The sequence below is a fragment of the Arvicola amphibius genome, chromosome 6, assembly GCF_903992535.2.
Source record: "Arvicola amphibius chromosome 6, mArvAmp1.2, whole genome shotgun sequence".
NCBI classification, from domain to species: domain Eukaryota; kingdom Metazoa; phylum Chordata; class Mammalia; order Rodentia; family Cricetidae; genus Arvicola; species Arvicola amphibius.
The window spans coordinates 60,622,983-60,695,071 of NC_052052.2; positions in this window are offsets into that span (position 1 = coordinate 60,622,983).

Here is a 72,089-nt window from a genome sequence, read left to right on the forward strand (position 1 = left end):
GTATTGAGGTTCTCAAATCCAGAAATAAACCCTATTCCTCTACCTGGCCTCAACCCCAGGTTTGATTTTTGTCTTTATTTTGGTTTGGTTTTACTGTTTGTTTTGTTTTATCATATTGATAATGCTAGATGGTACTAAAGAACTTCAGTATCTGAGAGTGTTCATCCTACCAGAATGAGCCCTTGGGGTTTGGACAGCCTGGTCTACAAGAGCTAGCTCCAGGACAGGCTCTAGAAACTACAGGGAAACCCTGTCTCGAAAAACCCCTCAAAAAAATAGGAATAATGAAAGAAAATAAATAGCGCTGATTTCCCATTAAACACAGCAGGTTGAACACTCTATTTTCTCCATTCTCTCCCAGATGTCTGCTAAAATAACAGTAAATAAATAAAGATGACAAGAGAACTGGAAAGAAGACAACAGCAGACAAAAGGCGCCAATAAATTTTTGGAGAAGGAAAACTTGGTGGGGAACTGTTACTGACCAGTGGAACTGTGTCTCTGGAGAAGCCGGAGGGAAGGAAGACAGGCCCACTTGGCCTATTGGGACTGAGGAAGGTTTTTGCACTTGGAGGTACCCGGTGCTACGAGAAAGGGCATGTTGGCAGAGGGTCTTTATAAGAATCATTGTCTGAAAACAAAACCAAGAAATTATTTTAGAAAATGTAACCATCGCAGAACATGAAAGAAATAAAGAGAGGAGAAATGACTGTAATGGACGGGTGTGAAGTCCAGGAGAACAGTAACTTGTAGGTATCTCACAAAAGGCAAGTGTGTAAGTCATTAGGAAGAAATTCTAAAAAACTCTGTGAGAGTCAACATTCTCCGAGCTAAGTGACGCAGATCCACTGAAGGCCAAAATTACACAGCACGACCAACTTAAATAACCAACCCCAGGGCCTAGCATCATGAAGCATTAGCACAGTGGTCAAAACACCAATTCCAGCCCATCACACCTTCTGCAAATAGCCGACGGAAGCATGGCTACCCTCACTCATCTGTTTCTCACTGAGTCTGCAGATCAGCTACAGTGCTACACGTGAGGGGCCAGGTTACAGACAGGTCCACAAACACGAGACGTTTTCTATGCCACCCTTGGAGGAAAACATTTGACAGCTTTAGAATACCAGACATGGAGTAAGTTCTAGACGATCCCACAGATCACAACAACACAATTTCCTGAAGACACCGGAGTCAGATAGAAAAGGGCACTGGCCACCTAACAACAGTACAAGAAATACGATCTAGGAGGGTGGTCGGGAGAGTAGGGTCAGGGAATAGATTATTTCCAACTCGGGGCTGTGTGCAATAGGAAAGAAACAGCAAGTGAGAAAACAGAATGATTTTCCAAATACAAAAATAATTCACATTTTTACATTTACTTTTACATTTACTCCATTTCTTCACTGGAGTTTGCATAGGGGATTTGACTAAACAAAACACAGAGGGAGTCTTCCTCCTACAGCTCTGTGCAGAAAACAGCCAGGTATGGAGTAAAGGACAACTTCACAGTAATAAAGGAGAGAGAGTGGCAGCTACATAACAGAGAGCTATGGTGACTAGTGACTGCAATCTTAAATTAAGTTGTAAATGAAAAGATGCTAAACTTTGGAAGTCAGAGAAATACAAATGGAGAAACCACTCATGAGGTATTTATCCAAACCTTTTAGAATGGCTGTGACGGCAACAAGATAACATCAAGGTTGGTGAAGAAGTATAGAAACTGGCACTACCGTGCATGGCTGGCAAGAATATGTAAATAGCAACTCTGAGAGTTCTTCAGATGTTAAACACAGTATGCACCAAGGAGAAGTGGATTCATAGTCACACAATAATATGTGAGTGTATATAGCATCATTATTGAAAATTCCCAAAAAGTGAAGCAAAGTACGATGTCTATCAATAAACAAAGTGGTCTATGTTGAATAGATGGGATGCTATTTAACCATGAAAAGGAATAATCTACCTAAATATGCCACAACTCAGATGAATCTTGGACGCAGTATAGAAAGTAGAAGGCAAATCAAAAGTCCATATATTAGAAGATACCTCTTATAGGAAAACCCAGAGTCAATAAAGAAGATGGATTCGTGTTATTTAAGACTACAGCGAAAGGAGAGTTACAAGGTGTGGCAGTTTGAATGAAAATGGCCCCTGCAGGCTCATATATTTGCATTCTTCGTCCCCAGTTGATGAACTGTTTGGAAAGAATTAGGAGTTCTGGCTTTGCTGGAGGTGTGTCACTGGGAATGGGCTTTGAGGCCACCTCTCGCTGCTCTCTTCCTGCTGCCTGTGAATTAAGATGTAGAATGCTCAACCATTTCTCCAGCATCTTGTCTGCCACACGCCTCACCATGATGACAATGGGCTAACTTTCTTTTTTTTTTATTTTTTTTTATTTTTTTTTTTTTTTTGCCCCTTCCCCTGGGCTAACTTTCTGTAACTGTAAGCAAGTCCCCAGTGAAATATTTTTTAAGGGAGTAACATTGGTTATTGTGTCTCTTCACAACAACAGAACAGTAACATGGGATAGTACCGAAAGGATACAGAGTCCTTTTAAAAAAAATGTTTTGGCTAGCATACAAAAGAATTTGTTTCTTTTTTTTTCATAAGTAGGTATTGATATGCTTTGCAGCGATTCTGAGGTACCAAAAGGGTATAAATTTAAACTTGGTAATGATTGCACTTATCTGTAAAGCTAATAGAACCCATTGGATTATGCATTTGAAATGGTATGTGAATTGCAAGTCAATAGATTAAAATAAGAAAGCTTAAATATGTACTAGAAAATAGAATGGTCAACTACTTAGAGACTGTGATGATTACAATCTATGCACGCTGCCACTGACTTTAGTGTGATAAGACAATGAAAGAATGATAAAAAATGGCTTCTATAATTCCATAATACTGGAATTTAATAAAACACACCAAGAAATCACATTCATATCAGACTATAATAACTATGAAATAACATGTTAAAACCTTAAAGGCTTAAATTGGTCATCTAATATTAGCAAGGACAAAGTACATTCTAAAGCACATGTTACTAGGAATAGGAAATGTTATTTAGCAGAAATAAAAAGTGCCATTTGCCAGGCTAAGATAGTATTATTTAACACTTACATATTAATACCAAAGTTTCAAAATAAATAAAGGAAAAAATAACTGAACACATGATAGGTAAAATCTTCACTATATATCTCTCACAATTGATACAATAAATATAGAAAACCAGAAACCATATAAAATATTGAAACAGTGCTATCAGCTAGGTTGACTTAATTGATGTTTACAGGCCATCTACGCAAGGCAAACTCACAAGGGAAAAGTGTAACATTGTAAAACTGTTAATTCTTTCCAAGTTCACATTTGTTAAGACTGGCAATTTGTAACAAAAGACAGTATCTTCAACAAATGGATGAACTGGATGCCACTATGTAGAAGAATGCAAATAGATCCATTTATATCAAATGCATATAACTCAAATCCAGGTGGATCAAAGACCTCAATATAAATCCAGAAAAGCTGAACCTGATAGAAGAGAACGTGGGAAACATCCCTGAATGCAATGGCACAGGAGACAACTTTCTTAATAGAACACCAATCGTGCAATTACTAAGATCAAAAATTAATAAGTGGGACCCTATGAAACTGAAAGACTTCTTTAAGGCAAAAGACATTGTCAAAAGGACAAAATGGCAGCCTACAGAGTGGGAAAAGGTTTCCACCAATCCCACATCTGTCAGAGGGCTGATTTCTAATATATGTAAAGAATTCAAAAAACTAAATAGCAACAAACCAAATAATCCAGTTAAAATACGGTGTACATATTTAACAGAGAATTCTCAACAGAAAAATCTCAAATGGCTGAGAAACACATAAAGAAATGTTCAATATAATTAGCCACCAGGGAAATGCAAATCAAAACTAAAATTCCAACTTAGACCTGTCAGAAGGGCTAAGATTAAAAACACAAGTGACAGTTTATGATGGAGAAGATGTGGAACAAAGGGAAAACTCCTCCATTGCTAGTGGAAGTGCAAACTTATACAGCTACTTTTGAAATCAATATAGTAGTTTCTCAGAAAAAATGAGAATTAGTCTACCTCGAGACCCAGCTATACCACTCCTGGGCATATACTCAAAGAACACTCTACCATATTTCAGGGACACTTGCTCAACTTAAAGTTCATAGCAGCTTTATTTTTAATAGCCAGAAAATAGAAACAAGCTAGATTTCCATCCAAAGAATAGATAAAGAAAACGTCGTGAATTTACACAATGACGTATTACTCAGCTGTTCAATCAATGAATTCAGGAAATTTGCTAGCAAATGAATAGAACTAGAAAAGATCACCCTGAGTGAGATAACCCAGACCCAGAAAGATAAACGTTGTATGTACTCCCTCATAAGTAGACATTAGTTGTAAAGTAAAGGACAGACATGCTACAATCCATAGACCTAGAGAAGCTAAGTAATGAGAAGGGCTCAAGGGGGTAACACATAAATCTCATTATGAAAGGGAAATAGAATAGACTCCACAGGTGAATAGGGGGAGGGTCTGGATTGAGGGTGGTCATGCACACAGAAGGGATCAGGTTGAGGAACAATGAAGAGACAACAGGAATTAAGGGTCATCTCTGGGACAAGCTACAAACCTAGTGCAATAGAAATTACCAAGAATCTAAGAGGATGACCCTAGCTAACGCTCCTAGCAATGAGGGAGACAGAGCTTGAACCAGCCATCCCCTGTAACCAGGCAAGAGCTCCAAGGGAGGGATTCTGACCCAAACACAGCCACATAACCTTTGACCTACAATTTGTCCTGTCTACAAGATGAGCTGGGGTAAAGGTGGTGTAGAAATTATGGGAGTGGCAAATCAATGATTGGTCCAGCTTGGGACCCATACTGTGATGGGAGGCCCAACTCTAACACTGCCTGGAGGACCAAGACCCAAAGATCTGACATCCCAAAGACATGGGTTAGAACCAAGCATCATTGGCAATAAAAAAGTCAACAAAATGATGCCTAACAATATTCTGCTATACTCATAGATGGGTGCATTGCCCAATTGTCATCAGAGAGGCTTCATCCAGCAACTGATGGAAACAGATGCAGAGACCCATAGTTTAACATCAGGCAGAGCTCGGGGACTACTATGGAAGAGGAGGAAGAATTGTAGGAGCCAGAGGGGCTGAGGACACCACACACACACACAAAAAAAAAAAAAAAAAAACAAAAAAAACAAAAAACAAAAACAAAAACAAAAAAAACCCCGAGAATCAACCTACCTCGCTCGGCTCAGAGGTGCTCACAGAGACTGAACTGCCAATCAGAGAGCTTTCATGGACTGACCTAGGCCCTCCACACATGTTATAGTTTTGTAGTTTGGTACTGTTATGGGATGCCTAGCACTGGGAGAAGGAGCCATCTCTGACTCTTTTGCTGGTTTTTGGGAGCCTACTCTTCATGTTGGGTTGCCTTGTCCAGTCTTAACACAAGGGTAGGTACCTAGTCTTATTGTAACTTGATATACCTTATTTGGTTGATATAACGGGAGACTTGCTGTTTTCTGAAGGGAAATGAAGGAGCGGATCAGGAAGAGAGGGGTGGTAAGAGAGGGGAGGGATGAAAGGTGGAAGAGGAGACTGTGGTTGGAATGTAGAAAAATCAAAATAATAAAATTTTTAAAAATTTCAGGCTGTCTCTGATTCTGTTACCTGCTTTGGGGATCCTTTCCTCTTATTGAGTTGCCTTGTCCAGCCTTAATAAAAGTAAGTACCTAGTCTTATTGCAACTTGCTCTGCCATGCTGGCTGATATGCATGTTAGATCTGTCCTTTCCTGAAGAGAAAAGGGGAGGAGTGGATGGGGGTTTGTGGGAGGGACTGAGAGGAGAGGAGGGAGGGAAAACTGCTCAGGCTGGGAAAAAATAATGAATTAACTAATTAAATAATAAAAAGAATGACAATTTTTCTAACCCTTAAGATAAGTGCCAATACATTATAATTCAAATTACAAAATGAGTTACATTAGAAATTGGCAACACGGAGATATTTAGAAAATCCCCAGTATTTAGCAGCTTCACAATATATTTCTCAATGTCAGTGTGACAGGAAAGAAGGAAAATAAGAGACTATTTCAAGCTGAAGAAACTCAAAATATTTGTCTGTGTCACTCTGATCTTGAGGATGGAAATGTGTACTACTGAGTCCTTGGTTCTAAAAAAAATCCCAGTGAGGTGCCAAGTGATAGCACTGAAAATCTAGAAAAATGGGACAAAAGTGCACAATAGAGTTTTTAAGAGTTAATAAAGATAAAGTAAGTCAGTGAAAAAGAGGGGAAAATCAACAAGAAAGAAAGTTCACAACACAAAGGTCTGAATCTGGGGCCTGAGAGATGGCTTAGAGATGAAATGCTGTTCTGGCAGAGGAGAGAACCCAAGTTGAGTTCCAGCACCCACGTGGTCATTAAGGACTGTCGGCTGACTCCAGCTCCAGGGGATTCAGCATCCTCTTCTGGTCTCTGTGGATATCAGGCATGACTATGTTACCCATACATATGTGCAGTCAAACATCCATATACATAAAAATATGCCTTAATAAAATTGAAAACCTACTGAGCCTATTGGCCAGGAAAAAAAACAAAATCATTATCAATATCAGGCTTGATACTACCATCTAACTATAATCTCAATAGTATTACACTTGGTAGTAGGATATTATGTACCACTTTATGTCAAATCATTAAACAACTTACATGAAATTAGGAACTGGGAAAGACAAACCACCTAACCTGAGATGACACAGATTATCTGAATGGCATGTCATCTCAAGGAACTAAATTTCAGTTAGGAATTTTCTCACAAAACAAACTCTAGATCCAGATGGTTTAAGGTTGAATTTCCAAACATATGAGGAAATGCTCAAACACAAGTTTATCCAGAACATTGAAAATCAGAAATCATTCCCTTAATATTTAATGAGGCCAGCATTGCTCTGATACAAAAACCAGAAGAAAAAAATCTGAATTAATTTAATTTAAAGATAAAAATGAAAAATGTCATCCATGGACATAGATACAAAAATCTAAACAAAGTTTAATAAATTGAATCAGTAATATTTTAATTTTTTATCTTAATGTGTGTGGGTGTTTGGTCTGTATGTACTTGTGTGTAGCATGTGCAAAGTCTACAAGGAGGCCAGGAGAGGGTATCAAATCACCTGAGACTGGAGTGATATGGGTGCTGGGAACTGAACTAGGATCCTCAGCAATAGCAGCAAATACTCTTAACAGCTAAGTCATCTCTCCAGAGCCTTAAAAACACCTTAAAGAAAAATACTAATATTACAATGTTAGTCTTGACTGTCAACCTGACTGGCCTTTAAGATACCTAGAGGATGTGGAGTCAAACACTTTAGATTGTATTTGTCAGGAAGTTTCCAGAGAGGATTGCCAAGTGGGACAGTAACTGGAAAGGAAAAACCCACCCTAAATGGTAGATTGTGGAACCATATGAAATAAAAGTAGAAAAATAATCCAGCCAGCATGTACAAGCCTTAGGCTTCCTGAACAATTGTGTCTCTTGGTACTACATCAGATTCCAGCTTCTTCAGCTCTTCCATGAATCTAACCAGGGAGCTCACAGGCATTCTGTTCTTCTCGACTGGATTCTCTGTCTCTCCAGCATGCTGGGAGCAACTGCTGGACTATTTGGTCTCCAACTCAGTAAGATAACAGTACAGTCTAATAAACACACACATACATATGTACAGATATACACACATATATACATGTATACACATATGTATATACACATACACACACACACACACACACACACACACACACATAAGATCTGTTCTCTAGACAGCATTAATAACCAGTTCATATTGACTTTATCTCAGGAATGAAAAAGTAGGGTTTAACAACCAAAAGTTACAGTGACTATAAATCACTGTACTAACAAATATTATAAAATTTATATAATTATCATTTATCATATGATATTTAGATACAGGAAACACATTTGAGAAAACCTAGCATCCATTTTTGTTGGTGGTTTTTCTTTTCTTTTCTTTCTTTCCATTTTCCTTCAATTTTTTTCCACTTTGAGAATCAGTTTTGCTCTGAAGTCAAGGCTGACCAGTATCTCAGACTCCTAAGTGTAACAATTGTTAGCATATACTATGACATCCATCTTTAACCTCATTTTTGATTTCAGAGCTCTCATCATATAAAGAATAAAATTAAATACCTCAACCTATAGAGTGCAAATACAAACAACCTACTATTGACTGTGTTTTCTGTCCTGCCAAGTTCCCGCAATTGTAAAGTCCCAAAGAAACACACAGAGGTCTACATTAACTATAAACTATTGGCCTAGTAGCTCAGGTTTATTATTAACTCTTATAACTTATATTAGCCCATAATAATTGTCTGTGTTATCCACATGGCTTGGTACCTTTTTCAGCGAGGCAGTCATGTGGCTTCCTCTGTGTCTGGATGACGACTGCAGACTGAAACTTCCCTCTTTCCAGAATTCTCGTTTCCCTGCCTCTACTTCCTGCCTGGTTGCCCCACCTATACTTCCTGCCTGGCTACTGGCCAATCAGCATTTATTTAAAATACAAGTGACAGGGTACAGACCATTGTCCCACAGAAACCTACAGCCAATATCACACTTTATGCAAACCACTATTTCTTCCCCAGAGATCAAGAACAAGCAAGGATATCTATTTTTATTCTATCTGTCCAAATTTGAACGATGGACATTAGACAGTGTTTTAGAGAAGAAAAAATAAATTGGCAAAAGGTATTTACATGTATCATGGCCATTTGTGTAGAAAATGACAAAAAAATCCATCCCATCCAATAAATAAGTTTAGTAACATTTCAGATTATAATAACAATATTCAAACCAACTATATATTTTGCAAACATAAAAGGGAAAGTGGGAACTGAAAAGTTGAAGAGCAGCACCATTTAAAATAGATCAAAGAAGAAATACACAAGACTAAGAGTACAGGCCCATGCTGCAGCACTTGCCCACCAATTGTAAGACTCTGGGTTACAGCTCCATCACAGGAAGGAGTGGGGAAGGAAGAAGAGAAAGGGGAGAAGGACAGAGTGAGGAAAGCAGAGAAAGGTGGGAGAAGGAGAAAGAAAAGCCAGCCAATTGTGTAATGTCTGTACACTGGAAATCATCAAGTAGTGCTTAGAAGAACTAACTCATAGAGGAGGGCACAATATCCATGTGCATGAGACTTGATATTGTGAAGAACTAACTCATAGAGGAATGTACAATATCCATGGACATGAGACTCGATGTTGTTAATTGGTAATTCTCTCAGAATAGATCTAGAAACTAAAACACTCCCAATCAACTCTTTGCATGCAGTTTTCTTTTTAAGAACTGGTGAATGGATATGAAATACACACAGGATAGCCAGAGCAAATTCCTTGAAAACAAAGGACAGAATTAAAGAATTCAACTTCTGAGTTCAAGACTTCTTATGAAAGGGGTGCAGATCAGAGCACCTGCCTGTCTTGTGTGGAGGCCCTGGGCTCAATCACTGACACTGCACAAAAATAAATTACAATTTAAAAATTAAAACTATAGCAATACAGTGCCTAGAAGAGTCGTTCTCAACCTTCCTGATATTGTGACACTTTAATGATGTTCCTCATATTGTGGTGATCCCAACCCTAAAACTATTTCCATTGCTACTTCACACAATAATAATGCTCCTGTTATGAATTATAATGTAAATATCTGATATGCGACCCCTAAAGGGATCGTGACCCACAGGTTGAGAGCTGCTAACCTAGAAGCGTGATGGTGGCCCTGTTCTCTGGAATACAATATCTGAAATAGACTCAGGCATGTATGAATACTGGTTTTGATGAAGGTACTTGGAGACTCCAATGGAGAAAGGGTGATGCTTCTTAAAAGTTGCACTACAGTTGTGTATCCATAGGTGAAAGTCAAACATAGACCCATATGTATCATATATGAACTGTAACATCAAATGGAACATACACTATATAAAAGCCTAAAGCTATTAGACTTCTGTAAGTGAAACCATGTGCCTCTGAGCTAGACAAATACAACTTTAAAAGGAGCAAAGTCAAAGTGTCCTTTAAAACAATTCAGTAAGTAGGTCCAGTTTCATCAAAATATCCCTGTGATCTTGTCAGTTTGGTGTGACTGATGACCATGTAGGAGACATACCTCTGGGAGTATCTGTTATCTGTAGGGCATTTTCAGAGTGGTGTAACTGAGCTGGGAAGACTCACCCTGAATGTGGGCAGCAGCGTTCCATGGGCTGGGGTCTTGAACTAAATAAGGAGGAAGAAAGTTGAGTACTAATGTTGAGCTCATGTCACTGCTTCCTGACTGTGGACACAATGTAGGCCGCCACCCCATGCTCCTGTCATTGTAGTCTCTGCTGTGATGGACTGCTCTAAAACAGTGAGCCCAGAGTAAACCTTAGGTCGCCTTTGTAGGATATTTTTGTCATGCATACAAAGAAGGAAAAGTTACTAAACACTATCCACAGATGTTATTTAGAAAAACAGACACACCAAAGACTTATAAGAAAATAAATTTAAATCATACATTTGATAAAGACTTGTGGCTAGAATACAAAAAGAAGCCTGTACAGTCAACAATATGAAAACTAACAACCTAATAATGAAAAAACTTGAACAGAAACTTTGCTGAAGTTTCTATTCATGTGCCATATGACACTCCAGTGACTACCAACATGACAGTGGTTCCTTAAAATTAGTCACAAGACATGGTCTCTGTTTATGTGGGTCCTCTTAAAAACTGATAAAATGGCTTAGTGTTGCATTTTTTCAGAATATATCTCCATTTTCAAGAGGCACCTGACAGCATAAGGGTTCTAAATAAACTAACGGGAAATGCTCTGCATCTTTAATCATTAGAAATTTGTAAATTAAAGCCAAGACTGAGTTATCACTAATTGTAGGGCTAAAAGGCTACCAGTAGTTGGCGAGCATGCAGACGAAATACAACTCCCAAGTATCCCTGCAAAATGTGCAAAATGATACCCTATTTGTTTCCTTCACCCACAGGCAATACACCTCTGGATATCAATGGGTGCATGAAAACAATGACCATACTAATGTGGCTTCCTGAATATGCATGTGACATCAGAGATCAGTAGAAATAATAATAATAATAATAATAATAATAATAAATATTTTAAATTTTTAGAAATTATGATTTGTTTATATTTCAAAATTTCCATGTAATATTTTCAGACAACAAGTACCAAAATTACAGAAATCAAAACTGTGAATAAAGAGGGACTAGCCCCGTCATAACATTTTGATACCTTAGTTTCTTAGAAAGTTGGACATTACCTATGAGCCAAGGTAACCATTAAGCTACTAACTTTTATCAAGAGACAAATGAAACCAACTGTCTCTGCAAATATGCATGGACAAATGCTCAGAGAAACTTCATTTTCAACAGCCAAGGAAAGAGATTCCACAAATTGTGAGACAAACACCCAGGCATGAAAGGCAAAACATTATTGCTACATGCTACAGCATGAATGATCTCAAAATAATTATCCCAAGTAAAATAAAATAAAAAGTCAAGACATAAATGCTAGAAGTCTATCAGTCCACCAACTCAAAAGATGTAATGTATACTAACAAAACACTGCTATTTTCCTAATGATGTTGGCTTTTCAAATAAGGATGAGAGGGGGCGTTTTCAAAGGCCATGAAAACATTTGGTAAATACGGTGTCATTAGAGTGTGCCTATGTTAAAACTTGCCAGGTTTTACATTTTAAACATGAACAGCTTACTATGTGCCAATCATATCTCAGGATATACCAAACAAACAAAAATACTGCCTGGGGTGTAGCCTCTGAACTCAGAAGATTTCTTGTTTGGGGAAAGCAGTTAAGTAGCAACTTTTTTTTTTCAAAGCCCTGAGTTTCTTTTTTAAAATGCAGAGTTGTCATTATTCCGACAAAAGGAAAAGCACAGTAAAACAAGAGCAATTGCACACTGCAGAATAAGACACAAGCAAGTCTTCTTCAAGGTCCTTAGTTGAGAATGAATCCAAGCAGCCACAAACTCTTTCTAGCATTTTTGGGACTATGCATTTCACTACTGAATTCCTAAGGACACCATTTGAACATTTCCATGAATAAAAATGTTCTTTTGCTTGAATGAACTACCACAACGTGCTGTTTTAAAGAAGTAGTAACAGGCTGTATTTCCCAACACAGCACTTTACTGTTCTTGCATGTGCAGGATAAGGATGCTGCTGTGCTCGTCCTTATGTGGGAGCCATTTAGGTAACAGTACAGAGTTGGGTTCAGCTTCTGAAATGAGGCTAATCAGTAAAATAACCAGCTTCACAGGAACCTAAGGAGTGAGCCAAGAGATCTTACAAAATACAATAAAAGTCAGAAGTAAAAAGAAATAATTCCTGAAAGCAGAAAGAAAAGGAGAAGAAAGAAGAAATGTTGGAATTTCAAACAATTCTCATATCTATTGAAATTGTTTTTTGTACTATTAGTGCGACCTGACTAGGAAGCAGGTCTTGATGGCTTCTCTCTACTGTGGCTACATTGTACTCAAGGAAGATCTGATACCTCTCGTGGCTCTTCTTTTATGCAGCAAGTGATATAATTTTATAATTGTAAGAACTGTGCAAATTACAAACAATGTTCAAATAATATGACACTGGCTATTGGCTAGAGACAGATTTCTTGATTTAATATTAAATATTCTCACATTTCTGATCTTTTTTACTAGGTAATTAGAAAATGTCTATATGTGGATTCTCTTCAAGAAAGATGGTAAGCTTTAAATGCAGCTACTCTAGTTTATATCCAAGAAGAGTCTCAAAGGCATCCACATTCTACCAGGATATACTAGGACCCATTTTCCCCTTTACACTCCTCTCTAGCCACTCGTGTTGAGCTCTGTCAGCTTCCTTATGAGAGCTGTTCTGAGGAGATGAACAGCAGAAGCCCATCTGGAATTCCAAATCTATGTTTCTAAGATAGAGCGGTTGTGATACAGGACAAGGAGAACAGGTAGGGTGTTTGGGAGATCAGTTTGCTCTGAATACCAAGAAAGCCCAGGATAACTTTAAACAGGTTTGAGTTGGCAAGGTGAGAAAGCCTTTGAAACAAACAAAAATAAATACATAAATAAAATAAAGTCCACAAGTGTAAGAAAATTCATTAATGGGTTATTCAACACCTTCGTTGGACTTGGTATTAGCAAACAATTTCTCCAAACCTCAAGAGTGAGGTAGTTTCTATCCATGTGTGCGGGTGATTTTCTTTGGGGCTAAACAGTTGTAGGGGACCGGGTGGGACAGAAACCCAAACAAGCAGGCCTGGCTTCCTTCATGTTACACATGTGAGCTTTTTGAACAAGATAATGAGGGGCTATCTTGATTTGGTTTGAGGATCTGCCTGGTATTGTTGGTCCTTGGCATACCTTGAAGAACTCAGGTCAAGGACCCCAATGCACCAAAGATGAAATGGACAGTAAAGAGCCTTAAACGACGTCTAGTAAGACAGAGTCAGTACTGGAAGCTTCAGGACAAGACTCCTGTGCCTATGCCTAAGCCTTCTTCATAGTCCCTATGTGTAGATTGGGAGTCAGGCTTCTGTGAGAACTGCTCACCTCAGGACCGGACATTTTCCCATTGTGGCTTTCAGTCTAGCACAAATTGCAATCACTTGGGAGCAGTTAAGCCCAGCTCCTCTGGGAAGCTGATATGTACTCCACCTGCGATTTGTCCGTGGCCACAAGAACGCCCGTGGGTAGGTCATTCTATCTGGGCTCTATGGCTGAGAAAACCTCCATGGAGCAAAGCCGGTGGGTGCAAAACAAGCTTATAACTAACACAATTGTTTCTAGCATGTTCTACCACAACCTAGGTGGGTGTCTGAAAAGTTCTATTACTGACTCAGGGAGCCCTTGTTCCTCAGTCCCAGCCTGCTCTTGGCCTCTCAGGAGCATTCATACCTAATACTCTCTCTCCAAAAGCTTGCTTCTGTCAAGAAAATGACCGCTAACATGAAGATATGAAAACGAATTTCAAAACATAAGTAAAAGCAAAGGAAGGAAATCCCCCAATTTGGACAAGTCTCCATAATCAAAACAGAGGAAGGGAGGCTATCTGGCGATAATTCCCGCCAAGAGTATTTGGGCATTTTCCCAGAATTACCAAAGTAATCCTATGAAAATCACATCTATGTAGTTGAAATTATAAACAAGCTGCCCAAGTGGCGAGTGTTAATTAAAAGTTACCTGACTCTCCAAAGCAACCCAAAGTTCACACTTTGACAGGACCCTCCCTTGACCTTTGCTCTAGTTCCTAAGCAGATGCTTCAGGATCTTGCAGCAATACTGTGTGTTTGATACTCGCAGGACCCTTCTAGGTAGCCTGAGAATTTCCACCTTCTTCCCGGCCAGGCAAAAACTGTGGGAAGATTTAGAATGGGTGTGGCAAGAACCAATCGTCCTGCAACCAGTCAGGCCACTTGCTCCACATCCCCACCCTGGCAAGCTACTGGGAAGCCCACCTGTTTTGCACTTTTCACACCTTAAATAGCCTTCTCTGGACACAAACGGACTCTGGTGACAATGCCAGATGTTTATGGAGTGTTGGAGGAACTGAATAGAGAACGAGTATGCCATCCTCTGAACCTCTCCCAGGAAAGTAAAAGAAGGGGACTCAGCACGGGACAGCCCAGAGGGGAAGCTGGTCGCTAGCTCCCCGGGAAATGACAGCTCCGGAGCTCAGCCACCCCCTTCTTGCCCTACTCTGCCAAACTGGAGGAAAGACCTGGGCGCGGGCGAGAAGCCGGGACAGGGTCCCAGGAAGTTCTGCCTAGAGTTTGACCCCGCCTGCTGGCACTAGGCGCCAACCCCCGCGTTAGCTTCGATCCTCCTCCGCCACCTGTCCCAGGCTTCCGAGAAGGCTGAGCCTCCAGACAGAACTTCGTAGTGGAAAAAAAAAAGAGAGAGAGAGAGAGAGAGAGAGAGAGCTTCCCAAAGCAACATTCCTGCTCCAGCAGAGGCTAGGGGAAAACAGAGGGGGGACGGGAGTCCAGGAGGGCTGGAGACCCTCAGGCTGCCCTACCTGTCCGGCGACACAGAGGAGGCACCAGGTGCCACTGATCAGATGAGCCAGGATCCCTGGAGGCCAGCGCTCCTCCAGCCGCGGCATGGTCCTGGCCGAGACTCGGAGCGGTGGCTGCGGACCCCTGGCCGACAGGCTCAGCGCTGGGGCCGGTGGGCACGTCTCCGCAGTGACCGCACAGTCCGGCCGCTTTGAATGGAAGCGCGTGCACCCGGCTGGGGGCGTTCCGCGCGTGCGGCAGTCCCCGCCCCATGGCTCTGCGACCCCGCCCCAGCACCCTCCTGCTCCTCCCTCCAGGGTCGTCCAAAACCGGCAGAAAAGCGCGGTGCGCTTCTGGAAAAAAAGCGAGAGAGGCTGCTCGCTGCCTCCTATTTTCTGGATTTTAAAGGAGGGTCATGGCTTCACACCTTGCTCGGATTTGGAGCGCCTCCCTGTCTGCCCCCGAGAAGGAAAGGTCCTTCTGGGTGCTGGCGTTTTCCCTGGAACCAGTGCTTGGGGCCAGCCCCGGAGCGAGCTCACTCCCCTAGGTTGGTGCTCTGGGAACCCCAGCTGCCTTGCGGATTGCGCCAGACCCTTCCAGGCCATGCTACCCTTAAAAAATTTGCGACCTCACAGAATGGGACCACGTTTGTCCATAGGCATCTGTTCCCAGGTCTCTCACAGTGATTCTACCATGGGACAGGTTTGATCTGAGACTTGCAGAGGAGAACTGGCTACTGAGCCGCTGGCACCCTCAAGAGTTGGGTTCTGAAGCGCCAGAGCCAAAGCCAGCCCCAGGCAGAGCAGGGAGTCCAAGGGATGGGATCAATGAGATTAATTTTGTTGGTTGTTTCTCTCCGTTTCTTTGGTTTATACCATGTTTTAATTACACTTCAAGCTTACCCTAAAACAAACTTTGAGCTCTATTGTGCTGTTTTGCCACCAGGCCCCAGTTCTTTTCTTCCTGAAAGCTCCAGAGCCAGTCGTCCAAAGCATCTTTATAAGAAAGCAAGTCCCCACCCTCCCAATGGTCTTCCAGGCCACTCCACCCCTCTCCAACCTTGGCAGCAAAGCTGAAAGAGGCGGGGAGCTGGCCCCACTTCAGTAAACTTGATGATAAGGGGAGTCAGCACCGCCCTCCTGAAACCACTTCTGTGAAGTTCCCATGTGCGCTTACTAGGATAAACCCAGCAGCGAATTATGCCTCCTCTACTCCCTAGCAACCATTCACTTGGTCCGCATATTCCTGGATTCCTTCCTACCTGCTGGGCACTATGCGTAAATGTTACAGTTCCTCTGCGACTGAGCCCAACAGGGATGTGACCACTGTCTACCCACAGAGAGTGAAAGACAAAGTCACCACTGAAGTGCTTTAAGGAAATAATGCCAAATGTTCCAAACTCGATCTCGTATTCAAACTGGCGTTTTTTCTTGTGGGTTAAAGGGGGCTGTTTTTCAGAATTTACCTGTCTACTCATAATGTCTATTTATTGAGTTCCCAAAGCATGAAAAAAAAATCTACTGTTTTGATGTCTTCTTTTCTTTTACTTTTGGAGTTGCTAAGCTCAGAAGTCAGTTTTTTCTTAATTGTTGAGTTTTGCATCACTAAAGAGAAAAGAGCAAGCAAGCTCCAACCGCCATGTCCCAACACACACACACACACACACACACACACACACACACACACAAACACACAGCACAGAGGCTGTAAACAGAAAAGATTTCTATAGATGATGGAACATGGCACGCTAGGACGAGTAAATCATAATTGTGTCGGTGGTCAGGAGGGCCTCACAGGTTGTCGATGTACCTTAAACACAAGGCTGGAAGCAAGAGGAGACCCAGACCAGGTCATAGTGTCAGGCAGCAACACCGAATGAAACCTATAAATACCCCCGAGGTGTGCATAGCTCATCATCTCACCTTGACACATAAGACCACTGGCACAGATGTTTGCTGGCTATGAAGCTGCTGGGGACAGAACCAAGTACAGTAGCGGACACAGATTCAGAACTTTCGTGCTCAGAGGGAGCTTCTCTCTTAAGTGCATACTCCAAACCCTCAAATTTTCTAATCCAAATTCAGTAGACACCACCCAAGGAATGTAAAATGATGTCTCATTTCACTCCCATGTAAGTAGGAAAACATAATGTCTGATTCCTCAAGCAAGGAGATAATAGAAGTAAACAGAGACTTAAAGGTAAATAATGGGGGCAATAAGTGTAGAATTTTTAAAAGGTAGAAAGTCCAAAGGGAAGGAGCCAACCTAGGAAGATGCTGGTAATAACGGTCCAGGAGATCCTGAGGCCTTCCGTACGGGTCCTGCTCCCTGCTCAGGCACCAGACTCAAAGCCTACAGCGATTTTGTTTATTTGTGGTATTATAGACTTTCAAGTTCCTTTCAATCACTCTACCTCATTGGCAGTTTGAAGAATGACTGTGGGAGGCTCCGTTGGTTTGTGTTGCCGCCAAATATCAAGTAGCAGGGATGAAACACATGGGGGATTCCTTGGCAGCTTAATACATCACCAGGACAAAGGAATCTCTGAGTCTCCGGGGAGGTGGCAGAAGACGCCCCAACTTCCAGCAATGACTTGGTCATAAGTGCTGAGACTTGTAGCAGGGGAGTGTTTGACCAGTTACCCTTGCATGAGAAGCCCTGCCGTTACTGGGCTGGCTTGAACTCCCTGTTGCTCTCTGTGATGCTCTTTAGATGGTTCAGTGTGTCTCAGTTCTTCCTCAGTCTTCACTTCTCTCCCCTTTCTTTTTAATCCATCCTCTTCTCCCAGTCCCCATCATTTCTACAACTGTTTCCCAATATACTGTACTCTCACCTGTGAGTCTTTCTTTAGACCTCAACTCAAAATGACCTGTTACCTGCTTTGGCCGGCCTTATAGAAGCAAGCACTACAGGAGTAAACCACAGAAAAGCCCAGACGGGGGTCAGATAGCCTGCCTTCCACAGACCTTTGGTTCACTCTCATGACATCTGATGACTATTTCAACATCCCCTGCTTTCTAGAAACCCCAGATTCATCTTTACCCTACCCTCTTTCAGACACTGGGTATTCTAGATTTTTAAGAGCAAACAAAATAGGGGGATTATTTCTACCAAATCTATTTTATACACTGTCACCTGGCTTTGCTGTTTTCTCTGTAAAAGTAGTTCCTCCTCAGAAGTCTAGTCTAATCCTCCGTTGCTTCAAATTGCAAAGGAATGTGTGCCAATCTCCCCTCCTCTTTTTTTTTTCTTTTTTTTTTTTTTTTGGTTTTTCGAGACAGGGTTTCTCTGCAGCTTTAGAGCCTGTCCTGGAGCTAGCTCTTGTAGACCAGGCTGGTCTCGAACTCACAGAGATCCGCCTGCCTCTGCCTCCCGAGTGCTGGGATTAAAGGCGTGTGCCACCACCGCCCAGCTTCTCCCCTCCTCTTTATGGTGCACGCATAAACTTCCTATAAACTGAGTCCGCCGACCTCTCAATATGTAAACACATCCAAGCCTCTTCCTCCTATGAAAGGCACCAGAGAGATTAGCCGTCCTCCAGTGTACGCCCCTCTAACCATCACCGCTACACCTCTCAAAGGAAGGCTGCGTTTCCTTTGATTTTGTCTTCCTTCTTTTTTGTTTAACTATCAATCCACTACAGTCAGAACTGGGCCCCAAAATCTCAATACAGATAGAGTCTACTCTAGTCACCAATGACCTACATGCAGATAGATACACCCCAACTGTGTCCTCACAGAATCATGGGACAGTTGATTATTGCTCCCATCATGGGTCCTTCTCCTCAGCCCCATGCTCTGTCACTCATCTGGTATTTCTGGAAGCTGCCCTTCCACTATGTGCCTTTTCCTCCAGATTCCCTGATCTAATTAGCTCATTGCTGTGCTCCTTCCATATCTGAGTTGACTTTTCTTATTTATATAATAGTTTCATTATTTATTTATATGCTCTGATATAGCCATATTCTTTTACTCTAGAAAACATATCAGAATTTCTGACCATGCTCTCATTAATGAAATTCATTAACCAAAGTTCAACCTCCCCTAACTTACTGGATTGTATATTCTGTGAAAACAGTTCACTCTTTTTTTCTCAGTGCCTAAACAACCCAAAGTCCTACTACATGTTTGACAAATTGACATTTGTTTAATTAGTAAGTGGATGAATTAATACTTCACATCATTTTGTGTGGGAACCAGTCAAGAGAGACAGGAAACCCTTTCTGACAAGCATTTGATTCAATTGCCTTTAAGCCCAGTACCTAGGATCATCATAGGAACATAGCAAGTACTCAAAAACAGATGGCTAATTCATGAACAGAATTCAGAATTCACTAACAACGAGTTTATCTAATATATAAATTTACAGAAAAATTTTCAATAATAATTCTTAGGCCTGTTTAAAATTCCTAAGTAGATAGTAAAAATGACAACAAATAACAACACTTATTTTATTTGTAAAGCTAATCATTTTTATCACCGTAGTGATGTCCCCAATAGCAAATTTATGGATTATATATCCAGAAAGTCCACCATACTACAGATGATCTTTTTCTCCTGTAAATGCTTAGAAAGTAGAGAGAAATGACAACCATATTCTGTTAGTCAGAGCTAAGACTTATCTAACTTGTTTCTAATAAATACATAGGATATAACATAAAATGTTAAGCAAGAGAGGAATTTTCTGATAGCTGTCTGAAATCCTGTTCTATTCCCCTCTTGGTCTTTAACTGGCTGGGAATGCCCTCCTTGTCAGCCTTTATTTGCCTCAGCGGACAAGCAAAACCCAGAGCAAAGCTGTCCAGTCAAGCAAAAGGTTTGTTTCTGCTAAGTTGGTTGTCATACACGTTGTTCAAAGAAAATATACATACCTGTTCCTCAGTTCAAAGTCTCTTCCCTTGAGCAAGGTTGTTTCAACAATAAAGGAGACCGTGAACACATGTGGTTTTAACTATTACAAACTGTTAAATTATGTGCATGGTAAAAATGATAGGAAGCATAAAGTAGAATCGGTACAGCTCACAAAAATGACTCAAAGCCATATTTCAAGAAAGTAAATACTGGAAACCAACACTTTAATATACTTTTCACCCCAACATAATCGACGCTCTAATTTTCTCTTTTCTAGGGATTTTTTTCCTTTTTTTTAATTAAAGATTTCCATCTCCTCCCCCTTTCCTTCCCTCCCTTCCACCCATACCCCCACTTCACCCCTCGCCAAGACAAAGAGCCATCAGGGTTCCCTTCACTATGTTAAGTCCAAGGTCCTCCCAGCTCCCCCTAAGTCCAGGAAGGTGAGCAACCAAACTGACAAGGCTCACAGTGAGCCCGTCCGTGCTGTAGAGGTCTTTAGTCTTGGCTACTGTATTTCTGGGCTTTTACATAGTAAGCATAAATATCAGCAGATCCTACACAAACATGCTTTTTTGAATTAACATTCAGGTCGAAAATACTTAAAGTTGCTCTGCTTCCTTCAAAGGGCAGCTCAGAGCCTCCGGGGCCTGTGACTTATCAGGAGGACTATCTTCCTGTTCTGTCACACTTTTGAGCGGGGTTTGTGCTCACAGTCATTTTCGGGCATGGAGCTCACTGTGCTGATGCTCTCGGGTTAGTGATGTACATAATCTCTTGATGCTGGCTTGCAGGAGGCTCAAATCTAAAATGTGACTGCATTTGTTTTTCTTACCACATAAAAATGACATCACAAACTGTTAAGAAGTTAAACCATATATTATGGCTTCATTTAAGAGTCATCGTTTGCGTCATATGACTGCCCAGCAGGGACTGAATCTCACACACTTAACATTCCTGAGCCTAATAACATACATAAGCTCCTCCGGGTGCGGCCCATTGGGTGTGGTTTCATCACACAGAAAATCTTATATAATAGCCTCTCCAAAACTTTTCGTTCTTTCTCCATGTGTTGAAGTATTTGTGCAAATAATACAGTAAGGACAACAGAAACTATGAAAGGATACAAAGTTGCATTTGTAACTAACACATTGATATCCTCAATTTCTCTTGGGTCTTTAAAAACTGTATACCTGAAATTAGCAACAAGGTTTTTGTAATCCAGACTATTGACAATAGTCAGCCTCCATTCTCTCGTTTCCATTCTGAGAGTAGGTGGAAGGAGTCAAAAATAGGATTCCTCTTTTTTCTAAATACATGAGTAAGTTTCAGAAAATTTCTGTTTGAAATAAATCTGCATCTTTACAATTATTCTCCATCACTACATCAACCCCTCTTGTACCCTCATAGCTCCCACACGGTGGGCACGCAATAAGCATTTGGTGAACCACACTGAATATTTACTGTAATTTAAAACTCACTGATGAGCTCTGTAAAAGGCATGTGCTGCTTCTAGATATACATCAGGATTTCCAAGGCCAAGATTTCCCCAGTCACAAGGTGAATTACCCAAAGGCCTGATTACCAGCTCTAATACGTAATCCAAAATATTATGTGACACAGTGGGGACATTTCAGTCAGCTAATTTAATGTTTATTGTGGTGGTTTGTTCTAATAAAGCAGTGCCTTTTGGGTACCCAACTATCAAACATCATTTAGTTTCGGTACACTGTCCTCCATTACAACCCAGGCCCAAGAACAACATCTGCCATGGTCTCCTAGTCACCCCTCCCTAAAGCTGGTGGGTAAGTGGGGTGCCTCTTCTAAATACAGACCTCAAGTTCCACCGAGCCTGAAGCTTTCAGAATAACGCCTAGGTGCTGGCTCTCTATTCAGTACAAAATGACTTTAGTAGTGCTAATTACTGTCATCTAAGTACAAAACAACGCTCTGTTTTTTCAGTTGTCACATGTGACTGGAAATTATAATTTCAACCAATGTTTGCTTTTTATTTAAAATCAGAGTCCAAATAAAAGGGGGGCAGGCATCTTTTGAACAGATATTGGCCTCAGTTTCCCTAGAGGCAATGGCATGTATTGCTCTTTATTTGTTTTGAAAGAAATAGCAGGTTGTATGTTTAGACACAGTTTTGCTGCAAAAGCCAAACTTAGCACTACAACTTGTATTGCCCTAGAAAAATCGCACAGTGAGAATAAGCGCATGGGTGTAGGGGTATGTTTACTTGATTTCCTTCTCATGAACAACCTAATAAAACATTTTCTTACACATCAGAATGAAAACATTGTGGTGCGAACTATAATTTGAAAGCAGTTCTTACTTTTGGCTCCCAAGTAAGGACTGTGTATCACACATGCTGTCCTTATTTGAAGATGTAGCTACTAACGATCTCACATGACTCAGAGGAATAGGAACATAGACTGTGAAGCACGACTTAGGTTTATTTTCCAAGTGCACCAGAGCTTGGGAATAAACAAACAAGGAAATTAAAACACTGGCATGAAAATAAATGATAGCCAAACAAAAAAAATTGGCAACAATAAAAATAACTGTTTCAGAAGAATTTGTCCATCTTTGTTTATAAGATTAAATGAGTTAAAATGTGAAAAGTGCCTTGCAAACTGTAGAGCACTATTAAAGATCTATCCGTCATTTGGTGTTACTCTACACTGTTCCAGAAAAATTCAAGGCAGCTCACAAAGGCACACTTAAGTAGAGGGTAAGAGAAACCGACTGTTAACTCAGCAGTAAAGGGCAAACATTGCTCTGGCAAAGACCCCATATTCAGAGGCTCACAACCCGGTATAACTTGAGCCCTAGGGTAATTGGACACCCTCTTCTAGCCTCCACCAACATTTGTGTCCACATGCACATACACAGACATGAACAAGTATACATGTTTTCTTAAACATTTAACTAAAATACTCGATATTGTCAATATGTCAAAAGATGCACACCAGTTGGATATCCAACTAAATGGTCATCCCTGAACACATGTACAGACTAGGGACATTATACAGATTAAGCATGATGTATTTATGAATTTAGAAATATATGTGCATATATGTATATATATATGTATGTAACAATACACACATGTGTATGTGGCAACAATTAAAGAAAAGAGGGGCCTGAAAATGAATGAAGTGAGAATATTAGCATTCTACGGTCTACCATTGTGTGATTATGGTGACATTTCAGGGTCTTGGCTTCTTTTTGATATTGTTTGAATGTTTTTACTTGGGTCAGAAACTGATTTTGAAAAACAAATAATGAATAATAAAGTAAACTCAAGACCTGGCCTGAAGTTTGTGTCAGGGATAGACTGGATACAAATAGATATTGCATATATATATGGAACCTGAACAACTGAGGTGCTCAAAGCAGAGAAAGGTCGTGCGTGCTACTGGTGTCCAGTATGGGCCTTGGCAGAATGCAGAACAGCTTCACGCTTGTCTTTCTATGTTACCTCATATACGTTTTACCAGACATGTGCTGGTTATTAGCATAGAATAGTTATTAGCAGGAATGATAGTAAAATAAAAGAAGCTAGAATTGTTTGTCATTCATGTCTACCACTTAGAACAAAATTTTTGAACAATTGCTTCTCTCTCTAAATTGTATTTTTAAACATTCCAAAAGAAAGGCAAGACCTGAAAGGGAACTCAGGTGAAAACTCAGAACTGAAGTGGAGAGAATTGTGTGCATATAGAGGAACATGTCACTCTGAAATGGCCCAGATGACAAAGGGAAGAGAGGGGAGCCTCTTGGGGTTTTCCTGTGATTTCCACCGGTCTCAGTCACAGAGATATGGTCTGGGGCCTACAGCTGGTCTGAGTCAGGAAAGGATTGGGGATACGGAGGAGCCATAACCAGAAACAGAACAATCTCTACTCCTCAGTGGCCGTTTCAGGTAAATAAACAAATGATGACCACAGCATGTGGATAAAGGTATGTGAGCAGTCTTTTCTGACAGTCGAGGGAAAGACACAAAACTAGGAATTTCTGTAAAGAGCAGTTTGTCTTCAAAAGATGAAATGGTCATAAAGTAGCAAGAGAAATTCTCCTAGAAACCTCAGTTGGTCTCTTCTTCAAGACTGCAAGTGTCAGATAGAGACAGAGACCCTCATCAGAGCAAGGACTGAGCTCCCAAGGTCCAGTTGAAGGGCAGAAGGAGGGAGAAGACAAGCAAGGAAGTCAGGACTGCTACGGGTTGGTCCACCCACTGAGGCAGAGTGCCTGTTCTAATGGGAGCTCACCAAATCCAGCTGGACTGGGACTGATCAAACCGGACTCTCTGGATGGGGCTGACAATGGGGGCTGACTGAGAAGCCTTTGATAAAGGCACCGGGACTTGTTTTTACTGCATGTACTGGCTTTTTAGGACCCTAGTATATTTGGATGCAAAGCTTCCTAGGCCTGGATGTAGGGGGGAGGGCCTTAGACTTCCCACAGGGCAGGGTTTCCTGCCCTCTCTTAAGGAGGGAAGGGGAGGGAGGAAGGTAAGTGGGGGAGCAGGAGAGGAATGGGAGGAGGGGAGGAAGTGTAAATTTTTGAATGGAAAAATAAATAATAATAATAATAAACAAAATAAATAAAGTAAAATATGAAAAAAAAGACTGCAAGAGTCGTCATTCCCAGTGCTTCCACTCCCCATGCATCACGCACTCCTCACCATGACAGCCCCTCAGATAGTGGTCATCACACACTGAGGTGCAAGGGCCTGCTGCTTCCTTATACCTGGACTGAGAGTGAGAACTGTGTCATCTGTTAAATCCTCTACTACATGTTAGACACTTCGTCATATTTCTTGAGGGAATGGAAGAAGTGGGGAAGAAAAGAAAAATGGAGCACGAGAGAAAAATAAAACAAGAATTTAGCAAGTTCTTAAACCTTACAATATAATGACTGGCTGCAATTATTTGACTGTGTATGAAATTATATTAATAGAGAGAAAGCATAAAAAGTATGAAAATGCATGTTTTGAAACGCTTTCGTGCTGAGGAGAAAGAAAGAAGAAAATACTGTCTAGCTTTAAGCATGAACAGTTGTGCACCTATGTAAATAATGTGAAACACGGGAAAAGGGCAGAGACTAGCACACCAATCTCTGTTTAACTACGCTATGTAAAGACTTCACTTTGGTGCAAATGTTATTTTGGTGATTTCATCCTCTTTCAAAGGGGTAAGAAAGGGAAAGGGAAAAATCTGCGAGCAAACATAAGGTGCTAGCAGAGCCTTTTGAAAAACTGTGCCTCAAATGCTGTTGCTTAGAGCACGTGAACACAGGGATCACGCTACGTGTGCAGATGGTAGTGCTGGGTGTGCAGACTGTTGTCCTCAGTCACCGGCAGCCTCATGGAGGAGCTCCGTCAAGTCCAAATGTCTATCACAGACTGCAAAGCTCTTAACTAACTGTCATTTTAAGCAAAGTTTAGACTTACAAAAACAAAGCACGGGGCTTATAGGAAGACTTTATAAATGGGTAAAAGTTGTGAATTATTTGAGGAATTTGCTCTTTTATGCAACATTTACACTTTCCTAAATATTTCCACATACTTCCTAACAGATGTCATTTCATTTTAACCTTGATCCTTAATCTTGATCCTTAAGACCTCAAGCAAAATAAGTACATAAATTGAGCAAATCTCCAGATACATTATCATTAATTATAATGCACACCATGTTAATATCTAATTTGATCTCTACTCAGAACTCCAGTCCTCATTCACTTTGCAAATTTGAGAACTACATATTTGCATTTCTGTAAAGGCTTTCACATGTTGCCATGCCCCTCATCTCATTCTAGGTGGCGAATTTTGTTTTTGCTTTTTTTTTCATAACAATAAATCAGATGCTTCCAACTATTTCTGGGTCTCCTTTTGGACTGAAGACCCTGAACCGAGCCACATTTCAATAACCTGGGTTTTCTCTTAGGCGGCTTTGTTTAGTTGGAACTTTAACACACAATGAAGAATTATAATGTTATATCAATTATGAACTTGTTGTTCCCCCTTGAGTAACAATCATTTACTTCTCTTGGGCTCTGGCCTGCTGGGTACAGTTACAAACACTTGGGTAAGTATTGGAAAAATGAGTGGCTGAGGTGAAAGTTCTGAATGAGTAGTGTTACTAATTACCTCGTGAATCAGAATAATTGACATTTCACAATAGAAAGTACAGATTTATTTGAGGTGTGAGTAAATTCTTTGTGCTTGTCCCAGTGAGGGCCTCAGTGCATTGGCTTCAGAATCACTTGATAACTTGTTAAAGAAGCTACCTAATACCTAAAAATCACAACCTTTATTATATTTAATATTTAATAGTCTTGTTCCATGTTTTAATATTATTAAGCAAAAGAAATAAATAATTTGGGTTAAAATAGACTACATGAGCAATATTGTCTTCTACGTGGCTCCAAACGTCTCATTCTAACATGAATTATCATATAAGAAAGCATCAATGCTCACTGTGTCTGACTCCAACAGCTGATGGCTGCAGAAGTACTAAGATCTTCCCCACTGTCACACATGCATACACACAGACACACAACACACACACACATCACACACACACACACACACACACACACACACACCACATGCTGTGCTAGCCTACCAGAAATGATTCTGACTTTTCTGACTTTCCAGAAAAAGGGTGAGGACTCTGGAGTTTTATTTCTCCCCAAGACCAAAGTGGTGGTTCACTAGGTCAAATCTCTCTCTCTCTCTCTCTCTCTCTGTCTCTCTCTCTCTCTCCCTCTCTCTCTCTCTCTCTCTCTCTCTCCCTCTCTCTCTCTCTCTCTCTCTCCCTCTCTCTCTCTCTCTCTCTCTCTCTCTCTCTCTCTCTCTCTCTCTCTCTCTCTCTGTCTCTCTCTCTGGGAGATTCTAGTCCAGTTGTTGGAGGGTTGGAAGCCATCAGACCGACGAGCAAGATGGAATGGAAGTTAGCAAATGAAGAGACTCTGAACCATGAAGGATTCAGCTAGTGGATCTGGCTGGGCTCAGTGCCGGCCTTAAAAGGTGAATGTTTTATTACTTGGCAAGATTCCCACCACATGTCACTCCTGATGTCTTGGACATCCTAATCCTTTCATACATCAATTCTGTAAGGTCTCACATTCCTTCTTCTTGTTCAAGAACTGAAGGCAGATTTCATGGGTGCTGGAGATGCCCCACCCTGTGTGAAGGAATGAGTAGGAAATGGGAGGCTCACTGAGAGATCCTCTGTGAATTTGCTGTTGGAGATGTTAATAAACCTTGCGACCACATACCAGATGATGCTTTTCCCACTTCTGATGATATATATATATATATATATATATATATATATATATATATATATCTCAAACAAGGATGGTAAATAGCAACATTTTCAATGGGATGGAAGATAAATAGGTGTGCAAGTCATGGATGAAATAGCACAGCAATGCAGAGAATAGATGTCTAGTCAAAAGGAATTTTTAAATTGAATAAGCCAAACAAAATAGTGAGTTTTTAATACTACCAATGTGGGTCCCTAACAAAGCATTCACAAACTTCCCTTTAAATATCCACAATGATTCATACGGGAAGAAAAATGGAAAACGGCATTTAGTTTGTTTTCCCGTTGCTACAGCTATCTTGACAAAAGCAACGTACGGAAGAATGGGTTTATTCATCACAACTCCAGGTGATGTGTCTATCATTGGAGGGAAGCCACGGTGGCCAGAATCCGAAGCAGCAAATTCCACTCTGTTCGCAGTCAAGAGCAGAGAACAATGCATGAATGCAGACAGTACTCAGCTCACTCTTTCCATTTCATACAGTCTAGGGTCATCTGTCCAGGGTCCTGCTCATAATTAAAATGGATCTTTCCCTTTTAATCAAGACAAACCTTCCTAGACATCAGAAAATAAACTTCAGCGAGACATCCTCTCACAAGTGTGCCTAGAGGCCTGCCTCTTAAGTACCAACTTGACAGGTAATACTACCTACCAACTAGCAAGTATGTTAAGAGAAAGAAAGAAAGAAAGAAAGAAAGAAAGAAAGAAAGAAAGAAAGAAAGAAAGAAAGAAAGAAAGAAAGGAAGGAAGGAAGGAAGGAAGGAAGGAAGGAAGGAAGGAAGGAAGGAAGAAAGGAAAGAAAGAAAGAAAAGAAAGGAAAGAAAGAGAAAGTGCTACCAGTCAGGATTTTGCTACAATTCAAAATGCAAATTCTTCTTCCAAGATTGGGGGCACTAGATGGAAGACTGGTCATGCTATGCCATGTTATGCTTACCCTGAGTCCATAACACTTTTCCTCTGTAAATCTCTGGAGAGACTTCTAAACTCTACCCTAGATACAAATCTCTGGAAATTTCAAGTGATTTTTCTTTTTGTTTGATTCCCCTTTGCTAATTCTCTATGAATCAATACAACTCTCAAAAAGCAGGGAGCACAAAGTAGGAAGGAACATTGTGAAAATCTCTACCATGCAAGAACTCCCAGAGAAACCCATTTCCAAACATGGTGCTGTGCTTGGTAGAGATCCAGGCATGGGGAGGAGACTCTGTCCTGTTCTTAGGGATGCTGAAGAATGACTAAGAGCAATATCCTTTAAATGCCTTAATCTTTCAATCTGTGAATCTGCCGTAACTAGTTAAACTATTCCCTATTCTAGAATAACTATTTTCAGTATTTGAGAGGGGTTTATGATAAATCAGTCCACGATAAATAACCCTACAATTTCAATCTCCTTCTAAATACATTTGTTCTTCAATATTGAAAATTGCTTTCAAAATTATCCATTTATTTTCCTTACTATGTATACACACTCCTCTTATTACACCTCTCAACACATCTCACTTGCTAATACATGCCTCTATTCACTAAGGTCAGGATATATCCTTGAGGGAATTCACAAAAAGGAGGTACAGGATTCTGAGTGACAGACTAACACAGGGCATGGTGTGTATGAGCAGAAATGAATGTCCCCGGGACGAGTGGATGAGAATGAAGCCAGGGAGAGAGTTAGTGAGAACTCTCTCCTTGGCCAACCTTATTGTGACTGAGCATTTCACGATATAGAACAAGGTCCTAAGACCAAAAATGCTTTAAAAGCAATGATTGGAGCTGATGGTGCTGTGTGGGCAGAGCTTGTTAAACTCTCCAGGTATAAGGATGAAGGTAGGGACACCACAAAAATACAAAATAGCAATTGAAATCACTTACTGACATACTTTACTGTGAACATTTAAATTCTAAAATAAACATTTATGTATAATTAGACAGGAACTTCTACTTTTTTTTAAACCAGTAGCCTCAATAGGAGGTGCAGGACATATTACAAATAACAGTACAATGAAGACTCGCTCTTTATGCATGAACCAGGGCAGACAATGGGGAGAATCTGATAATCCATTGGCCTATGAACACTTCGCTGCACCTACCAGTTCCTGGAAAGCTGCACTGCTTTCATATCTCCAAGACTAACACGGGGGAGAGAAGAGGAGCGTAAGGGAAAATATAGGAACGGACAGCCAAAACCACTTTGTTAATTAAAACTTCGACCATCTCAACTGAGGGTGTTTCTTGTTAACATTTTTTTTAATTTTGAAAATATTACTTTATCTCCCCCTAAATATGAACCAGTAATATTTTTAAACCACGAACACAACACTGAAAATTAGCAAAAATAACTCCCTTACATTGTTCATTCAATTATAAGTAAATTCCCCTTAGGGGGAAACAGATACAGGCGGTATCTTTGTGTGGTGAGAACACGAGGCTGAGGAAGCCACTGCAAACAGAAGCGGAGAGAGAGGGAGAGACCAGGGACCAGAGATTTCCTTTGAAGAAATAAACTGGAGCATGTTTCCCCAGTTGGAAGGAACCCCTCCTTCTAAGTCTCCACAACCTTGCAAGGTAGCACCACTAGCTGGGGACCAAGAGTTCAATACATGAGCCATTTCATGCTCTAAGCCCAACACAGACAAGAACAGAAGCACCACTTCAGAATGGAGACTACAGTGTTGCAGTCTTATAATAGGCTTCACGTTCTGATGGGATAAAGCCGCACTTGTTAAAGGACCTCAGCAGCATCACCATTAACAGTAACCACGCAAGAATTTTTAATAGCAAGATAGTTGGCCCTCTGAAGCAACTGAACGAGAGACAGCTTTGTATTATGAACAGATTTACAGCTATCTCTTGGGCATAAGAACAAATTCCTACTAAATTAAATATTTATGTGTCATTTTATGAGGTCAGATTCTTAATTCACAGCATATCTCCACACTTGACTCAAGCTCAAAAGAGAACCCTTAGAATATACAGTAAGTATGTTTGCATGCAAATTTTAAAAAATTATTATGTTTTTCTTTCGAGAATAATATGGAAGGGAGATGTTCTTAATTTGTTTAATTAAAATATCTAAATTAGAAATGCCTTTCAGAAATTGCATGATATTAACTTGTTTTTAGGTCTCCAGTTGGCAAAATATGACCTCTTACTAAAGAGCTTTAGGGCATTTTTTTTTTTTGAGTTTATGCAGTAGTTTTGAAAATGTGGAAGCCTAAGATCCCAGACATAAAAGGGTCTCCAGGCTTCTGTATCTGTGCCCACTGTGTTCTAATAGTGCAGGGATGTTGGTCACTAGTGACCTGAGGGGATCTCGTTAGTACATTTACAGGCACTTTCCATTATGTAGGAGTGGATGCTTTTCATAGGGGCTTGTCATTTTAAACCTGGAAATTTGGTCTTAAATCTAATGCATCTTGGATGTCTGGTGTCCATTTAACACAGGGAAAACTGTCCAGTAGATCAAATTCCTGACTAATGACTTGTAACACTGCTGAGAGTTTGAACTGGTGATCTACTCATCTAAACTATGGGATGCGCACTGCACAACTCCACTCACCATATCACAGATATTTTGGATGTCTTTTCGCTCTGCTTTCTATTAACTATTACGACTGTATTTGAGTGTGGATGTGGACTATTGCAGTCCCTTTCTCAAGTCTGTGTTGTTGATAGAGCTAGAATTCACATTTCACCTTTGGAATTATGGAAACCGTCTCGTCTTTTTCAGAAGGAGAACAAAGGAAGATACGATGAGAACGGTATCACCCCTTGGAGCTCAACCCCCATCACCTTCCTTCAGCAAGGCTTGCATCAGCATCACCATCCATGCCATTTCAATAACGTTAGACCTCTCTGAGCCGCATGGAATTTGTCAAGCATTTTTCAGTTCAAGGAGCTACAGCATGATTTTCTAGTCCCTGGCCTTAATTTGTGCCATGATCAGGACCTTTAAAAAAAAATAAGAAACAGAGATTGTAACTCTACCTTTAGTGCAAATGTATCAAATTACTTCTCTAAGCTCTTAATTCGGTGCAGGCTATTTAAATGCATGTTTCCGTGGGCCAGCGACCAGCTGAGGCCTGAGGATTCAGTGATGATCCAGTCAATGCCCTTGCCCTGATATAACTTTACTCTAATGGATGGAAGCAGACAACAAACAAACAAACAAAGAGAACAGAACACCTGGCCCTGCAAGTCTAGCTGCAATGGAGACATAGGAGGTCTATCCATTTATGTAGGAAAATTAGGGAAGACGTCTTCATGAAGTGAGAGAAAATACTCATGGATTATATTGGATGGATTGCAACTTTGCTTGGCATCACGATGGAAAAGCGCTAAGGTCTGTGTTACTGAGACACAGCAAAGTAGAAGGACAGGTGGCCAGAAGTGGTCAGAGAGAGACCCAGGTGCGAGGTTCCAGTGTTAGTTCCCTCCAGACTGTATCTCGACAGGCGGCTCCCATCATCAACAGTGTTAGAAGGGGATTTACCTTAGGGCTCTGCCACTATCAAGGAAGTAACTTCTTAAACAGTAATTTTGGCCTATTTAAATTCTCCTTATCCTCTCACCTCCTCACTTGCTCCCTTTTCTCTCACCTCCACATTTCCTCCCCCTCACTCCATTTTCCTGGTTCCCCTTTCCGCTCATCATCCCCTCTGTCTCCTTTCTATGCCTTTTCTCTCCTCTCCCTTCTGTCCCCTTCCATCTTGTTTGGAACAGCACTCTAAAAGATTTTTTAGATGTCTTGGCACTGGACACTGAGCCCTTGGCAGAAACCAAACCTGTCATCCCTTTGATCTTGGACTTTCTAGTCTTTAGAACTGTGAGACGTTTTCTTTTATTTAAACTATTCAGTAATTCTATTGTAATTCACAGAAAACACTAAGAACCAAGGTCCTTATGGTCATGGCAAAGATTCTAAATTTTATTGAGTACCATGAGAACCCATTAATGGAGCCCACACAGAGTTGGTATGGCTCAAGTTCCAAAAAACTCCCTGATTATGGGAAGACAGGTTATTTGAATGGGATGACCTAGGGTACTTAGAAGACTATTATTATTAAGGACCCAACCAAAAATGAGATGAGCTAGTAATAGGGGTATTGGTGAGAAGCCACCACATACAGACTCTGTATCTTCATGCTAGAGCTGCGGTATTTAATAATTCGAAAGAACTACCAAAAATGATTTTAATTGTTAGGTGTGAGTAACTTACAGAAAAGGGAGAAAAAGAAAATGCAGAAAGAATTAAGAGTTCTTTTGGGGTGTTTAAAATAAGCACTTACTATTTAAGATACTGGCATAAAGAAGTAAACTGTGTGTTTTCTATTACTGCCTAACTAATTACCGCAAATGCAAAGGTTTCAAACAACACCTACTTATTATCCCACACCTTGTGTGCCTTCTAATTCCAGGGACAAGAGAGCTAGGCCATTTGCTCAGGGTCTCACCAGGCAGAAATCATGGTGTCAGCCAGCGCTATGATTTGCGTCCAAGGCTTGGGGGGCATGTTTCCAAACACACTTGTTGTTGGCAGAATTCATTTCCTTGCAGCTGGATGACTGAGGTCTCAGGGTTCCTTCTGGCTACCATACAAGGGTCACTCCCAGATACTAGGGGCTCCTCCCGCTTTCTTGACATGGACTCCCTTGCACAAGTCACACCAGAGCTGTTTGCTTTCTTCCAGGCCAGCAGAAGCACATTGCCCTGATGCTGCACCTGCTTTTAAATGAACAGCTGACTGCCAGGACCACTGGGGTAAGATTTTTCTATTATCTCAAATCTAGTCAATGGATTAGGATCCCAATAACAAGAGTGATAACTCATCAAGGTCACACACTCTGTCCACAATTAAAAGGGAAGTGATTATAGAGGGCTTGCACACCAGAGACAGAAACCCTAGAGATCACGCTAGTGTTTCCCCTCCATGGTCAGAGGGTGGCTAAAGAAGCCTGGAGTTCTGTGGCAAGTTAGGACTGTTGGACTGGATAAAAGAGCCTTGAGAGACTGTAGATAGAAAACATGATATTAATATAAAAGACAACAATATCTAATGCTTACTGAGTACATCTGTGCAGGCACCCTTCCAAGGCTTTACATACACTGCTCGCTTAATTTTCAGAACAGGACTTTGAGATGCTTACCATCAGTTTCACAGATAAGAGCCTAATTCACTCACTCAAGAAGTTAATTCAGTCACTGAACTTCCCTCAGTTAATTAGGTAGTAGGCTCAAGATTTGAACCCCGGCAAACTGGTTCCCTGGTCACTGTTCAATATTGTTTCATTGAAGAAGTGGTTGATGCCAAATTTCCAACATTTTCTTATCAAAATGAAAAGGGTCAATTAAAGGAGATAATGAAGAAGCAGCCTTAGGAGCTGGAGAGATGGCTCAGCGGTTAAGAGCATTGCCTGCTCTTCCAAAGGTTCTCAGTTCAATTCCCAGCAACCAGCAACCACATGATGGCTCATAACCATTTGTAATGAGAATTGGTACCCTCTTCTGGGCTGCAGACATACACACAGGCAGAATATTGTATTCATAATTAATAAATAAATATATAAATAAATAAATAAATTTAAAAAATAAGCAGCCTTTGAGACAAGAGATTAAATTGTGAGTCTCTAGTTTCCAAATAGTCTAATCAGAAAGTCCCATAAGGTGGAGCTGGTGGCTATCTGGGTAAAGTACTAATATTTGAAGATACGTTCTTCTTCTAGAAGTATAGGAGAATGACCCCATCACTAGCACTCAATAAATATGTATTTGGTTAACTACACATCTAGGTGTATCAGTGACCAACATAGGTCCCACCTATCCTTAAAGAGGTTCAATCCAAAATGGAAGGGGGGTTGACAGCAATTTATAAACAAAGGCTTTATGAGCTCTTTCTTGATGATGCTAGAAAGAAAATTAAACTGGGTTCAGATATATAATTAGGGCTGAGTTTATCAACGTTCACTTTACTATTTGTTAGCTTGCCAGAGCCGCTTCAGCAGAATACCTCAGGCTACGTGGCCCAAGCAACAAGAATTTATTTTCTCCCAGTTCTGAAGGACAGCAATCCAAGGATATGATGCTGTTGCTGTTGATTTCTAGTGCAATGTTCTCTGAGTGCATTGGGGATGCTCTGAGAAAAGACTATAGATCTGCAAGCTTACACACAGTGAAAATTTATTATCCACAGTCCTAGAAGATGGAAATTCCAAGATCAAGACACCAGGAATTCAGAGTCTATTGAAGGTCACAGTTTGTCTCATAGACAGTGTCTCCTATATGTGCTCATATGGCAGAGTGAATAAAGAGCCCCCTCACTTGGGAGTAAGTGAATACAGTTCAAGCAAGTAGAAAACACAATATACGACTTCACACACACACACTAAATTTTGAAATAGCGGGTGTTACTGAAGATGTGGAAAAATGTAAACCCTCTTTGCTTGTGGAATTTTAAAATGGCTCAACTACTTTAGAAAACAGCTGGGCATTTCCTCAACATTTGCAGTTTTCTCTAGTTGATCTTCTCAAAAAGACTAGCATTCATGGTCAGAACTCTCTCCTCCCTGTCTCTGGCACTCTGACACCAATGTACGTTGTCCCTACTAAAGTACTTTGTCTGTTCTGGACATTTTCTACTCTAAGACTCACACAACAAGTGATCTTTTGTGCCAATATAAACGCATGGATCTACACCCAAAGGAATTGAAAACGTATGACCATATAAAAAATGTATCAGTGTTTGTAGCAGCATTATTCCCAACACCCACAAGTAGAAACACCCAAAATGTCCATGGGCCCACTGCAATCTGTCTATATAGTGAGGTGTTACTCAGTCACAAAAGGGCATGGAGTGATTGCATGGTGACACGTGCCTGTGATCTCAGTATTTGAGAGATGACCAGAAGAAAACCACAGGTTACACTGGGAAAGGAAAGAAACAAGAAAAAAATGAAATGGTGGTACAAGAGGCCAATATTAGGCAAAGTCAAAGAAACTAGACCCAAAAGGCCACATAGTGGTCATAGTCTCCAATGATGTAAATTCGGAATAGGTAAATCCATAGAAAAGAGTAGATTAGATGCTATTTGGGCTTGGGAACAGGAGCAAATGGAAAATGAAACTGACAGGTAGGGAGTTTCTTTCTGAAGTGATAAAAATTTTCTAAGTTAGGGTACAGTTATATTCATATACTTTCCTAACACATTAAAACTGCTGAATTGCACTCTTTGAAAAAGAAAATGTTACAAATGCAAATTATGTCTCTGTGAAATACTTTTCTATAGTAATAGCTTGGCCTAATTAGCCAACTATATTTTAATGTTATACTTAATTTTATTATTTATTTACCTGATGGGCAAGCACGAATTAAGATCTTGCTGTTCATAGGAAATCTGGTACTTCCAAAGTTCATAAAATTCAATAGTAATGAGCATCCCTTAAGAACTAGTGGACCAAAGGGACTAATAGAAATGTTAGCATATAGTTCAAATAATATATACGATGTGCTATAAACGAGGATATTGATACATAGAGTACCAGCTAAAATCTGCCATACAACATAATTTCTTTGCCTTGCCTGCCCTTTGGAGATGGTCAAAGGTGAAGAGACTGAAGTAACGCAAATAGAGCAGGAGTTTATTTTGCCTGTCCCTATGCCACCTGGATGGATGGAAACAAGGATCCCAGACAGGCAAGCATGCTGGTGACTTCTGCCCCTGAGAGGATGACTCTTCAAGCGTGGTTCCCCATGAGCTACTCTAGTTTTCTGCCCTGGTTTGAAGTCTATCTCACTGTCAAAACCACTAGTCCAGTATCCCCTTCCATCTCTCATATCTGAAACTGCTGAATCATTGAGAAGATAGGTGGAACGTTTCACTGAAATGATAGACTTGCCTATTTCATGAAGACGTCACTGATAGACAACACTGGAAGCCTTCATCCCGCATATAGGCTTTCTAGTCACACCTAGGATCAGTCCCCCAAGTCATTGATCAATAGTCTAGGAAAGTTGATGATGACATCAGAGTCAAGAATTTTAAAAAAGGACAACCATCTTGTTTTTAAAGACAGATTCCTATGTAGCTGAGGCTAGCCTCCATGCCCCCTATGTATCTGAGGATGACCATGAACTCTTGATTCTCCTGTCAGCCGTACCATCATATACAGCGACTACAACCCATGGGAAAGGCTACCCCAGAATGCCTCAGTTGTGTATATTTTCAAAGGAACACTGACAATGAGAAAATCTGCCAGTAAAAATTACTCTGAAGTGGTTGGCAACCTTAGCGAGAGTCGTTTCCCCATTTATTTAACCTTAAAAACATTTCCAATGATTTCAGCTATTTCCTGTGCTTCATGGTATGGCTTCCCACAGCCGAAAAGCTTTACATCATTGCACGAGCATGCACGATGGGGAATGGTCCGGCTAATGAGGAACGGTTTTTGTCTCCGCACAGCTGAGAAGACCAGTAGCTCTCTTCTCCTTCCTCTTTCTGCTCCTCCTACTTGAAGCCCAGGTCTTATATGGCCGTGTTCCAGGCAGGTGAGCTCTAGGACGAGCAGCGAATGCAGGTGCCTTCACAATCTCCCGTGGCATACTTTTGCCCCGACTCTTCTTCCATAGGTTGATTGCATTCCAGCAACGCAAGCGAGTGCCGTTGAGTGGAAGACACCGAGGATAATGAGAATGAGGAACTGCCTCATTTTTCATAAGGGCTTTTGCTAATTTTTATGATCTGTGTGCCCTGTCCATCAGGATCTCATGGGAACTCCGTTACTGAATCTGTCTGTTCTATGGTAACTTGTTGGCTCATTTTGCCCATTTTCAGTTCTTATGAAAAGGGAAGAAAGGCAGCAGCTAACAATCCTTGTCACCACCCAGAACAAGGATTCTCTTACGAAAGAAAATAGAACTGTCACCCGTTTCTAAAAACCACATTCAAAGACAAACTGCTTGGCCCAGAGGGATCGCCTACAGCGTCTCCTCCCGCACAAAAGGCATATTAAAGTCATTTCACGCACAAAAGGACAAAAAGAGAAGGCTTCCCGCCCCACTGCCAGAGCACCTGTAAGCCAGCTGCCTTGTGCCAAGTCACTGCAGCACATGTGGGCTTGCAAAAGCATTGCACACATTCCCATATCCCTTCTGTCCTCCAGGGAAAACAGAGTGAGTTCCACTGCCAAGTCTCCATGCTAAAACGCTAATCTTCACTACAGAATTGCTGGTACCATCTGTGTTGTGGGGACACTTGGGGACTTTTTCATTTTGCTTGTTGTTTTAACATTCTTTTCAGATATGTTCATGTTGAGGCACAAAATTATTAAATAAAAGTTTTCAGAGTTGTACTCAGAGCCATCTCCATCCTTTGGGGGAAGCTGCAGATTCCATAGGGGAGTAGAATATAATTTTGGTGGACGATTTTATCTAATAAATTTCTGGTAGAGTTCTTAATATATATTTGATATATGACAGTACATTAAGAACTCTACCAGCAATTAGTAAAACAGCTCCATCCAGCTTTGTCCTGCAGCAAGATCGAGCCCTTTCCCTAATTTGTATTCAATTAGAAACAAGGTCTGCCAACCTTGCGGACACTCACTCATGCCATTACTACCTATAATTTATTTGTTATATAGGCTTGAAGCTTCCGTTTAGCATCAGTACTTGACATAGAGACCAAGTCTCTGACACCAGGTCACTTCTTCCCTCTCTGTGTAGTAAACCACAGAACCGCCAGAGCAGTCACCGAGGTTTGATGGTTGGATCCTAAGACATAAAAATATTATTGATTCCTCAAGCTACTAACTCAGACCAAAAGATGGCATTAAAGTCCAAATTACAGTACTGTGTAAGACAGTCTAATCTTGAACAAATGTAGAAGACATGAAAGCACTTTGAAAAAAAAGTCACCTCCTATGACAAAGCCACTAATTCCTTAGTGTTTTTATTATAAACTGACCAGGTCTAAGGGAGGATTCTCATAATTTTTTTTTTGGTTTAACATCTTTCCTTTCAACTGAAAACATAAACAAGAGCCTAGTGACTCTTTTGGGGATGTGGACCTGTCACTATCGCCTATGCTGCATTTGCTGATAAACCATACAAATATTTTTTAACATTTATGCACTTTAAATATTTTGCCTCTGATAAACACAGTGTTCACATTTTTATTTTTCTATTATTCAATATAAATATAAATATAATTTATATAAGTGTTAGGAGATAGTGGACTTTGAGAGCTTTGTTCACAGTCACTGCAGGCATCAGATGGAAGGGGCTGTGAGCTGCTCTCCTGGCAGTAAAGGGAAGGTCTTCGAGGGGGGAATCCAAAGGCTGTCACATATTAGACAAAGATATCAGTGATATTCTGTACATGAGTAGACAGATATGTTGACTGAATATCAGGATAAAATGCCAGTGACATCTTGAGTGTCTCTACAAACTTCAGTAGGTGTAGGTCTCCTGCTGCCATGCCCTTAGCCTTTTGACTGAATGATGGATAAATAACAGATATGAGCCAGGACAAATAGGCTTGATCTCAAGTTTAAAAAACAAACAAAAAAAATGAGTCCAAGAAAAATAATTGAAATGAAAAATACAAATCAGTCAGGTGGGGACAAGTTTATTAATGAGTTTTAAGGAAGTGTGATTGCTTACTCCAGAAACAGAAAGGATGGAATAGACGGTTTGAGGAAGGTGGAAGAGCCACCACCCAGCCTGAAGGGCCAGAGTGGAGGCATCAGTTTCCTGGCAGCTTGTCTAAGGCTCTGAAGGCCTCTTTGGCAGAATGTGGGTCTCCTTCAGGTGCCTGAACACACCTAGTTTTGTGTGAGCTCATTGGAGAGTTTCTGTTGCTTACTTCAGAAACAGGCCTGCAAGAGGCAGCATGTTTTTCACTTGAGAATAAACAAGGATATGAGTGACAGCCTACAGCTGACACGTCATTTTAAAAAGGACCATCCTCTTTTCTAAGAGGTGCCAGCCTTAGCACAGGGAATAAACTCAGGAGCTCTCTCTTTTGTGAGGCTCTTGACTGACACTTGATATACAAAAATAAAGACTCAGACAGCACCCCGACATTTTTTCACTGTGGGCTAAATGTATTAATAAAATATACTATATTATGTATAAAGACAGGCAAACCTCAGCTGAATTCTTTATTGCACATTCATTATTATATTCATTTTTCTTCAAATTTTAAGAAGTCAAACACGGTGAGATTCTGTATGAATATTGGGTTCTAGGCACTGTTCTCATGCACCTGATAGGTAAGTCAGCAAGAGAATGGCAAAACATATTTACCACGTTATGCATTCAATTGTTGGAGTTATCTACAGGCATGGTCACTGACCTCTGGGTACCAGATGAATATCAGCCCAGCAACACTCCTAAATGTATGTTGTCAGGAGAAGGATTTGATATATACATTTAAAATTATGTGTGCATACTACTATATAAAGAAAACACAGCAACGATTGGCACTTTCTAATGGCACTTAAGTACATGTGAATGAATATGGGAAAACTAGGAAGGTCGTTCAAATATGATGTGACAGCTATACCAGGAGGAAAGACGTACAGTTTGGGTCATGCTAGTCAAAGAGGACTTTTAGTTTATTTGATTGAATTAATTGCTTTACAGAACATTTTATTCCATGTGTTCCTTATGCAAAAAAGAAATAATAAACATTTAATTAAAGGCTATGTATACCATCTGGTTTAGGGAAAGCTAATCATAAACCCAGAAGGTCTGCCTTGAAGGAGGGCAATGTTTTTAGCTGAACAGCTAAGCACAGTGTGCCTAAGCCATATTTGCCCAGGCTTGTGCCTCTGCTCTCGCTGACAAGCTGCTCAACCCCTCCTTTTCCTCAGCTATAAAATGGAAGAAATAATTACAGCCTACATTGGCAGACTATTGTGTCTAAATTACTAAATGTCTCCTTCAGTAAGTTGTATAGACAATAGGAACCCCCTACAGTCTGCACACAGACTCATGGGCAAGGTGGCATGATGGTAGCATGGAGACAAGGGAGAGGAAGAGAAAGAGAGTGTAGAGTTACTGAAGCAGTCAGGAAGGCAATGATGGCCTGCTCTTTCGGACTAAGACACTGCCATGTTTTTGCTGGGCAGTCCCTTATAGAAAATGGACACGTTTCATTTTGTCCAAAGCAAAACATAGCGAGAGATAGCCACGGGAACTTCCAAGATGCAAACTACTTCGGGGTTTTTCCTCACGTATCTTGTCTGTAAATAACGACAGTTTTGAAAATCTTACCTGAGTTCATTCAAAACAGAGCAAAGCTAAACATATAATCTAAGTTTCATAGGTCATCACCTTTCTGCTAAAATTTAACAAGAAGAATAGGAGGGGACCAGACAATATGTCCCTCTTAGAGTCTATTATGGTTAAGGAAGAAGAGCAGTCTAAGGCCATGAGATGGAACGCTGGAGTGGTACAAGCAGGTCAAAGACTTCCTAGAATGAATCCCTTTGTCCCGTGTTGTGGGAAGGGACACGGAACACGGGACACATTCCTCAACCCCAGGCCAAATTTTGTCAGTTCTGACTGACCAGCTGTGTAACTGCTGAAGCTCTGGTCTAGCATCCCTGTGTTGTTCCAACTCATTCCTGTGATGGCGGGAGGTTTGCAGAGGATCTGATCAAGTGCTCAGTTGGGTTGGGTCTTTTCCTGTCCCCAGTGGATTGTTTTATCTAGGATAAGCCAGAATTTATTAAGTTTATCTAAATCAGCACCAAATTCCAGGAGTTGAGACGATGACATAAAACCAGTTTCTAAAAAGTGAATCTTCCATCCCCACCTCAAATCTTCATTCAACAGAAGTATTAGTATAGATTGACTGAGAAAGGCCGCTGGCAGGATGGAGTGTTTAAAACAGTTCAAAGCATTGTACTCTTCTTCCAAATTACATGTGTCTCTAAGCTCTTGGGAAAACTGATTAAACACTGTTGCCTAATAGCATCATGGACCAGCCAAGATCCAAGTTCCTGTCATCTTCCCTCAGTGCTGTCATGCCGGTTAGCAGTCACATCAGTTAACCCATACTTCACTGTAGTGAGCTGAAATTTCCACCCAGAGCTCCATGCCAGTGTGAGCAGGGTATGTCTGGGTATCCCGTACCCCTGCAAATGATGAGCATTACTGAAAATTTGTAAAATTACAAAGAAGAATAATCTTGGTGGACATAGGTATATTGTAATGTACATTCAAAAATCATTTTTCAATCTGGTGAGCTCTGTAGATACATTTCCTAGGGGAGTCTGAAGCTGGGACCCTGTAACCATCTAGCTTGCACTGACTCCAAAAGCTATAGTACAGGTGCAGGAACAGGCGACAGCTAAAGGAAAAGCAGTCACAGTGGAAGGCACTGGTGCTTGGCAATTGGAAAACACTAAAGGAACACAAAGAACACTGAATTTGAGGGTGGTCAACATATGTCAATCGGGATAGTGTCCTTGAAACAAACAGGGGTATGTGTAGCCAGTGGTTTTTTTCTGGGTCCCACTGGGTCCCACGGTCACATAAAATGATCACTCAGCGTCTTAATATTAATTATAATTGCTTGGCTGATGGCTCAGGCTTATTACTAGCTAGCTCTTACATATAATTTAACCCATTTCTATTAATCTGTGTATTGTCACATGGCCTGTGGCTTACCAGTAAAACTCTGACATCTTTAACCCCCGGCAGCTGCTGGTATCTCCTCGACTCCACCCTTTTTCTTCCTGTATTGAGTTTGGCTTTCCCACATAGCTACATTCTGCCCTGTCATTGGCCCAATTAGCTTTATTCAACAACCAATAAAAGCAACACATATTGGCAGTGTACAGAAGAATATCCCACAACAACTATGTGCTCTTCAAATTTTTATTAATCATTTATTCCTACTGTAATGAAATCCTCACAAGTCTAAGGACTTAAAGAAATACAAATTGATTCACTTACAGATCTGGAGGTTAAAACCCTACAATGTATTTGACAGGGGTGAAGTCTTAGTGATGACCAGCTGTGTCCTTCTTGAGACCCAAGTGAAACAACCGTCCCATGGCTCTTCCAGCTTTCAGAGGCTGCTGGAAATGCTTTTCTCAGGAAGGTAGCACCCTACCATCTACTTCTGTCATCACATCTCCCCTGCTGACTGGCTTCCCAACCTCCTGCTTCCACTTGTACGTGATATCTGTCGTTATATTGGACCCACCTGAACAAGCCGTCTGTCAAGCCTGGAATTCGCTGCAGTTGCAAAGCCATACAGAAGCAGCCAAGATTCCACCTCCCTGCCACAAAGAGATAACTAGAAAACTGAGGAGGAAAATAACAAACAGCTTTTCATCCATTGGCCAAGGGCACACCAGAATGCTGGTTGCCAAGAGAGGGAAATAACGATCAAAACTCTATAGTCCATCTTGTTCTCTGCCTGAAGGCTGTGCTCTGACTCTGTTCCTAGAAAGACAGAACCCAGCATCTATTCGCTCCAGACAAAGGTGTAATGATCACTAAAGTGGGGGTACTGCCCATGTCAGAAGTCTCTATAGGGGTCTTCCTCAGTCATGCTTGGAGCTGTTCTCTACCACATACTGAGAGTGTTGAGACTTCTGGAATCTAGTAGAAGCTTCACACGGGCTGTAAAACTATCACTCGAGCATAGGGTGCTCCAGCATCACCTTAACAAGTGCTTCTGACAGTCTTACAAGCATCAGTTTGGACCACAGGTCTAAGCAGAGATAACTGACGGTGAAACGAGTCTTCTTTGAAGCGGTTTTAACTTCCTATCTGTTCATGAAAACCTTGCAGTTTCGGGACTCCTCCTCAGTGACAAAGAGTCTGTCCAAAAACAGTATTAATGGAGAAAAGGAAGAGCAGGCCAGGGACATTCTAAACAATGATTTCATGCTTTGGATTTATCCTGGGTTTCCCCATGTTTCCAAGGTAACCATTTATTGTAAAGACTTAGCATCTTTGGGGTTAAGTTAGAGGGCAAAGTCTTACAAAAGCAGCAGAATTTTATGTTAGAATACTTTTCTGAGGTCCATGGGTGCAACAAGGAGCCCAGGCTGAGGCCTGACCAGCTCTGCTCCCACTGCTCTGTGAGTACCCCAGGATGCAGGGGCAGCAGAAGAACCGAGTTTTCACTGGCTCATAGGTTCTACTTTACCATGGGGACTAGATGATCTAAAGAGAAAAAGAGAGCAAACTTTTTGAGTAATAAAGTATTTTTTTATCATTCTAACAAGAATCATGACCAGAAATTTAGTATGAACTTCTTGTTTAGGAATACAAGCCAGCAAGAACGTAACTTTCTTAAGGGCACCCAGGCCTTCAGAAAAAGCATAAAAGGGAACTTCAGCAAAAATTGTTGACCATGCGCACACCATCTCCTCTCCTCTTCTCTCCTGAGGCACAAAGAGAGGCACACTTGAATAAAGAGAGGTAAGCAAAATCGTTACCAGCTCTTGGGAATAAGAAGCCCTGGAAAGAAACTGGCTGCCCTCACCCATAGGATTACACATTGTGCGCACATTACACATGAATTCATCTTGGAACGAAGAATCAATTAGGAGTGCTAATTATGGATCGCAGACTGGCATAGCACAATGACTCAGACTCCAGTGAGCCTAACACGAGCTCCTCAATTCCACAAGAGATCCCACTTACAGACTTCCAGCATATATACTTTCAAAATCATAAACAAAGTGATATCCCCCAAGTAAGAGACTGTTAACTTTTCCTTTCAACACAGCTGCGGTCCTACAAGATATCTCAGACTCTCCATCCTCAATTTGTTGTTAAAAAGGTGATGCTTCTATTTACCATCAGTGCTTAATGCTTTGATCAGTATAAAGCAAGGTATTTGAAAAAGCTGTTTTAGAAGATTGCAAAGGCAATGAAAAATGCATAAGTGTTTGACAAGAAGTCCTGAGTGATAAGAGAATGACAAATGTCCATAGGCTGCTGGGAAGCAATCATTCAAGAAAGTAATTTTGAAGGACAAAGAGCAATCGTGCAATGGGAGAATCACCTACTTATGCCGAGGAAAGCAAGAGCCAAGCCATTGTTGATATGGAATACCTTTCCTCACTATCAGAATTCTATTGGCCAAATCTTAACTTCAGAGAGGGTTCTAGGGAGGTTTTAAAACTGCATTGGAGAATTTCTAAAGAGGCGGAGTTGGTTTTCTTTTGCAGAAACAGACAAGGGAACATAGAGCCACAAAAAGGGAAATTGCATGCCTGGGTGTACATTTAAAGCTCCAGTCATGAAGAACCTGGGAACAAAGGGACCTAGATCAGGCTATTAAAGATGACCACTATGCAAGATGAGTTAAAGCTCTCTTCTGATGATCTTATAGGGGCATCATATCCCAGGCCACTCTGCTGTAGAAGGAGGTCAGTTCCTAAACTGGTTGAGAACAGAAGCCATTCATGGCAGAATGTTCGGCCACCAGCTTTGCAGCACCAAGGCACAGAGGACAAAGAGATGTCTCTGGCAAGCAAGTTTCGAAAACACCATGAAGAGAAAAGCTGTGTCTTCTGCCCTGTTCTGCCCTCTATCCCTCAGAGAGATGGCTCTGCTGAGAAGTCCTAAACCTGCGTGATTGCAGCTCCAAGGCTAATGTGGCTCAGTGGAAAATGGCCTCTGCCCTTGTGTATGAATACATGTGCACACACACAGGCACAGGCAGAGAGGGAGGGAGAGAGAGAGATAAAGAGGGAGAGAGAGAGAGCATTTCAAAGGCTTCAAGATCTTTGTTTAAACAGGTGCTCAAGAAAGTACTGATTGTGTTCACTATGGCTGAAAAAGTGAGAATTCATTGAAGACAAACACGTAATTCTTGCTCAGTAGGATTCCTTAGTGAAAAGTGGGGGAGCCATCTTTGTTTATCTCAGTGGGCTTATTTGTGAATGCACTTAAGGACCCACTAACTTTGTGTGTGTGTGTGTGTGTGTGTGTGTGTGTGTGTGTGTGTGTGACACCAGCCTTAAACTCTAGGGCCTATGCATAACAGGAAAGCGCTTCTGCGGTGAACCCTAAGTCCAGTCTCAGTTGGATTTGAATTAAGAAACAGAGTAAACTAGATTGAAATCTATAGAAAATAAATAGGAATTCGAGAAGAAAAGAACCAAGGGTAGAAGTGGCTAGATGAGCAGGGTTCATGGAGAACCAGGCTAGAGGCAGAAAGATAGAGGAAACAATTCCTCATTTCAGAAATTACAACTTTTAAAAAAAACACTTGTCAGAGTTTCCATTTGCATAAGCTTAGTCCCCAGCTATCATTGGGACTTTGCAACTGATGAAAAAGAATTAGGATTCATTCTAAAAAATCTGTAAGCTGCTAAGAGAAAGCTTTACAACCACCACTTCCCAGAGAAACAAACATGCACATGCACATGCACATGCACAAATACATGCACACACACACACGCACACACATATACATATATACAAGCATGCATAATACATAAAGGCACATACACAGGTATGCACACACACATACACATCCCTATACACAATGCACAGACACACACGTATATATACAAACATGTACATAAACATGCAGATATGCACATGCACAGGCATGCACACACATCCCTATACATACATGCACATACATAAATAAATATACAAACATGTACATACAATATGCATACATGCACATACACAGGTATGCACACACACATCCCCGTACACACATACATATACACACACATGCACATATCTATGCACATACATACATATCACACTCACACATGCCTCCATAGACACACACACACACACACACAGGTGTGCGCACAAGCACGCACAAAATCTATTCCTCACTACTGCCACCTAGAACTTCTAGGAATGTTAGAAAAGGCACCATATGCACCTGTGTATTTTTGTGCATTTTTTATTAATACTTCCTAAATCTTAAAGGGCTAAGAAATCCAAGCAAATAGAGATCTCAGGCCCACTCAGGAGCTGAAACCTGGGATTCCTCGCTAAATGGCTCTCCAAGTCTTCCCTGGCACTCTACCTAAACTCAGCTCCAACTCCTAGGATCCCTTCCAGTCTCCTAATGACTTCCAGAGCAGTTCTTAGAGATGGAATAAACCTGTCAGAAGAACAAGTCAGGTAGCTTGCGTGTCTTTTAGCAGCCAACCGCCCTCTATTAGAGAGATCCCTGGGCATTTCTCGATGCCTTGCCAGGAAGGGCTCTGTGTTGCCTGTTCTTCTGGCAGACTCTCTGTTTTTGAAGCTATACTTACTTGTTTTACCTTAGCGTGGAAGTCTTCAATTATGACAGCTGATATTTGGAGCTTCTGAAAAGTCAAACAAATTGAAATACCTAACATTCAAGGTAAGGGAGGAAGGGTTGCCTTAGAGACATATAACTGCAAAGAACTAAAACTCTTCATGAAGAGGGTGCAGATATTCCTCAGGGGTGCATGATTAGTTAGTTGGTTTGTTGCTTTGATTGATATGAAATATAGAAACTAAAAGGCCAGTTAAACTCTGCAGCTTTGGTATCTTATGCATTTTCTGTTCCAGTTGTGTGGAGAGGCTGCTTCCGTTCTCAAGATGTTCCCTGTGCCTGCTGGAAACCACTCACCAAAGACATAGGGACACAGGTCTGTTTCCTCCACCTGTCTCAAGACAACATGAAATCCCTATCTAGTTCATAATCTGTGACCAAGAATTTCATGTATTGATCTTCACTGTTGCTCAAAACAGCATGTTTCTATTCCAATAATTCTGCTTAATGGTGACTTGTTTTCCCAGTAAGCTGTTCTTGAGGAGCCAACCTATTGGATATTGACAAACCAAATCTATTCTAAATATAGCAAGAAGTTTCACCATTTATGGAAAGACTAAGAAAAGAAATTTGTAACACAAGTAGTATTCCTTGATTTATTTCCTCTACAAGTTTGTATGTGAGCAGGCTCTCTTAAAGTCAGTGATATCTAACTGCCCTTAAAATGTGATTATTTTTGTCACTAAATAACTATTTAACAATAATCTCCTTTTATTTCCCCAACTCTACAGTCCTATAGCATATTTCAGCTACACTAACCTCCTATTGGCAATTCCTTTCTTTATGGAATGACTTTCTAATTGGCTTAAGCATAAAACAATTGTGTCACAGAAGAAAAATGTCCATCAACATTAAGCTTAGCACTCTGTACTATTAACATTCACAGAGAGGGAGGGAGGCCTAGCAAAGACCTAAGGCTCTAAAGCCCTGCTCTAGGATTAAACGTGTGCTAATCTATCATTGTATCATACTATAAAAGCCTCAGCCTTCACACTGCACGAAATCAGTTCATATATATTTCCCATTTGGGGTTTTGGGCAACGTTCCACTGAGATTTCATCCAGGAAAGTCTCTTAGGGCTTTCAGGGTCATAAGTCCTGCAGGTTTATGGTGGTTTGATTTTAACTTCTGACTACACTGGGCAAGATTTTACATACCTGATGATAGCAATCCCCATTGCAAGCCAAGGAGTTCTGCAATCCAATTGGTGCTAAGTCCTACTGATTCCCTAAAGCCTAGCAAGGAAATTGAGGAGAAGGATAAAACACACCAAAAAATAAAATTGTTGCTAGGCACACAGAGTCTGGCGCTCCAAAGCGTTATGGGATTGACTTGAGAATATGTACGCTTGTGAATTTTTATATAGAGAATGTGTCCTGAATTCTATGGGCTTGCTTCATCTGATGTTCCTACAATCACTTGGAAATCCTAAGGGACTGAAAGAGTTGAATCTTGAAAGACAAAGTCAATAAGAAAGAAGCACAGAGCTGACCAAGATCCCATCTCCATGCACAAGCTCATGACTATTTTTTCTCCACCCAGGCTACCAAACATATCTAATTAAGTGGGAGTACTTAGCTATGTTCTTTAAAAATATCCTGAAGTAAGGAAGCACTTGTCATTATGGTTCATAATATATATTTGTTTTCCTTTCAAGACTGGCAAGTAAAAGCACAAATAATTTCACTCATGCTTGTTTCTTCTTTGACTTTTCACTGCTCCCACCTTTTCGTATCGTTACATTTGGACCTAAACATTTGCTTTAGAAGATGAGTTCATCTTGTGGGGAAATGGGTGTGCTCATTGTCATTTGATTTTATTTTTGTCAGCCTGATACAAGATAGAGTCATCTGGAAAGAAGGAAACTTAACCGAGAGACTACCTTCATCAAATTATCTGTAGCCAAGTCTATGGGGGCATTTTCTTCATTAATGGTTGATGTGGGATGATCCAACCCACTATTGCCAGAGCCGCCCCTGGGCAAGTAATTCTTGTTGGTATTTAAAAAAAAAAAAAGCTGAACAAGCTAAGGAGAGTAAGCCAAAACTAGGTTTTTCCATGGTCAATTCTTGCTTCTAGGGTCCTTCCTTGAGTTCCTGCCCTAACTTTTTTTGATAATGGTCTTGTTCTGGACTGACCCGGACCTGTAATCCCAATACAGCATTTTCTTCCTTGGTTGCTTTTGGTCATGACATTTATGAAATCAACGGAAAAGCAAATTAATAAAAAGGGTAATAGCATGAGTAATATTTACCATACAAGGAGGCAAGGATCTAAGCTATCTCCTGTTAGCTATGATCTGACAGATAACAACACATGATAGTCTACTTGGGGCTATAGTGTTCTGATATTCAGAAAAGAAAGTCATGAGTTCTCTCCCAGACAGATACCTATGGTTCATACAATAATACATTTATTCAAAAGCAGATTTTGAGATTGTTACCACACTAAACCCTAGCCTGTGATAGTTTGTCAAGCATGACACCAAAAAATTAAGATCAACCAAATCTTTTCACCAGAGAAATGAAGATGACACCAGGAAACATTTTAGAAGCAACATGAAAAAAGTTGATCACCCCATCAGAAACAAGGCTTTTGGCCTGATTATTGGCACGCTGTCATCATAGGCTTGGAGTGGGGGAGACAGCTCATAGCAGGAGGTTAGATGTCGTTTGAAAATTACACTTTTGCTAAAATGGTAGTTGCAAAGTTAACCCAATTCAAGTGAAATAGCTTATTCATACGGTTTGGAGAGTTTACCTTTTATGTTTGTTTGTTTGTTTTCCTTTCTCCTCCCCTCCCAATCTTCTATGTGTGGGAAGTAAAAATGGAGAAAATAGAGGAAAATCAAAATATATAGATCACAAAGCTGACAACCAAACTAAATAACCAAGACCACGCTATGTTTTTCGAACCCACTCACACATACAGAAGCAACCATTTGCATTTTCCTGCAATTAAGAATTATTTCAGTGGTAGTATTCTTTCGGTTATTGGCCACAAAGCCAATGCCAACTCCGACAAGGGCTGTTAGCACTCCTCATATGAGAGAATTGTAAAGTGATCATACACAGTGAGCAGACAGGTACCCCAGGTCCTTGCTGAACAACCACAACACCAAAGAAGGCCTAAGTATGGAAAGAAATTAACAATCACCTTGTGGCCATATGGAAATAGGAAGGGGACAGGGAAAAGGAGAGAAGAAGAAATTAAGATTATCCAATCTTTTATTTGGCCCTGTCTCTCAACTATACTGTCTTACTGAAACTAGTGAGCCAATGTCAGAGTCTCGGGGTTCTGTTGAAAGTGAACAATAGGGGCAAGTGCAGGTGCACATGCACGCGCGCACACACATGCACATGTATGCATACACCTTTTAAACTACACCCAGACACATTCATTGTGCGGCCCTGCCAGGAAATCACCATGACGCAGGGCAGTCCATCAGAATGAGTACAGAGTGAAGGCTTTGTTACAACTGGGCTTGTAAAGCAGGCTTTGCGAACCCTGTGGTTTTGGCTGAAAGACTTCACTGAGCTTCAGCAGCTCAGCTGTTGGAGCTCGAGCCACGTTCCAGTGCCAAGCATTTGTCTGCACGCCATTCCCTCGCAGCGCAGCCTCAGCTCTGTCAGCATCCTTGTGACTAAAGAAAGATCCTACTCTTCCCATCCCACATGTGAGGAGTGTCCCCTGGTAATGAAGTCATCGTGGGCTGAATGCACAGGCTTGAAATGAGCTGCAGCCCTGATCCTCAGGAGGGACAGGGGAGCTGGTCAGCATCCTGCAGTACCTGACCCCTTGGCCCAGAAAACACAATCGGCTTTCAGGGTTGTACAGCTTTTCCATTCAGGTGTTTCCAAGCTCTGCTTTTAGATCATTACAATTTACAGGACTCCTCTGCATAAGGTGGATGGGTGAAAAGATCAGATAATTTCATCAATGTAGTCTTTCTGTCAATGCAGCCTTGCCAGACAATGAGGGACTTTGTTGCCTGAAACCTAGTCCTCATTTAGATGTCTCTCTGCTTCGGAAAACCAGTCCCAGCTGAATAGGCCTTTCTTTCCCATCATGTACATGATGTGTTATCTACAAGGATATCAAAATAACCATATTTTGAAATAATAGGCTTTCTGCATTTAAGAAATGAAGACTGGGGTAAAGTTGAATTTAAATTTAAAATTTAAATTTAAATCTCGTGGTTGGGAGTCCACTTTTCAGCTTTTCTCATCAAATCAACAAAAATACATATAACACACACACACACACATACACAGGAAAATTTACACCACCAACAAAAGTGTAAGTAATGACTTATTTTAAATGAAGGCCCTCAAGTATGAAAAGTGCTGTTATACCCATCTCTGTGAACTTTGACACAGTTAGAATGGCCATTCTAAAGCCTTAGAACCCTGTTTACATATTTACATGTTCATGCATTTGAATGGCTTCCTTATATTAGCTGTGTGATAAGTTTGTGCATTAATATGAAATAAAGTGACTTTATTGTTTTTAAAGAACCAGCTTCTACTATCTGCAAAATTAGAGAAATAAGATTGAACATACAGTCTCTGATTCTTAGTATCAAAACCACTGAATAGAGCTAGTTACCCACAGGACTCCCAAAACAGAGAGTAGACAGGTTGAAGTCTCTCCCTAGCCTCCCTGTGGCTAACACACTTCAGGAACTGCTGCCGTCCTTTCTCCTCTTTTCCCTCCATGCCTTTGTCTTTTCCCTACATCCACTCAGAGACAGGAAGTCCCAAAAAGGGACTGAATGGTAGAGACTACCCACATAAACCGCAATAGGCAACGTGGCCTTTGGGATCAGAACATCCTAGGTCTGTGACCGTCTAGCATTTCCAACTCCACCAAAATGTCAAAAGTGGGAATGGTGCTTGTCAGTCTAAAGTGTGCATAAAATTTCTCAGCCTAGAGATAAAGAGCAAGCCTAGATTCTATGAGTATTAAAACACTGTCCAGCTTCTCACTTAAAGAATGAAGTTGTGATGGTCCCTTTTAGATCAAATCATCCCAGCTAGAGTTATTTGGGAAGAATGAACCTCAATTAAGAAAATGCCCCCTCCAGACTGGCCTGTGTACAAGGCGGTGGTGCATTTTTTCTTGGCTGATGATTGATATGAGAAGGTCCAGTTCATTATGGGCAGTGCCACTTCTGACCTGGTGGTCCTCGGTGCTAGGAGAAGAAGGCCAGATGAGCAAGCAATGGAGGACAAGCCAATAAGCAGTGATCCTCCATGGCTTCTGCATCAGTTCCTGCCTCCAAGTCCCTGCCCTGCTAGGGGTACCGGCTCTGACTGTCCTCAGTGACGAACTGTGATGTGGAACAAGGAACTGAACTAACCATTTCCTCTCCAAGCTGCCTTTTTCTGATGTTTATCACAGCAGTAGAAATCCTAACTAAAATGCAGGCCAAAGAAACACCAAAAAGAAATGGGTTTGAAAATGACTGAGTGTGTCTTTAAAAAAAATGCCAAGGGGGATGAGACTTCTAATACCAACATACTTACAGAATGAACCAGAAGGAAAATTAATGTATACTGTGAATACCATTTGTTAATAAAGAATCTGATTTGGGCCTGTTGGTAGGGCAGAACTTAGGTAGGCAGGGAAAACTAAGCTGAATGCTGGGAGAGAAAAGGCAGGGTCAGAGAGAAGTCTGTGCATTACCACGAGGTTGTAGCATACCAGCAAAGTTTCAGTGCATCTGTCTCTGGCACAGATTAATGGAAATGGGGTAAATTAAGATATAAGAGTTAGCCAATAAGAAGATAGAGCTAATGGGCCAAGCAGTGATTTAATTAACACAGTTTTCATGTGATTATTTCAGGGCTAAGTGGCAGGGACTGAACAAGCAGTCTCCTCATTACAGGAAATTTAAGAAAGTCATATCTCATCCACATTGGGAAAACATGGAGGAACAAAACCATATTGAACAGAGACTGAAATAACAGATCCGAGAGGAAATACGTGAGTAGCTATGACACAAACTTCTAAAATGAAACACGGGTCAGCAGAATTTTAATCTATAACACAAACTAAGTTAACCTTAACAAAAATTAAATTCTTTAATGGCTTATCATGTACTAAATAGTCAATAGAGAGTTCTAAAAGAATGCCAAGTTTAGTGACTCAAGACCATAAGCTCAGCTACTTGGGCAAGAGGATCTCAGACTTGTGTCCTATGTGGACCACAGCGTGAACGCAAGGTGAGCCTGGGAAACTTCCTGAGAAAGTTTTAAAAATATAATAAATAAAAAAGTGTTTAAAAATATAAATCTTTTAAAGAGAGAACAGAGGATAGGGCTTAGGGTGCAGTACTTCTGGGCATCCACATGAGATGTTTAGTCAATCCCCAGTGCTGTAACACAGGAGGAAAGGGGGAAAGAAGGCCAAAGGTACCACATGTCTCTGACTGCCCACTCATTTCTTCCTGTTGCTTAGGGGAAGGAAAGAAAAGATGAAGAAATGACTGGGTGCATATACAAGATGTCTAGGATTACACAGACTTCTCTCACTGAAGAACCTGACTCCATGGTCGTGTGCCCTTCTCTGGACACAGATGGGGAAGGGGAGAGGCTGCGATGGGGATTCATTTTCTTTTGCATGGAAGCAGCACATTCTCATAGAGGAATAGACCGCAGACCTCCTTACTACTTTTCTGCACATAAGCAGAGAGAAGCCCAGATCATGACTCCCGCTTTCACTCCTCAGCAGGATAAAGCCTGAGGGCTACGGATGAACACATGGAGAACTACCCTGCAACTGCAGCCTGGCAGCCACACATCCTATGTGGTGAAGAACCCAAATTCAGTTTCTAGTTTCATGTTATATGTCATTTATTCTGAATGCTTTCTTATATTACCCCCCAATCAAAGCATGCTCTACTACACAATTAAGACTGAAATCTTTCCAAATATGTTTGACGTTTGCTAGCTTCTTCTTTATTTGAAGTAAATCAAAAGATAATGATAAAGAAAAAACCACCATCAGCCATGTAAAGGGAGACAGATGAAGTGCTAAAACAATAACACCCATTGGTAGAACATCATCCATCAGATCCATCGTGCTACCAGCAGTCTGGCCTGTAGTGCAAATTTTAATTGGTCTTAATATTAAAAAACCCAGAGTCCGAGATCAGGGTAAATGATGAAAGATCAGAGGCAAAGGAGTAAGCCCTTAGAGAGATGTTTTACTTCTACTGAATCCTCAGACCAAAAGGGTCAAGATCCTGTCTCCACAAACCCTCAGACTAAATGGAGTATCCTATCTCTACAAGTCTTCAGACTGAATGTCTTAAGCTCCTGTCTCCTCCCACCTTATATTCCTCTCTCTGCCCAGCCGTATCCCTTCTTGTCTCTACCTCCCTAGTGCTGAGATTAAAGGTTTGTGACTCCCAAGTATTAGGATTGAAGCTGTGAGCCACCACTGCCTGGCTCTGATTCTTTCTTAGACTGGATCGAACTTGTGTAGCTGAGGGTGGCCTTGAAATTGCAGATCTGTCTGCCTCTGCCTCTCAAGTGCTGGGATTAAAGGTGTGTATTTCTACTGCCTGGCCTCTATGGCTATTTAGTGGCTCTCACCCCACACTCTGATCTTCATGCAAGCTTTATTTGTTATAGCACAAACAAAATATCACCACACTGGCCACCTCTACAGCTGCAAGGCTGTCTGTCTAATGATTCTGTGCTAGGCTGGAATAGAGTTTCAAAGTAGGCATCTATAGAGACCCACACTACTGACTCATTGCTTGATCTTCTTCCTCTTCAATTAGACTCCAGAACATGTGTGACCAGGAAGCTGGAGTTGGTGGGATGGCTTCTGCCTGTGTGAATTCCAACTGCTGACATGAAGGACAAGTTTCCAGGTGAGTGGGTATGGTAGTTGGGAGGGTATGAATATATCAAAGTGGGAAGATGAAAGGGTTTGGAATGAGAAACATGGTCATCTCCACGTCTGTCACTTGAGAACTGGGTGATTCCGTGCCCCAATTCCAAGATGGGGATATTAGTAGTCAGTCTCCTTGTAGAGCTGGTGAGGGATGAAAAAGGTAAGCCTTTGGGAATAGATCACATTGGCAAGATGCTATGTCTATGTCTCGGCATATAGTCAGGGCCTCTTTAAACAGCCACAATACTTGAAGTGATTTAGTTCGTGAAGCTTGTTGTTCATTTACATATTATGTACTCTATATGTTAAAAACAAACATATATTAGATATTACAATAGGTACTATAACATATATAACATTATATTTCTTTTCTATAAAAATACAAGGAAATGCACTAGGTTTAAGAACACCCCCAGCGCACATTCTCATCTTATTATGTTGGTTACCTTTCTAGGAGGTTAATCAGTAGCTTTATCTCAGACACATGTATTTACTATAGTAGCATCTCAAAATCTTTGCTTATTTTTATTATTGATCCCACAATATGTGTCACGAACTATGTCATGTAGTGTGCATGTATTACTTTAAATTAATTCATACATAATTCTACTTACTAAGTACCTTCATTACAACAATAATTATTACAATTGTAGAACAGCTCCGAATTTCAGGCTTTATTCCACCTATATCCTCCCAAATAAAACATATTTACCTAAGAAAATTACCTCTTGTAGATAGATACTTGCTTACTAATGATGCCAAGAAGATATGACTATTGTTTTTGGAACCATAAACTCAGAGTCACAGGAAGTAGTTAAAGGCCCACAACCCTTCTTCCTGGCCTGAATTCATCCTGGCCTTAGCCTCCATTGCAAGAGGTTATGGAGTGAAACCTGAGTTCTTGGGAGAATCCCCAGTCAAAGGGAAAAGTGGCAGATATCACCTGCGTGGATCCAAGCCACCCAGGAGAGACTCTTTGCAAGCCAAGGTCCAGTGCTGCTATGAAAAGGAATTCTGAAAGCCACCCTGAAGGCAGGATCTGATGGGCTTCAGCCTGACCAGCTCTAGCCAAGCCCAGTAAAGCAGGCCACATGGGACCTAGGATTATTCACTTTCCCACAGTTATCTGTGAATTGCAGTGACACTGGGACCTTTCCCAGAATACCTAAAGTGTAGTTATTTATTTATTTACCACACCAAGAGATGTCAGTTATTCACACGGCAGACACAGAAAAAAAAAAAACCCCACTGTTGGAGTGCCCAGCCAGGTACAGTATGATTATGTTCTTGGTATTTCAGAAAAGATTTGCAACATTCCTACTGGATCATTGGAAACTTTTGTGCTACTTGCCATTAGCAATATTTTAGTTTTATTGAATGGGTTCTATTTGAACAGACAGTGAGTCTAAAATATTCTTTATTTTCTCATTTATAACTCATTCATAGCCAATTACCATAAATTATGTAAGAGACTAAGACTAGACCTGCCACATGGGTAAAATAACTGATAAAAGGGCAAACTAGATGACTCGGAATGGATGGCACTTGCTGTGTAAGCCTGACAATCTGACTTTGATCCTTGGAACTGATAGAAGATGGAAGAAAAGAACCAACCTCATGAAGCTGTCCTGTAATCCCCACAAGTGTGCTACGTAATATACCCTCACAATAATCATTTAAAACTAAAAAGCAAAGGAAGTGCATGTATTGTGACTTAGATGTAAAAGGGTACATGGATGTTTAAAGATCTTTTTCTGCATTGTCTTCTACAGCGTGCAAAGTTCTGGAGAGCTGGACCTGGGGTGAGGCAGGATTGGAAAAGCAGAGGGAGAGCAGAGCAAAAGCGGTAACATGATGTGAAGGAATGAGGAAGCAGGTGGGTGGTAAACAGAAGAAAAGCCAGCAGACAGTGGGCTTCAATTCACTCCACCCTTCATGAAACAGAACCCACAGCCCAAAGCCGCTGAAGCCACTCTCTTCCTTCCAGCATCAGAAAATACCTTCCCCACTTTTCAACTAGTGGATATCCTTTTGCAAAATATTTTCTTGGTCCAACTTCTCCTCAATTCATCCTTCAATTGGATTGCAGATCTCCAGAAAACAGCCATCTCCAGATTCACAGCAAGCTTGGGTGGTCAACACTCAGATGAAAAGCATGAACCTCTTGTAATCTGTCGGTGGAGCTGTTATAAGTCATCTGAATTTACGCAGTAAGTCGAAGTGTAAGGTTGGTGTAGTTGCCAGGATATCTAACTATGCCCTTGCAACAAAGATGCACATTCTTCACCTCTACTTGAAGGTTAAGTGAGAAGGCAAGGCCTCTGCATGGGTCAGAAATTCAAATGATAAATCCCTCTTCTGAAAGCAGTTCCTTCAGGCTACAGAAAAGAAGACCAAAATCTAAATTTATCCCTCAAACTTCATTTGAGAGAGGAAGAAATGTTAGCTTAGAGAAGGCTAGAAGGAAGGCTCTCCTCTCGTGGAAAGAGGAGAAATGTTAATGCCACCTACATTGCATACTAAATATAAGCAGACACAAAAAATCATAGAAATATTTAAAATAATGAAACAAAGCAAGAAAATAGCCAAAAGATACTGGATTTAGTCTCAAATAAAATCCCTCCCAGGAATCAGAGTGATGTTCCTTAGAAACACTTTGATATAGAACACTTTTAAATATCTAAATTCTACAAATGGAAATAATAAAACCACGGAGGGAGCTGAATAGACACTCAGTGAAAAGTTAAAAAAGAAGAAAGAAAAAGGGAATCACAAAAATTAGCATACTATAAATAAAGAACAAAATAGATATGACTGGATTCCTTAATCTGAAAGAAAGCCTTGTGTAAACCTTGTGTGTTCTACAGTAAATGTTTGCTGTGGGACAATGGTCTTGTACCCTGCAAAGATTTGTTACTTGTATTTTAATAAATCACAGATTGGTCAGTAGCCAGGCAGGAAATATAAGCGGGGCGACCAGAACAAGACAATTCTGGGAAGAGGAAAGAGTCAGTCGGAACTAGTCAGCCAGTCGCAGAGAAATCAAGATGAGAATGCCTCACTGATAAAGGCACCAAGCCATGTGGCTAGCACAGACAAGAATTATGGGCTAATTTAAGATGTAAGAATTAGTTAATAAGAAAGCCTGAGCTACTAGGCCAACCAGTTTATAATTCATGTAGGCCTCTGTGTGTTTCTTTGGGACTGAATGACTGGAAACCCATTTGGGCAGATACCTCTCTCAACAAATGTTGGAGAGAATGACAGCATCTATAGCACCCAGAGAAAAAGTGAGTATAGAGAATAGATCAAAATAGAGTTCACTTGGTACTAGGATCACTATTACTAGGAAGAAGAGAAAACAAAGATTGGTGAGGATATGGAGAAATGGAACTTTTTGAACTGCTGGAAGGAATGCAAACCTGATAGGAAAATGAAACAGCAGTTGATCAAAAGAATTAAAACATGTCAGATGTGGTGGTATATGCCTTTTATCTCAGCAATGAAGTTCTTTTCCCATTCTGTAAACTGCTATTTTATCTTATTGACCATGTCCTTTACTTTACAGAAGCTTCTCAGTTTCAGGAGGTTCCATTTATTAATTGTATCTCTCAGTGTCTGTGCTACTGGGGTTATATTTGGGAAGTAATTTCCTGTGCCAATGTTTTCTCTTCTGTGAGGTTCAGTGTGGCTGGCTTTATGTTGAGGTCTCTGGTACATTTGGACTTGAGTTTTGTGCATGGTGGAAGATATAGATCTGTTTTCATTCTTCTACATGTTGATATCCAGTTGTGCCAGCACCACTTGTTAAATATGCTTTCTTTTTTCCATTTGAATTTTTTTCTTCTTTGTCAAAATCAGGTGTTTGAAAATGTGTGCATTGATATCCAGGTCTTCTATTCAGTTCCATTGGTCCTCCCGTCTGTCTTTATGCCAATACTAGGCTGTTTTCAATACTGTAGCTCTGTAGAGGAGTTTGAAGTCAGGAATTGTGATGCCTCCAGAAGTTCTTTTATTGTACGGGATTTTTTTTGGTTATCCTGGATTTTTTTTATTTTTCCATATGAAGTTGAGTACTATTCTTTCATGGTCTGTGAAGAATTTTGCTGGGCATTGCATTGAATCTGTAGATTGCTTTTGATAATATTGCCATTTTCACTATGTTAATTCTACCTAAGAACATGGGAGATCTTTCCATTTTCTCATGTCATCTTCAATTTTTTTCTTCAAAGATTTAAATTTCTTGTCATACAGGCCTTCCACTTGTTTGGTTAGAGTTGCTCTGAATTATTTTATGCTATTTGTGGATATTGTGAAGGTGTTGTTTCTCTGATTCCTTTCTCAGCCCATTTATCATCTTTGTAAAGGAGGGCTATTGATTTTTTTGAGTTAATTTTGTATTGTGATATATTACTGAAAGTGTTTATGAGTCATAGAAGTTCTTTGGTAGAATTTTTTAGATGGCTTATATAAACTATCATATCATCAGCAAATGGTGAGAGTTTGACTTCTTCTTTTCCGATTTGTATCTCCTTGATCTTGGCCTAGTTCTTCTTAACTAAACCCTTCCCCTCACTTTCCATCGTCTCACAATAATGTCACTATATGACTCCATCATAGATTTAATCCATTGATAAGGTCAGAACCTTCATGAGCTTATCATTCCCCAAAAGTCTATCAGCTAGCAACAAGCACCCTACACACACGTGTTTGGGAAATGTTGCAGATAAGTCAATATACAGAGCCAGGGAATTCTTCTGTTGGTTGAATGGAAATGAGAGAAAGGCATACATACATACATCTATACATAGATTCATACACATACACACACAATATCTAAAGGGAGGTTGAAGGAAAGTCATTGGTTGACAACTCAAATGTGCTATTTTTGCACATCAACACTGAATTTAAAAGCTGAGAGATCAATTTAGAAGAGCATATACCTGCAGGTTAAGGACAATTGCTTTGGTTTTTGGAAAGGTCCACCATAGATGATGAAGAGGTTGAGAGTGAGTTATTTTCTGGAAGCCTGCTTGCAGTTAACCTCCAAAACAGAGCAATGTCTTCTCCAATATGCCAAGTCATGTGCAGAACAAGAGAATCCTGGGGAAGGGTCTGAAATATTGGAGAAGGGAGTAAGCAGGATGTCCAAGCAGGCCAACTAGAGGATTTATGACAAGCAGGATTTTATAATCAGACAGATTCTCATTTATACAGAAGCTGAAGGGGGTAAAGAAAGCAGAGAGAAAAGAAAGAAAGAAAATATGTTAACAAAGAAGTATAAATTTTAAGTCAATTACAGATCTGAATTGGAGAAAAACTTTCTGACCAAATAGAGTACATTAGCTCAGCATAAAGCCAAATAACTTCCAGGTCTTTCTACAGACTTAAAGGGATAGGAACATGGTGCATACAAAATGGCTTGTCCAGTGTGCAGAAAGATGTGAAAGCACTTTGTTTTTTGTCTTTTGTTATATTTTTTACTGTATATTAGAGAAACATTTAAAGAGGGTATCTCTTAAACAAATATAATCTAAAATTGTCCACAGCAAGCTTACATCCCAGATGCTGCATCTTGTAACTTAAGTGCTTGGGGCATTTTCTGCATTCCTACACTGCAGTAGATCCCAACTCCCCAACAAGCATATTGTTAATTCAACTCAAATAGAAGAAGCTTTATTACATATCTTATGAGTAAACAAAGTTTTAGCATAAGTAGAAATTACAAATAATATCAGAGAGGAATATGCTGCTAGAGTCAATTTTACATGCTTTAAACAAACAAAAAATCTTTGCTCACTTATGCCTTGATATTTTATTAGATTATGTGTACACTCTATATCATTCCAAAAGAATCTGATGTATGTGTTATACACAATGTGTGTAGTTGTGACATAAGCATTGGATGCCTTCCAAAATATAGTTCTCACTGTTTTTACCCTGATATTCACTAGAAGGTAAAGTCGCCAAAGTCTCTAATTCTCTATAATTTAAACAATCGCTGCCAAAGGTGGCAATATTAAAATGCATCTTTCATTGACATTGAACGTTGTCTGAGCATCAGTATTAAAGTGATTGGGTTATGTGTCAGGAAACAGGAGTCAGTTCCAATGCCTTTGAGAAAACTATTGTGTGGAGGCTGCATTCCATTCATCTCTGCTCATCTTCCTCTCCTGGCTCAGTGCTACCCGCATCTTCCTTCTCTTCACCTCGAGTCTTCAGCCTGTCAGTTCATTGTTCTCAGCAAATGGATCGAATTCTGTCACTTAGACTTGAAAGTCCATGTTAAAAAGGTAACGAGTTATCAAATGCTAACTTGCTTAAATGCTCTTGACGTAGGAGCCTATATGTTGTAGCTAATAAATAGCTAATATGTTGTAGCTAATAAAAGTCCTGACCTTCAGGTCCTAGTACTCATGACCTCTACCAAACCAAAGCAAGGGACATATTGATGGAACCGTTAGCTTCATTGAAGTGACATTAACACTACGCATCTTTTTCCCTTTATTAAAAATAGATTTTTCTCATGCAATATATTCTGACAATGGTTTCTTTTCTTTCTATTCCATCCAGTTTCTCCCCATCTCCCTTTTCATCTGAATTTATCACCTTTCTGTCTCTTACTAGAAAATGAAGTCATCTAATGGATAATAATTAAATATAATATAATGAGATTAACAACAAAAAATTAAAACAGGGCAAAACAAATAGAAAGAAATGAGCCCAAGAAATAGATATAGATGCAGTGATGCATATATTTGCTCACTCAAGAATACCATATAAAATTGGGAGTGTGGGGTTCATAGGAGAGGGTAGAAGGGGAGGGGAGAGGAGGGAAGGAGAGTAGAGAAAAATATATAGCTCAATAAAAAAGACAATTAAAAATTAAAAAAGAAAAAGTTAAAAATAATACCATATAATACAAAACTGGAACCCATAATATATATATATAAAATTTTAGGGTGAAAAAATAAGCTTTATGTCTAATATCCACTTATAAGTGAGTGTATAATGTATTTCTTTTTCTAAAGCAAAGTATAACTAGCCTATAGTCCATGACCCCAGAGAATCTAGGTAACAAGAAGAACCCTAACAGAAACATACATGGATCCCCCTGGGAAGGGGAAATAGATAAGATCTCCTGGGAAAATTGGGAGCATTGGGGTATGGAGAGAAAAGAGGGGAGAAGGGGGGAAGAGAGGAGAAGGGGAGAAGGGAGGATAACATAAAGGAATAGGGTGGTCAAGATGGGGGAAGGACAAAGAAGGAGATCAAAGAAAGATATATCTTGATGGAAGGAGCCATTAACAGGTAAGCAAGAAATCTGGCACTAGAGAAATTCCCAAGAATCCACAAAGATGATCCTAGCTAAGACCCTAAGCAATAGTGGAGAGGGCGCCTGAACTGGCCTTCCCCTGCAATCAGCTTGATGACTACCTTAATTGTCATCATACAACTTTTATCCAGCAACTTATGGAAGTAGATGCAGAGATCCACAGCAAAGTGATGGACTGAGCTCCCAAAATCCAGCCGAAGAGTGGGAAGAGCAAAGGGATCAAGACCATGTTGGGATATCCACTGAAACAGCTGACCTGAGCTAATGGGAACAAACTGACTTCAGATTAACAGTGGAGGAACTATCATAGGACCAAACTAGGGCCTCTGAAGGTGAGTGACCATTAAATATGACTGGAACAGCCTGGCAGTGTGGCCACTAGCAGTGTAGCCAGGATTTATCCCTACTACTTGACCTGTCTTTTTGGAGCTCATTCTCTTTGGCCTGATGCCTTGCTCAGCCTACATATAGTGAGGAGGGTCTTAGCCCTGCCTGAAAGCAATGTGCTAGACTTTGTTGACTCTCCATGGGAAGCCTTACCCTCTCTAAGGAGTGAATGCAGGGTGGGGGTGGGGGAGGAAGTGAAGGGAGTGGGAGGAGGTGAAGGAGTAGGAACTGGGATTGGTATGTAAAAATTTAATTAAATAATAAAAACAAAAGAGCCAATAAAGTAAAAGTAAAAAGCAAATTAAAAATAATATTTTTTTTAAAAAAAAAAACCTGGTATGACATTATGAGACATGGAACCTCCAAAGATGATGCTGAGTTAATTTTCTGTTGACCATTTTCTGGGTATGTGTACTTATGAGTAGTTTATTTCCCCATTGAGACTCTCTAGGATAGTAGTTCCCAAACTTCCTAATGCTGTGACTCTTTAATATTGTTCTTCATGTTGTGGTGACCCCCAACTATAAAATTATTTTGTTGCTACTTCATAATGAATCATAATGTAAACATCTGATATGAAGGCTATCTGATCTATGACCCCTGAGGGGTTGACCCACAGGTTGAGGACCACTGCCCTAGGAGAAAGCTAGTTTTTCATTTGCAAGTGTTAATCAATTGGAGATACCTTCTGAGTTAGGGATATGGCCATGTGTCCATTTCTCCCTTCATCTCAAGGACCCCACGTGGTGCAGACTTGTGCAGACCTTGTGCATGCTGCCTCAATCTCTGTAAGTTCATACGTGCATCGGTCCGGTTGTGTTTAGATAGCTTTGCTTCTTTGGTGTCTTCTGTCCCCTCTTACACAATTTCTGCCTCCTCTTCTTCAGTGTTCCCTGAGTACCGAGAAGAATTTAATGGAGACATCCTTTTTAGGACGTTCCAAGATTTCTTATTCTCTGCATAGTGTTTGACTGTGGGTCTCTGTGTGTGTTTCCATCTGCTGCAGGAGGACGCTTCTCTGATGATGTCCGAACAGGACACCAATCTTTGAGTATAGCATAATATCATTAAGACATTTTATTGCTGTGTTCCTTTTATAGAACAGTAGTATTTGGTTTTCCCCTAGATCCCTGCACTATGTGGTCTCAGTTTCTTGGTCCCACAAATAGTGTTGGCATGAGTTTCATTTTATAGAGTGGCCCTTAAATCAAAGCAGATATTAGTTGGTTACCCCTACAAGGTTTGTGCCACCACTGCACTTGAGTATCTTGCTCGCTGGACACCACTAAAGACTGAAGGTTTTGTAGCTGGGTTATCGTTTATGTTTCTCCTTTGGGAGCATGTAATATACCTTCCTGTACAGAGATGCTGTCCCACATGAGTGAAGGCTCCATGTAGGCACCATGAGTTGTGTGTTGTCTTCAGCAATATGAATTTGCTATCAGTTGGTGGAGAGCAATCTAGTCAGCAACAGCATGGGTTTATGTTTTTATGGGCAGATTCCCATGGGACCCTTTTCACTAACAACTCAATTCCCAGTACTGAGGCATTATTTAGTGATAAGAGCTATCTAGTTGGGGCTCTGTCTCCTTCATTATTTAGAAATTTTGTTAAGATTGTCTTACATACCTGTATATTTTAGGGAGTTTCTACTATTTTTTGTTTCCATGTGACACTTAATTTTAGTTGTCTCTATCCCATATTCCCTCATCACTTACTCCCTTCCTCATCCCCCTCTTCCCTCTCATTTCTTTCTTGAATCTTCCATTCAAGTTACTTTTCCACATCAATCCATAACTATCTATTCTATTTCTCCTTCCTAGAGAGATCTGTCCCTCCCCACTAGTCCTTTATATCTTACCATTGTAGTTCTATGGACTGTAGTTTGCTTATCTTAGACTTAACAGATAGCATCCACATACAAATAAATATATACTGTATTTGTCTTTCTGGATTACTTCACTTAGGATGGATTGTTTTATAGTTTCATGTATTTACCTGTGAATTTCATTTCTTTTTTTACAATGGAGAAAGATTTTATGTGTAAATGTGTCATATTTTATTTATTCATTCATTGACAGACATCTAGGTTGTTTTCAATGTTTGGCTATTAAAAAGAGTGGTTGCTGTAGGACAATGGTCTGTACCCTGTCAATTGTATTTTAATAAAATGCTGATTGGCCAGTAGCCAGGCAGAAAGTATAGGTGGAACAGCTAGAAGGAGAAGCAGGGTGACAAGAACAGGAGAATTCTGGAAAGAAGGAAGCTTGGTCAGCAGTCATGACCCAGCCACAGAAGAAGTAAGATGTGACTGCCTTGCTGAATAAGGTACTGAGCCACGTGGCCAGCATAGACAAGAACAATGGGCTAATATAAGTTATAAGAGTTAATAAGAAGCCTGATCTAATGGGCCAATCAGTTTATAACTAATGTAGACCTCTGTGTGATTTCTTTGGGACTTAATGATTGCGGAAACCAGGAAGGACAGAACCCCGACAACAAGTGGTATAGTTGGATTTGAAGGTAGATCAATTCCCAAATTCCTAAGGAACTACCACTCTGATTTCCATAGTGGCTGTACAAGTTTGCACTCCCATCAACAATGAGTGTTTCTCTTACTCCACACATTCACTAGCATGTGCTGTCACTTGTTGTTGGAGGTTGCTTGTTCATTTCCTGACCACTCTGACTCGAAATAATCACTCTGATACTATATTATTTGCAATATTGTTTGGGCAATAGCTTAAGTGTATTGCTAGCTAGCTCTTACATCTATAATTAACCCATTTCCATTATTTGATATTTTACAATGAGGCTCATGGCCTACTGGCAAGGTTCCAGCTGGCAGCTTGTGTCTTTCCCCTCTGGCAGCTACCTGGTGTCTCGCTACTCTGCCTTCTTTCTCTCAGCATTCAGTTTTGTTTTCCCCATCTAGCTCTACTCTGCCCTTTCACAGGCTAAGCCAGCTTCTTTATTTATTAATCACTAAAAGCAACACAGATACAGAAGGACTTCCAACACCAACTTGTTTTATTGATCTTAGCCATTCCAACTGGAATAAGATAAAATCTCATAGTTTTGATTTACATGTCTCTGATGACTAGGGATAGTAAACATTTCTTCAAGTGTTTCTCAGTCATTTCAGTTTCCTGAGAATTTTGAGGATTTTTTTTCAGGAATGTGTTTAGATCTGTACCCCTGCTTCTTGATACCCACTTTTTTTAGTTCTTTTATGTATTTTATATATTAGCTCACTATTGGCTGTCCAGTTGGCAAAATCTTTTCCCATTCTGTCGGCTGCTGCTTTGTCTGAATGTCAGTGTCCTTTGCTTTACAGAACTTTTCAGCTTCATGAAGTCCCATTTATTAAGAGTTGATCTTAGTATCCATGCTAATAGTGTTCAGAAAGTCATCTCCTGTGCCAAATGAGATCAAAGCTACCCCTCACTCTCTCTTCTATTAGATTTATGGATATCTGGCCTTAAATTCAGGTCCTTCACCGATTTGGAGTTGTTTTGTGCAGGGTGATAAATATGGATTTATTTGGATTCTTCTATGAGCAGCCATCCAGTTTGACTGGCAATGTAATCAAAGGCTGGCTGTTCATTCCAGACCCAAAATAATGACACAGAAACTGTATTAATTACAACACTGCTTAGACAATATTTTAGTCATATTCCTGGATAACTCTTATATCTTAAATTATCCCATTTCTATTAATCTGCGTATCGTCATGTGGTTGTGGCCTACCAGTAAGGTTCCATACAGCGTCTGCCTCCTACTAAGGCTATATGGAGTCTCTCTAACTCTGCCTATCTCTCTCTATATATACCTCTTCTAGCCTGGCTATATTCTGCCCTGTTATAGGACAATGAATCTTTTTTTTATTAACCAATGATAATAAAACATTCACAGTATACAGAGGGGAATCCCACATCACTGCCCCTTTTCTGTCTAAATAAAAAGGAAGGTTTTAACTTTAACATAGTAAAATTACATATAACAAAATAGGTATCAAGCAAGAATTATAGTTCAATATTTCGTTCATTTATTTACATTTGGCAAATTAAGGGAAATAGTCTAACATCTATCCTCTCCATGTGCATCTAAAGTTTTATATATAATCTACCTTTTGTAATTATAACTATTTTTCTTAAACTCCATAAAAGACTTCATAAGCATATATTATTACCTAGGTTAACAGGAAGTGCATCGTAAGAAACTTTCAAAACTCTAGAATTGACAGAGATATCTCACTGCCTGGACAGTTACCCAAAATTCTTCTGTAACATTGGGGTATCCATCTTCAGCCTAGAGGCCCACAGTATCTGGCAGACTTTTAAATGAAGCAGAAAATTTGAAGATGGGTTCTGGCTTGCCATGGCAAAGCCCATCAGTTGCTTTCTTCTGTGTCCTGTAGAATGTCTGGCAGTTTTTTCTGCGAGGCAGGAACACTGAAGAACTATATCATCTTTTGGAAAGTTCAGCAGTCACTTTTCTGTGAGTCCTATATATCCAGTCCATACAGCATACTATCAATCAACCCAGGCAAGAGTTGTTTCTTGCCCAAATGGCTAACAGACTCCATAAGGAGTTCTTTGATGTCTGTCATCCTCTTGAAGTAGATTGGTGCTGCCAGGAGCAGATGTATCTCATTGTCATGAAAAGCTTTATATTCTTAAAACATTTTAAATGCCATGTTCTGTTAGTCTGTAAAAGGTTTGGATTTATTTTTATTATCTTTACTCCTTTAATTGATGATTGTCTATATTTTGTCTCTTTAAAAACTGTTTCTTTTATTTGTAATGATCTATAATCTTTTTCCTCTCCCAAATCTATGTACATTTTTTAAACACACTATGACCGTTTTAGAGGTTTATTTCTGTCTGAATCTGTCTTTATTGTGTATCTGTAATCATTTGTGACCAGGAGGATTTTTAAAATGGTAAGCAGCTTGGTTATAGTGGCCCTGGATACCAGCTATGCCTCTTTCGGCCTTTACCACCAGCTCCCATGCTTACCACTTTAACTCTGGGAAAGAGTGTGCATCACATAAACCCTTTTTTATCTGAGTATAAAGTTAAGACTTTCCTTTTTATTTAGACAGAAAAGGGGAAGTGAGATGGGATGTCCTTCTGTATGTGTGTTGCTTTTATTGGTTAATGAATAAAGCTGTCTCAGCCAGTGGCTTAGCAGAATAGAGCAAGGTGGGAATTCCAAAGAGATGGAAGAGGAAAGAAGGTGGAGTCAGAGGGTCCCCTAGCCTCTGAAGGAGCAATATGCCTGCGGGAGCTTGATGGCACCTTGCTGGTAGGCCACAAACTCGTGGTGATGCACAGATTGTTATAGATGGGTTCATTTAAGAAATAAGAGCTAACTAGCAATGCACCTAAGTGACTGGCCAAGCAGTGTTTTAATTAATACAGTTTCTGTGTGATTATTTCGGGTCTGAGCAGCCAGGAACGAATGAGCATTCTCCACCAACATGGCATCATTTTTTGAGGATGCTGCCTTTTTTTCCAGTAACACTATTCATCTTGAAGAAAAGGCTTCCTAGTTTTCAAAAGGGGAAAGAAAGGTATGAGGTGTTGGGTGACAAAGTTCTGTGTCTGGAAGGACTTTAGGGCAGAGACTTGCTTCAGACTCCACCTCCTATGTCCCCGTTTAACACATTAATTTTGCAAGTGAAAAACAGTGATTGGTAAGGAAAAATTGTCATGGAGCTCTAGAATTTAGAATAGCAAGTCAGGGATGGTGAGACTGACAAAGCGGGGAAGCTAAAGGGAGCAACTTTGTTCCTTACATACAGAGGCCTTTGGAGGAACCCTCCCAGTAAAACAGGGTTAATTTTTATTCTTTCTTAAATTATTATTAGAATTGGCCACCTTTGCTTTCTTTACTTGCCATCATTTGAACGCTTAGGTCCTTCTATAATTGATGCTGCAGCCGAATTCCCATGGTGACAATATTAAGAAGTGATTAACTGTAAGGGAGTAGTCTGTGTGAATAGGTGGGTCCCTTATAAAGAGTGGGGGGTGTTCTGTCCTATGGGAGGGTTCAGCCCCTCTCTAAGCTTTGGCTTAGATGAGTTTTGGCTCATCTTGAAAGCGTGGATTGAGCCTTTTTCTGCTGTGGATTTGCTAACTCCTTAGTCATAGACATCCCAGCTTCTAAAATTGTGAGAAACAAATCACCATTGCATATCTATTGCCAGTCTAGGGTATTTTGTTATAGCAGCAAGAATGGACTAAGATGAGTTTTATCTATAAAAGGAAGATCTCTTATAAACATGGCCATGATGCTTTACATTTTATGTTATCCTCCATTCTCAAGATTGAGAGTTACTTCCTTAAAATCATACAAGGATCTTATAGACTTTTAGAAAATTTGATGCCCAAACTAAGCATAGTTAAAATAAGAGTGTGGTTTATATTGCCCCTTCATAGTAATATGGAAAATGTTCTTTTTTAAGCTCCAGTGTGGATATGGCCTTTAAAATTATCTCAACATTTATAACAGATCAGTGCCTGATTGTTGTGATCTTTTAAACATACTGAATTTTAAGTTAGACACATGCTACAATTAAAACACTTTCTCTATTTCCATTTGAAAAGAATTCTACCCCATGTTACAGAATTCCATATTTCTTAATCAACCCTAAATTGTTCACTGGCTTTACACTACATAAGAATGAGAGTACATTTCTTGGTACATAGCCGTCCAAACTCCTGAACACATTTTCTAATCAAATCCTTATGTTCTCCTCATAGATTTTCTTTATATCTGGGTGGGGACAATCTCCCCAAAGTTCAAGTCTGAGGTCATAGACCTCTGTTTAAACCACAGGGACTGAAGGTCTGGCAAGAGAAGAGGGTGAACGATGTGAGCCACAGGCACACAGAGAGTTGGGGCTGCCTTCTTGCCCCCACGAATTTTGTATTACGTCTGGTACTACAGGGAGCTTTAGAAAGAATGAGCGATGTTAGTCCCCATATATACATCAGCTGCTGAGAATTTGCCATGATTCTTGGTTGAGAATGAAAACATGGATCCACAAGTCTGTATAACTAATAGTAAAATTGGTTTTCCCAGGGGTTGGCAAAAGGAACTCTGTAATTGGGAACATTTCAAGGGTGTATAAGATGAGCATTCAATGCTGGAAAGCATTAAACAGGGGGTTTTACAGTACGTGAAACTCAGCACGGGCTTGCTTTATGCTCCTTCTTAGAGAAAGAAACTGTTACATCATTCTCCCTGGGGACAAATTACCCACTTGGGCAAAAGGAGCCACAGCATAAGTAAGGGGCAAGGCCAGCTTCATCAACACAGATGTATGCCCTGAACTAGTGAAATGGGGAAAATACTTCTTACAATAGAAATCAGTTTGAGATCTAACCTCAGGAAGGGTCATTTCTTAACATGTTTCATGCGCACTCTGAGCAGATTCTTGCACTGAATCTTTTCACTGGGGAAGGAACAGCACCAAATACATTCTTGAATCTCGAGAGGTGGGACACTGAAATAAAGCAAGTGAGCAGTTTCCGCCCCAGCTTCTAGGCAGGTGATGCGATCGGATCCCTCTGCAGGCAGGTGCGAGCCAACCTCCCAACAGGAATGTTCCACATCAGAGACCTCAGCGTCACACCTGGAACTTATTGGCCTCCTTTTTGGCAAATTCAGTAACTAGGCCAAAGATTAAATAGGCCTTGGAGTATGCACAACCACTTCCGTTCCTAAGTGTCATCAACCTCAGCCTAGGAAATAGGGATTCTGGAAGGTATCCCAGAGAGAGGGCTGCCCCACAGGCTCCACACCTGCACCAGGAACACACTTCAACTTTCAAAGGCCCCGGATGAAATGCCCGAGCATGATAGAGCGCGCTTTCAAATTATAATCCCCTGCTTGCTGTAGTTTTAAAGACAAATTAACACACAAACACAAAATAATATTTCCAAAACCACATACATAGAGACAGTTACACATTTTAAAAAAAAAATGTTTTATTAGGAAAACAGATCAGTCTAAACTTACTTGGGTCTTTTTCCCACTTATAAAATTCTTGAAGTTTCCTTTATGCGAATGAAATGAATGTGTTTGTGAAAATTATATGCACTGTTTCTTAGAGCAGCATCTCCCCTCTTCCTACCGTGTGCCAGTCAAGCAATGCATGAGCTCCCGCATGTCATCCACGGGAGCTTCCAGTCTGATGGGTGAGAGAGACTCATAGATGGATAACAGCTATGAAGCACTGTAACTACATGTTTGCAAAGGGAGACATGGGGCCCTGTGTCAATACAGAAGGGAGCCAGTGAGGAGGATGCAATGCAAGACTTGTGTGCTTTATTTGCCACCAGGATTCTCTGCGTTTCTGAAATGTCTTGATTTTTGAAGCATCTGGAGGGATTTGCATGGGTGGAATCTGAGTTCAAGGAAAAAGCTCCTAGAGGTGAAAAACCAGACATCAGTAGAAGCCATCTTCCGCTGAAACAGATGACTTCTAAAGAGCTGGACATAGCATGCAATAGAGGTTGTGCTCCTTCTGGGGTAGTGGGGTGGCTACAAATACCACAGTGGGATAGATGAGAGGAAGGAGAAGAAATAAAGAAAATTAACACGAAGGTGGGGCTGCATCTTGTGAAGTACAATATGGGTCTTAACTAGGAATGAGGCAGGGTCCCTAAGTTCAGAGATACTGAGTAGGTAGAGCTGAGTTATAACAGATGGGAGAAAGCGAGAAGAATCTGGGGAGCCTCCTGGCCTTGTGCCTTGTCTTATCTAGGGCAGTTTAAGATCTACCACCCTGATGACCTATTCTCAGGGGAAGCCATAGCACCCATATAGTCGTTCACACATTCATTCATTCTCCAAATGCATGTGAAGGCAACCAGGCCCTGTCTAAGGCAGCAGAGATAGTAAACAAAGCAACATCAATACTCACCCTCCTAGGGTTTAATACCAATGAAGACTCACGAGTCCACTAAAATGTCACATGATGGTATAACAGCCAGAGTCATTCAAAAGTGCCCAAGAGCCGGGTGATGGTGGCACACGCCTTTAATCCCAGCACTCGGGAGGTAGAGGCAGGCGGATCTCTGTGAGTTCGAGACCACCCTGGTCTACAGAGCTAGTTCCAGGACAGGCTTCAAAGCCACAGAGAAACCCTGTCTCGAAAAACAAAAATAAAAAATAAAAAAATAAAAATAAATAATAATAAAAAAAGTGCCCAAGATTCATTAAGGGTAAATAAATGAATCTTCCCTAGGGCAAATGGTCATGAATGCTAGGAAGAACGGGGATGAGCCATGACCAGCAAAGCAAGAGTGCTGGATAATAAAAGGCATCAGGAAAGAAGACTCTTTAGGCAGAGGTGTACAGAAAGTAAGGATGGAGGCAGAAGTGTGCTAGAGAGCAGGAGCAAGGTAACTGCCTACACAGAGGTGCCTACCACCCAGATTCAATCTATTCCCAAGAGTGTCCCCTGGAAGGCCTAATTAAGTCAGTGCCCTGCCCTTCTCCACTCCCAGAAAAACATTACAATTCTTTTTGAAATTTTTTCTTTTATTTAAAATAGAGTCTTCTCTCATACACTATATCCTGACTATAGGTTTCCCTGTGAAAGCCACCCCTCTTGCTCCTCTGGAGGCAACCCAACCCACTGCCATTTGTAATCTGCCCTATTCATGTATTTCTGCCTGCTCAAATAAACTCCCAATTTATAGTGTTCCCAAATTTATCCTTCAACATCCCTCCAAAAATATCTTCTTCTTATTAGATAGTGAAACTCAGAATTGCAGAAGGCAGAAGGCAGGATTGCTACCACTAAGCAC